The following is a 53,836-nucleotide window of genomic DNA, read 5'->3' as shown; positions in this document are numbered from 1 at the left end:
TAGACAAATGCCGAGGGATGGGAGGTACTAGGAAACTAGAGGAGAATATAGAAGAAAAACTGAGAAGTGGCTCTCTCTCTCTCTCTCTCTCTCTCTAAAGGATGGATTAAGTCCCTATAAAGCATGGGTATTATCAAAACAAAATAAGGCCTTATCTCATTTCTTCGGAAAGCACTTTTGACAAATCTCTATGATGGCTCTACAATCAATTTCTTATCATGAAATTAATTTGGAATTACAAAAATGTATATGCTTATTTTTAAGACAAAATGGACAGTCTTGATAATTTGTTATAGTATCCACTATTTTTAGAGATTGAAATCTTAATTTTTTTTCACAACCATAATGTTCAAGTTGAGATGATCCATGTAAAAGTCTTTTAATGCTTAAATAACAATTTTTTATGAGTTATGAGGTGGAGCTTTATTTATTTTGATAGAGTTGCAGTCTTATTAAACCATGTTCTATCTAAATGCCCCATGGATTAACTTGTTACTAGAAGAGCCTCTATACATAGCCACCAATTTAAATAAAAGAATGAAGGAAAAGAAAAATCATGCCTCAATTTAGCGATCAATTTAAAAAACAAAAAACAAAAAAAAAAGTTATACACATTCTATATGTGCTCTAAAAGGTTTAACATCCTAAGATTGGACAAGATCAATTCAACAAAATGAAAAGAAAAAAGAAAACTTATACACACTCTATATATGCTTGAAAAAAAATATAAGATCCTAAGATTGAACATGACCTTTCAATTTTTGGGCGATCGAATTTAAGCGTTTAAAGATTCAAAATCCAAATTAAAAATATTGAGAGTACAATATTGAGAAGGGTGTGGTTTGTATGAGGTTGTAACCTTAAACAATCAAATTAAGACACCTCCAAATCTTTTCATAAATACATGGTGTCAAAAATTCTTAGGACGGTCCGGATAATGTGTTACGAGTTAAATTATTTTTAAGACTCAATATTTTTTTCTTGTGTGACATTCATATATCTCGATGATCACTCATGATTTTCCAACATGAAAATAATCTTTTATAATGAATTTTTGTGGTGGACATTAGTTCTATATTTTAGGGATGCAACCTTATATAAACTTTTCCCCATTGAGAATACTGATGCAGTGAGTCTTGTACATTCAAAATTCAGATCTAAAAGATCCTACTTGCAGCTCTTTCACCGATGGAAAGCGTTTACTGTGCAAAGTCAAGAAAAAGTTTAATCTCAAAAAGGAAAAAAAATGTGGTGTTTCCATGAGGTGGACACTATACCAGCCCTTCAACAAGATGAACTATTGATGTGACATTGTGGTATGAACAATCATAGCTATCTTTTTCAGATCGAACGGCTATGTAGTGAGATCACATATAACTTATATGTTGATGGGGTCGCATAGAAAGTTCCCCATTAGAGTTTAGTTTATTGTTTAAGAAAGAAACTATGGAGACCTTCATGTCTTAATTAATAATAATGGGTACAAGCAAATTTTGACTGTTCGGTTTCATTTTTAAATCTTCAGCTGCCTTTCAATCTTTTCACTCCCTTGTGCATCAACAAACACCCTTTTATCTCTCAACTTCAACGATGGTTATTTAGGGACAAGAGAATTGGCTCTATTCATACTTTTCAAGTAGTTTCGGTGAGAGGGATGATAGAGAGATGGGTAATTGGCGCCCTTCCTATCTCCAATAATTTCAAATTTTAGAGAGAGAGAGGAACTGGAAATGATGCTTTAGAATTTTAGAGAGAGAGAGAGAGGAAATGGTGATTCATAGTCTTCTGTTACAGAATATGGCCAAGTTCAGTAGGAGCTGCTTGCAAACTGCTCTAAAAGTTTAAAAAAAAAAAAAAAACCCGAAAATTATGTAAACCCACTGTACCAAGCTTTAGGCCTCTTATACTTTTTTTTATTTACACCATAAACCTTGTTACTATTTTTCTCTTTGTATTGACTCTTTAGACGAGCAGTCAAACGAGAAGGGTTTCTGGTTCGATCGTTGAAGGGGCGAACCCGAGGCAATCTTAGATAAAATGCCCCTTAATCAAACAAAAAAGTTCATATTTTTAAGGCTGGTTCGACCTTTGGAGTGGTGAACCAACCTCTTCTCGTACCATTTTTCCCCGATAGTCCAACCGGAATTATACTGAAAAACTTTTTGTGTTTTATTGATGGGTATTTTCATCTATAATGACCTAGAACATTCATCAAAAGGTCAATATAAATAAAAACAGTAATAAGGTTTATAATGTGAATAAAAAGTAAATGGAAGGAAAATTTTCCCAAGGAAAAAGATTTTGTGGTCCATCGGAACCACTTCATTAAGTGGTAATAGATATTGGGGAATGTTTTCTGATATGGAAATCTTCCTCTCATTTCCATTCACCTCATGAATTACCCTGAAGAAAAGAAAAGAAAAAAAAAAAAAAAAATTGTTTTTGAGCTCTTAAGACCAATGGAGTCCCTCAAAAAAAGTAATTAGAGTCCAAGTCCCTGATAAGCATTTTCCGAGCTCTAATTTTTATTTGTCATAAAATTAATTTTTGGGGTTTCTACCTGAACTTGTTCGTATAAAGAAAAATTCCTTAAATATGTATTTGGGGGTCTGGACCATGTGATTTAGATGGTTTGGCGGACCAGAAAAGACGCACCTTTTCAAAAATATAAAAGCCCCAAAATTTGATTAAATTGACTGCGACCCAATCAACTCTCGGCCTTTCACCAGTGCTTTGATATGTAGTGTGTACAGTATTTTGTTGCTTGAGCCCATGCTTAGATATAGATTTTGGACTTAATATTTATATTTTAAAGGGCTTATATACTATGAGATCATTTATTTTTTATATAAAGAGGTCACGATATATTTTAGTCATTGGATGTGACATCTAATAAATAAAAATGTGTAACAAGAATTTGAATTTTTATTTTGGACATTGTGAACAAATAATGGCACATCCTTGACCACCTGATTTCAAATCTAACAGTTGCTGTGACTTCCCTATCATTATATATATTTCCTATTTTAAAAGTTATGAACTTGATCAATATGACTATGAATCTAACAATACCTATTTTTAGCCTTAAAAATAAACCATTTAAGCTTTTTAATTTAGATTGGTCATTTCAATTTTTTGCAACCATCATGTGTGCAATTTTTCAAATTACAAAATTATACACGCGAAAAAAAATGCACATAAAGTGACTTAGAAAAATGCATATAAAGTGACTTAGAATGTGTCTCAAGTCCTAAATCCATTTCTAAAATAAATTTTTGTAAAGAGACCGGATTTAAATAAGCCATCAATTTAACTTGGGAAAATATCTTCATACCCCTTATTTTTAAGTTTTATTTCATAATAGACCCAAGTTTTAAAAGATATCTTTGAGCATAAAACTTGTAGATTTTATTTCTTCTAACCCCGAGCTAATTTAAACCTATTTTCTTTTTAGGACAAACAAATCTAAAAAAACATATTTTTTAAAAAGACATCCTCCCAAACTTCTCGAGAGAGAAAGGCTTCAGGAAGATGAAAAGTTACCGGGAAGAGAGAGAGAGAGGTATTTGGAAAAACACGGGAGAAAAGAGAAAGTAAAAAGAGACTCGAAGAAAGAAAAGTTTGGACTATATAATACGGGAAGAGAAAGAAAAGATTAGGTTTAGAAATAACACGTCTTTTTTACATTTGCTTTGGTTAAAAAATAAGTTTAAAGTGGCCAGGGGTTAGAAGATATCTTTTGAAAATATATCTTTTGAAATATTGGGTTTATCAAGAATTAAAACCTAAAAATAAAAGATATGAAGATATTTTTCTTTTTAACTTCCCTTTATGTTTTGCTTACTCCGTGTGTATCTTTAGTAGTACTAGTTGAAATTTGCTTTTTAGGTTTATATACACATTTCTTGGATCAGGAATATTTGTATGCATAAGTATGCTTCCTACTCTAATGTTTGCTAACAGCCAAAGTGTTGTTGTCTTCAACATCGTTTCCTTTTCACATTTGAGGTGCATATCTCTCACTCTCATATTGTCCTCTATTTTATATTAAATTTAAGGAATGTCCATAAATGAATGGAACAAAATTTTGAATTTTACTCATTATTTATATTTAAATAAATAAATAAATAAATAAATAACACTTCGATCTCTTTTTAAAAGTTATTTTTTTTGGTTTTGATATTTGGATTTAGTTATGGAAAATTGTTTCATCCAGGCTGAACCACATCTCTGCATATGGAATCCAGAAAGTGTAAAGCATCTATCTTTAGTATGGATGCAAGTAGGTGTTCCATCAAAACTAATGGTTCAAATATTTTCTCATTAGAATTATTATTTTTAGTTTTTAAATTTTATTTATTTATTCATATTCATGATCTCCAAGTTAGAGATTACATGTCCTTAAAAATTAAGTCCCAAAATGCATCAAAAAAATAGATTTATTAAGAAGCCCTCATTTCTGCATATGTAGGCTTGGCCGCATAGAAACCGTCCCTAAGTTATTATTAAAAAAAAAAAAAAATCTAACTTCGATCTCTTCTCGAAAGCTTTCTTTCTTGGTTTTGATATTTGGAATTAGTTGTGATAGTTCACATTTATTACGTATAAGTGTTTTGCAACATTCAAATGTTTAATTCTGATAAAATAGTTGGAATAAGCCGATAACAATATTATGCATTAATTATAAATTTTAATTATGATAAAATAGTTGGAATAAACGAACAACAATATTATACATTAATTATAAATTATGGCCAGATGGAAACATCTATTATAATTATAATATATTCCTCCCCTGACACGTCTAAACCATACTCTTCATAAAACTAGAATCCGTTTGCCACTTGTATTTTAATAGTTATCTCAAACGATATTATTTTTCTAGGAAATTCTATCAAAATACCTATAACACAAATTTAACAATTTATTCTTATAAAACTATTCCAACTCAATACTATCTGTTTTTATAGGTTCTTTCAAATTAAATAAAAAAGGGCGTGGCTTGTATAAGGTTGAGGCCCTTAACAATCAAAGTAAGGCTCACCTTCAAATAATGTCGAAATATATTGTTTCAGTATAAAAAATAGTAATGATGGCCTAAAAATTTATTTTCAACTCTAATTATAAAATTTAAATATTCAAAAATAATATAGATCGAACATATCTATGAACACTAAATTAATGATTCAAAAAATACACTATAAAATACACTATTTCTAAGACTTGAAATTTATCTTGTCTCATGTCCATACATCAGAGGTCGAGATGATCGAATGGAGGGTTTTCCAGTACTGAAACAACCTCTTCTAGTGAATTTTTGAGGTGCGCCTCAATTTTTTTCAATTTGATTGTTTACAACCTCACCCTTATACAAACTTTCGGAAAAGTATGCAAAGAGACCATTTACTTTTCATACAAGGATGCCATAATTACTCTTGTCCATCAGATTTCAAATCGGATGGTTGTAAGAGTGTCATTAAATCGACTCAAAGTTCACAAAAAAAAAAAATTCGAATTTCATGAAACATCTTAAGCCATATATAAATTGACATCTAATGACTAGAAATAATTATAACCTCATTGTAACAAAGATAAATGTACACAATCCCTAAACTTCTTCTAATAAAAAAAATATTGTAATTTGATTAATTAATTCCCTTCTTTTTTTGTTAATGTTTGTTGCTAATTTCTCCTTAACCTCCCTCAGTACAATGTATTTGCGGGCACCACTTTTTATTCGGATCGGACTCATCTTCGCCATTCTCTTCAAAGCTGAGTCAGAGTTGGTACGCTTCTCAAATCTCAACTTTTTGCTAAAGGTTGTGTGTTTCTGCAGGAGCACATAGTCCATCATCATGAACTTACTAAAACTTTATCTATGACTATTTATAGGATCTCAAATTTTGGGATGTAATCTCTTCACCTAGTACTAACTTAAATAAATAAAGCAAAATAAAATACAGAAGGTAAAGTTTTATATTTTTGCTTGAAGAAAATAATTAGATCTCCAAATCATAATTTGTATTTTTGAAAATACTTATCTAGTGATTCTAAAGCAAATCCCAAAATTTGAGATTAAAAAATATCCCTCTAAATAGCTCTCTTACCCAAGAAACAATTAGATTTTGTTTCATGAAAATTCTCATATGGCGATTCTAAGGCAGGTCACAAAATTTGGGATAAAAAAGATCCTCCTAAATAGCTCTCTTACGTGAGGGAGTAAATGTACATCAAGTTACCTCAATGGCATTTGCAAGATCTTTAACATTTAAAGGGCATAAAAAATTACTTTTTAAGGTTCTATAAACCCCAAAAATTACGTTTTTTTAAGAGAAGTTTATGGTGTTTTATACTATCCATTTTAGTTATACAGTGAAGATTTGAAGGTTCTATAAACTCCAAAAGTTACCTTTTTTCATAAGAGTTTATAGTGTTTTATAGTATTCATTTTAGCTATACAGTGTAAATTTGACACGTCACTTCATAGTTCAAATTGAATGTGTCAAACCTACGCTAACTTAAATAGAGAATTTCGATTACTACAACCTCCCTTTTATGAGTAATACAAGAAGAATTATTCTGTAAGCAAGAAAAAATAAAGGTGCCCTTTCGAGTTTTCACATGATATTTTAGACTACAACGACCGATGTCGAAGAAAATTAACCGATTTTTTGGCGGTTTCATCTATTTATTTGTTGTTCCATTGGAGTAATGGTCTTATTCGCTCAGGTTGGTGGTTTCTTAGAATTATTAACTCGCATTTTCTTGTACCTTAGTTTTTTGTTGATCTCAGGCAAGGTTTGATTATTTGAAGTTGATTTTGCATGCTTATATATCAGGATTACTTCTCACAACCTCTTTTAAACCAAATTAGCTACCGAGTCAATTAGGACACCATCCGAACAGGCCCCACTAGTCAAACTAGTTAGACCACGTTTTAAAAAAATTAAAGAAAAATAGGATGAATAGTTCAAAATCCGAAATATAATATTTTTTTTAAAAAAAATGCTTAACTCTGTTTAGCCAATACAATGGATCAATCGACTCGTCTGATCCGCTAAAACCAATAAAATATTAATTTTAACCGATTTTTAACTAAATTCGATTTTTATTTTGAACTAAACTGACCGAAGCACTGATCAACTATCCGATCGATCTGAGGCCTTGATAACATTGATTTCTCCGACCTACTTGTAACTTCTTTGACAAAGCAAAAGACTCCTACTAATCCATAGTACCGTTTCTTCTTCCTGTGCACAGGCAATGGATGTTATGCTGGCCATTAAACTTTGGACTGTCGGTCAGCCAACGAATGCCCGATGGTTCTACGAGTTATGAGTACCAAAACCATGGGAGCCCAGCTCAACCAATCCTTTTTGGTTCACCCACATTCTCAGCCCTCTCTCTCTAGATTCTGGCCTACAGTGGCTACATATAACATGCAAAGAATTGTAGAAGAATCCGAGCATCGAATTCCATAGACTTCAAATTTATTGCTTTTGTACCACTATTGGCACAAGACACACACACACACACTCTCTCTCTCTCTCTCTCTCTCTCTCTCTCTCTATTACTATTGGCACAACACACTTGAATCTCTCTCTCTCTCAAAAATGCATGCATTAAGAAAAGAAATCTCTCTCGAAAAAAAAAAAAAATGCATGCATTAAGAAAAGAAATCTCTCTCTCTTAAATGCATGCATTAAGAAAAGAAATCTCTCTCTCTTAAATGCATGCATTAAGAAAAGAAATCTCTCTCTCTCTCTTAAATGCATGCATTAAGAAAATAAATCTCTCTCTGTTTGGACAATATTAAGAGTTTTTATTGAGCATTTGCTTAGAAAGCATCGGTTATATAGTTGGAATCAAAATATCAAAATTAGACAAAAAAGGCAAAGAAACTTCAAATTTTGCAAGGTGATCAGAATCATTGCTTCTCGGAAGATATGGGAGGAGGAGACTTGCAGTCTAATGAGGAGCAAATATCCATAATCTTCAGCCAACATAAAGAGTCCAAGGTATTATTTGATCCATCAAGCACCATTTGATTACCTTTAATTAAAATCTCTCTAAAAAATGCATACATCGGGAAAATAAAGTCTCTCTCTCTAGAAAATGCACGCATTAGAAAATATAGATGTATTTCGCTTTGATTTTAGCCAAGAGATCGAAATTGGGGGAGAAAATGTCATGGAGCTATTTTTTGCCTAGCCTAACCGATATGTATGATAGTATAATTTTCGGACTTTAATTTTGCGACATGAGTCCATGTAAAAATGAGTCACCTCTTAAAAACCTATTTTTAAGATTGGATATTTTTACTTAATTTTTAAGGACATATAATCTTATCATGAATATGAAAAAATAAATAAATTTTGAAAATTAAAAATAATAAATGTATTAAGAAAACATTTTGGCCCTTAGTTTCAATTGTTCTGTTTTTAAACAGACCACCTATTTGCATCCATCTTTAAGATGGATGCTCTATACCTTGGGGACCGCAAATGTAGAAATGCGGTCCCCGCATGAAACAATTTTCCTTAATTTTGATAGCATTTAGAAATTGTTGTCAACTTTATCATTTGGGAGTAGCGTGTACTCTTGTTGGAGCACACTATGCGTATGCTCCTAGATAGGAGCATGTTATGAGGATTTTTGCCTTCCGAAATTTGAAGATCCACCTTAGAATCACTTTACCAGTATCCCTTCAATAATAAATAAACAAATAAAATTTTCAGTTTGTAAATGAAATGCGATTACGATGGCTTTGAGATTTGAATTGTCAGCCAAAAGAATAGAGGCTGGAAAGTTAAAAAATACCAGTCATTATGATAGATTTCTAGTTTCTGATTTCATCTTTATGCTAGATTTCAAGTTTCTGATTTCATCTTTCTTCAGTTCTCTCTGAGAGTGCATGGTGAAGCACATCAATATCTTCCACCCATGTGCCCAACTGGCTTTTCTCATACTTGAGTCTACATATCAAGTTGATCTTGTTTTCTTTTGTTGTCTTATGTATTTTCAAAAGGAAAAATATACAAAAAGACCATTTACTTTCAATACAAAAAAGTTATAATTACTCTTGTTCGTCAGATTTTAAGTTGGGTAGTTGTGAATATGCCATTGACTAAACCTAAACTTTTAAAAAAAAATATCGAACTTTGTGACACACCCCACGCTATCCAATTTGACATCTAATAGCTAGTAGCAATTGCGACCTCCTTGTAACAAAGATAAATAGTCTCATTGTATACAATCCCTTGTCAAATATATAACTGAATATGAACTGTATTAGTTATAGTTGCTTAAATAGATCAGGTGTTCCAAAGTGGAAGTCATCTAAGGTCAGTTATCTATCAAGCAGCTGGTTAAACTAGAAGATTAAAAGGGTGTTATATTAGCTCTAATGAAGTGATTATGATCTAATGAAGTGATTATACACTCTAGTGGGAGCATGTTGTCCATTTGCTCCCTATTATTAAAACCCATCTAGAAGTATTCTTAGGATGCTCCCTAGTGTTAAAGCCCATCTAGAAGTATTCTTAGGACCCTAAGTCTTGAGGATATAACTACTTGAACCTAGTCACACCTTTAAAAAAAAAAAAAAATCATTTTGCACACTCCATGGCCTGATCAGCTTAATGTCCCAGAATTGAATAGGGATTACTCATTTTTTTGCAGGGCAAAATCCAAGTATTGAAGAACTCAAAATCCCTTTGTTGTTCTTTTTTAAAATAATCATCTAGTGATTTTTAGATGGATCCCAAAATTTCAGACAAAATAAATTACCTCAGGTAGCAATTTTGCCCAACGGAGTTAAATTTTGGGGGGACAGTATGCTCTTAGAGGAGCATGTTGTACACGCTATTAACCTATCTATCGCATGAGACCTTATATCCCATCTACTGTTGACAAGGCAATAGGAAACACAAATGTAAATTTCAACGTTATGGTAGGGAACATGGGTTTCAACTTAATTTATTTGAATCATTTCCATATGCTGAAAGTTCCAACAAGAGGCAGTGAGAAATTCTATACCTGTAAAAGAAACAGCTCCATTTTACACAGTTGTGTTTGTCCCAAAAGACTTAACAATGTCACGGACTCTCTCAGCAAAAAACACCGAGTTAATCTTCTTCCCAGTCACGTGAAACGGATTCGAAACCGCATCCACATATGCTGAGTGGAACCTCCGGAAAAACTGATCAGAAGCACAAAACAATCACAAAATAATTACTGGGAGTTCTAGCATAAAGTTTCCAATCACAAATCAAACTGAAGAAATGAAAAGTATTAAGTGCTCTAAGCTCCTTGTGACTATTTCCAAGTCCCTCAGCAGTTTTGATTTAGTGAAGCATTTTGAGGGCGTTCTCATCATGTGGTAGCTTTTTGACCAGTGGATAATACGTGATCAAGAAAACTAAGAAAACTCAGCAGTAGACTAACTGCACGGAGAAACATGAAAAATACGGAAAGAAAAAGACAGGAACTAGAAAGCCAAGTAATAGGTGATGGGGGAAGCACGGAGAAGATAAAGAGTCAAGGTAACAAGCATCTGCAATGATTATCAGCGTAGAACCACAACATGAACAAGGCAAAAGAAATGATGCAGTACAATAAGTTGGAAATGAAGTGAGAGAAATGAATCAACGAAGAAGAAAAACTTGATTGCAAAGAAGGGGAGATGACCAACTAAAAATGCACATCAAACCAATTGAAATGGAATATTCACCAAATAAAAAGCCCCCACAGCTACAATGAGGAGAGAAATGTGCTGTTCTGGTTATACAAAATTCTCAGTACGGTAACTTACCATCTAAACAGTGCATATCAAACCCATCAGAATGGAACTGGCAAATTTTCAAACAAAAACAAAACAATTGCCACAAACTTTTATACTTTCTATCTGAACTGCAGATTCCTTTGATCTAAAATGTAGGTCTATACCATGGTTTGGTATCTCTGATTTGGTGATCAGAGTTTACCAAACAGTAATAATACCCTTACTTTACAAGTGCCCTAGAGCAGACAGAGGCCCTGATTCTCGCACTTCATTGTTCTTGAGCCTACCTTGGACAAGTCTTCTATGATGCTCCTTCCACCCACCTCGAAACAAAGCAAATGTCCGATTTTCCACAAGCTATTCCCTCTAAGGAGAAATAGTTCACACGTTCAGCCTCCAACAAGGTGTGCTACAAAGACAGTAAAGTCCAAATGAGGTAGAAAAAGGCAAAAAGGAAAGCCCCAGTATCTTCTCAGAAAAGTGTGATGTGGAAAAAGGCATCCAAAAGGTGGGATATGGCATTCCAAACCACTATACTCCAAGAATCCCTAGAACCCACCCTTTGCATTGCATTGTAAACAGCTTGACCACGAAGAAACATGAGGTCTCAAAGTTCTCATGCCCATATATGACTTAAGAATAAAGACCTATGTCACATGAAACACATACAACTCATTTAACTTCCTCCACTCAAGGGGTTGCACATGAAGTGGAGACCTATATTCCCTCTAAAACACAAAACACATATTGCTCATTTAACTTCCTCCACTCGAGGGGTTGCACATGAAGTGAAGAACTATATTCCCTCTAAACTAAAAAAAACCAATGACATTAACAATGGTCATCACCCTTACTAAACGAAGGAACAAACCCTCATTAGACCTGACACACATGAGGTATCTTCTCATACTATGATTTACAGCAATCATCAAACATGAATAACTGGCCACTACTAATCCTCTCCTATAAGCCTAACAACCCCCACTGGACCTGCCCATACTTCTCATTTTCCAATAACCTACACTTGTTTTCACTATTTCTCAAATTTCCTTCTAGATCATCTTACTGACACTCTACTGTAAATGGCAAAGAAGAGTCCTATTCATCTCCTTGCGTGTACACAACATTTTTTTTTTATATGTTCCTTATGTGTGCACAACATTGCTCCTAAGATTTCACCTATCATCCCTTAACATACGAAATTTGTGGCTCTCATCGTTGCACCTCCCAAAGAAGCCCCACAAGGTCCTCTCTACCTTCTCGGAGCCATGAATTAAGTGATTTCGATGATGAACACAAATGAATCTTAACACCTCTGCTCCTAAAACATTGTCAATAATCAAGGACCCAACAAAAAACTTTGGACAAGCTTTAGGTTTTTGGAAATTTAGAAGTGATGATTGCAACTTAGGGACGGTAGCACCTTTTTTTAGCTCTCTACTTCATGAAATATTTCTAGTTGTGCACTATTTTACATCTGTATAGAAAAAATGAAGAATACCGAGGAAATGTAATGGAATAACCTGCTGCTTTCCTAACTGTACTAGCAATTATAGATGCCAAAGTACTAGCAATTATGGAGGTCCTCACGACCTAAAAGTTTCTAGTTCAGGCCGTTGCAATAGAAACCCCAGTGAAGGATGCCTTATGTTTTGAATGATATTCCAAACATACTTATAAATTTGTTCTTTGCTATTTACGGTCAATTTAATGGAATCCTTCACTCAGTCCTCAGTACCACATATATAATAGCCTAATGAATACATCTCTTCCTTAATGGAATCCTTCACTCAGTCACCATTTATTTTTGTAAACATTGACATTTAATTTAAACTGGTATGATCTGTCAAGAATTTTATTTATAAATCATTTTTACTACCTCCATCTTACTAGAAATACATAAGGTTGAATGCAATGGAAGCCAACAAGGTGATCAGGACAAATTACTATGCTTTTCCATCAATAGTTTCCGACTGTGGCATAGTTTGCGCTTTAAAGTACTATTCCCTTCCAACACATAAGACACCCCAAACTTCTGAACTGTTACATCCATGCTTGCTTCACAAAACTGGCTTATTATGTATTAGCAAACCCCATCCAATTCACTGCCATGTTTATTTCTGCACGTAGTCTTATTTCCCTGTACCTTATTCTGTATGGCCTCAGGTATCAAAGCAAGATATCTATGATCCATCCATTTGGATCCTTGTGTATGTGTGTGATGGACTTGTTCGAAGGGAAGTGTGCTCGAGGAAGCTTATACCCTCATACTTGAAGTGGCCACATTCTAATTATAAAAAGTTCATGTTAGAAGCGAGGACAACTGCCATGATCTCCAACCTTGGCAGTTTGCAACATGTACCGTCCCTCTTCTTCATAATTGTTACTGTTCTCATAAGCAAATATGATTAACACCTCCGTTGTAAAGAGTAATTCATTGAAATGTAAAGCAGCATTTTTGGTGGTGCAAAACACTCTCAAATAGAAGCTCCATCACCATAACCTTTCTTCCAGCCTTCAAATGCTTCAAAACAGTTCATTTTCCAACGGCATGCACAATCCACTTAATACATTACTAATAGAGTGACCTCAGCTGACAACCTTCCTATAGCTATTATATAGTCAAAACTATTCGTAAGGTGATGCAAAAATCACCTCCTAATGATTTATGGCATTCCCTCAATGACAAGGGTGCTTTTGGTCAAATGAAAGAATGCCTTCTATGAAGGCCTTATAACCTTTTTAGAGAGAAAAACGTGGGGTCCAAGTGAAAGAGATATTTGTGAAGAGGAAAAAGAAAAAGTGTAGACAAGTTTGGGGTTTTGTAGAGATTACCTCATACAATAGCAAGAAAAGTTCAAATAGAAATTTCTTACCACAATACCACTATCAATCGACTCCCCTCTTCGTCACCGTTGACCAAGTCTGTCGCCGCAAAGAAATACCAATGAAAAAAGGCCTATACGAGGCCACAATGGTGCTAGGGTTTGTTGCAAAACCCCCCAATTTCAAAGCCCCAAGCTTCTCTGCATTTTTCCTTTTTCCTCTTCACAAATACCTCGCTCCCTTGGCATTGAGGGACCAAAACTACCCTTGGCATTGAGGGAATGTCATAAGTCATTAGGAGGTGATTTTTGCACATCCGGTTATTCCTTTCTTGAAGAACCTAGAAAACTTAGCCAATGTCGTAAGCTCTCTAGCCCAATAACTGACATGAGCATGCCATGCTCATCTTCCTTTGTGTTCGCTTTTCTTATGCAAAATCCACCGTCTTCAACACTCTCATCCTTGAGGCCATTCTGCCTTCATACATGCTCTAGGTGAATAATTTTCTACACACCTACAAGCACAATTGGTGCTTGATCTGATATCACCGAGATCTCTTGCATAAAAATCAAGGAAACTTGATGCTATCCAATAAAGAGTCTTGCTCAAAGTGAGCCAAGACACAATTACAACTGTATGAATCAACTTCACAAGCTCTTCAAGACTTCGATAACCACTTAAAATAAACTCTATAACAGTCCCATTATGGGGTAAATTATATGCCAATTAAACTAGCTCAAATTGAAGGCAATTAATTACAAACTATGCACTTTTCTCTTCACATAAACAAAATACATAACACATCTGATCCTACTGAGATTATAGTCACTTTAAACAATAAGAACAGAGTTATTAGAGTGCCAAAAACTAATTAGGAAGCCAATGTGTCAAACCCATATGCTCGGGCCACGATCAGGCCTTTTAATGACTTAATTTTGTCCCTTAGATTAGTACAACAGTGGTTAATTGACTCAAGGGGATTTTATCTAAAAGGGAAGCTTACACACTTTAAAAAACACTTCATTAGGTCCTCATTCAACCACAAAATCAGTTCATAACCATTTGCAAAAAGGAACTATTGAGATTGGATCACTATTGAAGAAGATAAGGGCAAACTATGTAGTACAGTCCACCGGTCCACCAAAAAAACTTTTCATGCAAAAGTGATAACTTCTTATGGATAATCTCAGCTCTAAGGAGATTCAAATATCTCTGGAATTTGAAGAACAAAACTAATAGGTACTCTAGAAATTTCGAATTCAAGAAAGCATCACGAATTGCTTAAAATTCAATGCATGATCAACGTGCAAAGCCCATAATCAAAGGATGGAACAAGGCAATGTAAAAGACACTTGGAGATAGTAAAACTAATGATCAAAGAACTTTAAAACTTCTGTAAACATGCGATTACAGCAAACTTTCATAGATCAAAAGATGGAATTCTAAATAGATAAACAAATTAAATTGATACCTTGATAATGGCAAAGGATGGGCTAGATCTCATAAGGAAAGAACACCATCATCACATCATATGATCACCATAGGATTGAAAAGAACAAAGGCTGGTGTGTGGAGGCTAGGGTTTGATCTCTCTCTTAGATCTTAGCTCCTTGGAAAATTCGAACTTCTCACAAGTAACTAGGGTTGAGGCCTTGTGTTTGTATTTATAGTGAAAGTGTACGTAGATGTTGGATAATCACCCTTGATGTACTTAATGTAAGGCACATGAGAGGCCAATGTATCTAGCCACCCATCCCCATCCAGCCACTAAGATGAAGGGATGGGACTTAATTACCATTATCGCTCCATAAACCTAAATCAAGCCACATTCCCTTAGTCTTTTTAATCCTATGGTGATCATATGATGTGATGATGGTGTTCTTTCCTTATGAGATCTAGCTCATTCTTTGTCATCATCAAGGTATCAATTTAATTTGTTTATCTATTTAGAATTCCATCTTTTAATCCATCAAAGTTTGCTAGAATCGCACGTTTACAGAAGTTTTAAAGTTCTTTGATCATTACTTTTACGGATAGCATCAAGTTTCCTTGATTTTCGGCTTGTTTTTTAAGTTTCTAGACTTTGTACCACATCAATTAGTATCAGAGCTTCTCATCATCCAGTTCTCAATGGATTACAGGTGCACCCTTGTGGGACATGTTCTACTCAATTTGCAGGGCCTCTCAAAGCACATGTGCACTAGCGCTTCCAAAGTCGGATACATCATTTGGAAGAGTGGCTTCCCATGTAATTGTAAATGCACATGGCATGGAACAGTCTCATGTCAGGATATGGGCTCATGTCCCATGAGCCATGACCATTCCATACAAGGCAATACTCTTTTAAATACTCGTATTTTATTATACTCAATCGGATTCTTCAAGCCCTAGCTAATCATATCAACTATTAGGTATTCTAATCAATACAGTCCTGACTCGGAGGTGACCCTCACACCTCCCCGAGAGATCACTCTCTCAAAACGCATACTCTCAATGCCTCAAATACTCGGAGTATTAGAATCTAGGCTCCAGTTTGCAAAGCACCCAAACTCTCAATCACTCCTACTAAATGAGAGATCATTCGTATTCAGGCCTTGAAAGGGCATAATTCCAACAAAAACCATGGCAAGACTTGCCCATACTTCTTAAATTCCGAAGGATTCATTTCACTACATTCCAAAATTTTCTTCCTAAGCTAAACACAATCCAATCAAGAAAACTACAAACAAGTGAAATAACAAATCTTATACAAATCATGGCAATAATCAAAATCAATATTAGAGCAGCATGCAACATTTTAATCACATCGGCCCTTCCTTCACTAAATTTTGAACATTGGCCCAAAGGAAATTCATGTGGTATTTTCGGCTTCACATCCCCTTGTACAAATCCCATAACTTTGACTTCTCCAACTTGCCGAAAATCTTCATCAAGACCTTGCTTTGTGTCATTAAGATATTCTATTGCCAAACAATGTAACCTCCTTTTGAGCTTCATCTTTCTCTAGAACCAAATTTACCCTTTCACTTACAAATGTGCTCTTACTAATTTATACAAGTTTCTTTCCCAGACTCCTTTCATCATAACTAAAGCCCCCTTTGAAACTTTAGGCACTCCACCTTGCCCGGTAAATTTGTAGCCTTCCATATCTAGAGAAGAAAGTGAAATCAAGTTCTTCTTTAAATCCGACACATGTTTGACATTTTCAAGTATTCGAACCATCCCATCATATATCCTTATGCAAATCATGCCCATTCCAATCGTCTTACTCATTGAAATATTTCTCATTGATGCTAAACTGCCCTCACATGGCTCATATGCATCAAACCACGGTTTATGTGGGCACATATGATGTATGGCTCCACTATCAAGTATCCAACTTTGATAGTACATTGGATTACATCCCACCATCAATACTTCATCTTTAATATAATCGCATGTTGATTCTCCAATGTGGTGAGCCTCATTCTTGGCCTCACCATGCCCTTTCATTCCCAAACCGAAACACTTAAGAGGAATTTTGTCTTTTTTCTTGCCAACAATTTTCCTTTATAGAGCTAAGCTTGCCACTTTATGCATAAAACGCCAAAGGTTAGGACCGTCTACAGCTCACCCCTCCCGGGACACTGTGTAGGCGGGACCAGCATCGGGTTACAGCCGTTACGGCCAAGCTTGCCACAAACCAACAACCTTTGTCATAAGACCCCCTTGACTTTGATCGGCTAATTGAGGAATCTCTTGATGAACCAACCCGTTCATCCAACTGGCCTCTTACCATAAGGACATCGATACTCGAACACATTGAATCATCCATCGATGCCTTCTTTTGAAGTTCATTGGCAAAAAGTACGCTACAAACTAAGCAAAAATAAAGAGAATCTTCTTTACTACAACTCAATGTAGTAACAAGGTTATCATAGGATTCTGGCAATGTACAAAGTAAGTGGTCGCCTTATCTTCATCTTCCATTCTCACACCAATACTTTCAAGTTGACAAATAATATTATTAAATTCATTCAAGTGTTCCGACACCCTCTTTCATTCTCAAGGAATACAATTTTCTTTTTAAGAAAATTCAGTTTGTGAGAGATTTTGTTTGATACAAACTTTCCAATTTTTCCCACAAATCTTTTGTTGTCTTTTCCCCAATAATTTAAACAACACTTTATTCGTCAAACACAAGCGAATATTGGCCCGTGCCTTCATACCAAGTTCCTCCCAATCATCATCGATCATATTTATTGGTTTCTTATCTTTTCGAAGTAGTGCCTTGTGTTGCCCTTGATGTACTAGTATATCTTACATTTTTAATTTTCAAATTTCAAAATCATCTGTCCCATTAAACTTCTCCACCTCAAACTTGTGAGATGCCATTTTTTCAAAAATACTACACCGCTCCCTTTGAGCTCTGATAACACTTCTTAAAAAATCGATAAAACCTAAATTCCTACTTGATATGGTGAGCACCCCACAACAATAGTTCCAGCACTCAAAATGAAATACCCCAAGAACAATAATATGTGTGCAACATATTTGGAAAAATATGGAAACAAGAAAAACAATTAAACAAGTAATATGGGAAATCACTAAACCACAACACAAACAAAAGCAAAAAACACATACGAATTTATGTGGTTCACCCAAAATGGGAGACGTCCATGAGCAAAGGGCAAGGGGCAAGGATATTTCACTATCAATGGAAAAAATTTAAAAGTTTGGAGTTTTGTAGAGATTAAATCATATAATAGTAAAGAAAGCTCAAATAGAAATTTCCTACCACAATACCACTATCAATCGAGTACCCTCTTCATCACCATCAACCAAGTCCGTCACCAAGAAGAAATGCCAATGAAAAACGGTTCAATACGAGGCCCCAATGGTGTTAGGGTTTGTTGCAAAAACCCCCAATTTCAAAACCCCAAGCTTCTCTACACTTTTGTTTTTTTAACAAGCTTCACAAATACCTCCCTCACTTCAACCCCACGTTTCTCTCTCTAAAAGGGTTATAAGGCCTTCATAAAAGGCATTCTTTCATTTGGACCAAAAGTACCCGTTGTGTTGAGGGAATGCCATAAGTCATTAAAAGGTGATTTTTACATCACCTTCTCAACAATCTCCACCTTGATGCAAAATCACATATGTACCTTGCCAACCATATTCGGTTATTCTTTTCTTGATGAACCTAGAGCTCTCGAGGTTCTAAAATAAATGAATAACCGAATATGGTTGGCAAGGTACATATATGATTTTGCATCAAGGTGGAGATTGTTGGGAAGGTGATGTAAAAAATCACCTTTTAATGACTTATGGCATTCCCTCAATGCCAATGGTACTTTTGGTCCAAATAAAATAATGCCTTTTGTGGAGACCTTATAACCTTTTTAGAGAGAGAAGCGTAGGGTTGAAGTGAGGGAGGTATTTGTGAAGCTTGTCAAAAAAAGAAAAGTGTAGAGAAGCTTGGGGTTTTGAAATTAGGGGTTTTTGCAACAAACCCTAGGACCATTGTGGCCTTGTATTGAGCCATTTTTTATAGGCATTTCTTTACGGCATCAAACTTGGTCGATGGTGACGAAGAACGGAGTCGATTGATGGTGGTATTGTGGTAGAAAATTTCTATTGAGCATTTCTTGCTATTGTATGAAGTAATCTTGACAAAACCCCAAACTTGTAAATTTCTTTTATTGATAGTGAATGTGTCATTGCCCCTTGCCCGTGGTCGTAGCCCATTTTGGGTGAACCTCGTAATTTCGAATGTCTTCCATTTTTGCTTGTGTTGTGGTTTGGTGATTTCCCATATGACTTGATTTTTTTGTTTATTCCCATAATATATTGCACATATATTATTGTTCTTGAGTATTTCATTTTGGGCGTTGGAATTATTGTTGTGGGGTGCTCACCACATCAAGTAGGGATTTGGGTTATCCCGATTCGTCAACAAAAACAAGTCTCACGATTCACCCACCTTAGAGTTGTAGGCTCCTTCTTTTTATGGTCCCCCACCATCTCCCTTTGCATCCTAATTATACTTCATCCATGATCCAGGAAGTTAGTCCCCATCAAGCAAACGTCCAGATATTATGTTTATATATATGACAATCTCTATTTCTTTTTCACTTATGTACATGCCACCTTCATAAACTTAATGGCAGTTTATATCAACAGCCCTTCACCAAGTGCTGTAAGTTTCATGGTAAAATTAGTGAAAATGCCCCTGTGCATGTTTAAGGCTTAAATATACATATGATAATATTGATCCATACATGACATTCTCTTCTAGTACTCAAGGAGTCCTTGATGCATAACATCTACTAGTGTGTTTCCATTCATGAGGTTTCCAGGACTTGGCAGGTATTAATTTTTAGTAATCCAGTAACTGGAGAATAAACTGTGAGATCTTGCTCATCTCCTACTGTGCTCAATATAACTCTACATAATATAAATTAGAAAAAAGCATAGGTAATTCCGCAATAAACCTGCTTATTTTACAAAATAAAGGAAAAGCACGGCAAACAATTTCTTCAAGAAGGTTCTACTGTAATCATGTTAGGGCCCCCTAGGAAAACATGAGGATGCAAGACATCGACTTATATCAGCAAAAAAAAAAAGAGCAACGGTTCCAGATGTATGCATTTGATAATATTCTCAAAATTTCCCAAAAGATAAAAGAGAAGGAAAGCATTCAAATCATTCCAAGATGAAACTACCCATTCAAAGAAAAATAAAAAGTGAAAAATTACTTGACTGAAAAAATAAACTGTTTGCAAAAAATGAATAGGCATCCTTACACTTCTCACATCTGCATCTTTAACATCCAGATCAGTTGTTACTAAAACGAATTTCACTTTTGTATTGGTTATATATCCATACCTGCACAATTCAGAAGATGGCAAGAGAGAAAAAAAAAAGAGTTTACTAAACATAACACATTGAAAAGCATGTAATAATGACATGGGAACTGACAGCAATTTTGACTCTAAATGCATTACAATACCGGTGTGCAAGAAAACTGCAAACAGCACACAAATCTTACACTTTGTAATTCTCAGTTGGATATAGAAGACCCAAGAATGTCTCATTCATTGTCGAGCCAGTTTTCTTCGGATTATTCACTGCACATTTAGGAGTCCAATTAATAAGAAAAATTTATTTCAATTAAGCATTTAAAATTGTAGATTGTCAGGGGTAGAACTACAAACCAAAAGTAAATAATAAAACTATGAAAGTTGATACTATCAACAGCAGTACAGAAGAAGAAACAAGGCAACTTAAGATTAGCATATCCAGACAACTTTACAAATAAGTTTCAGGTTCGAAGGTAGAATGGCAAAAAAGTAAACTACGAGCATTTCTGGAAAGCATAAAAACATTCTTAGGTAAGAACATAAACCTTAATCCTAACACATACAAAAGCATAAAATTTAAATAAATAAATAAAATAAAATAAAAACATTTCCTTAGAGGCATGTATAAGTTCCACAGCTTTCAAGTGTTTGGCCAACAAGAAGGCTGAACAATACAGGCCGCCCTTCTCAAATAGACAAACATGCAGTATAATTTTGCCACCTAGTCAAAAGGTGACCCAATGCAAAGCTCACAATCCTTGTCCAAACTTGTCCAACATTGACAAAGGCTAAGCGTTTCTCTATTCCTCCCAACTTAAATTTGTCTGGAAAATATGGTATCATTAAAGGGTTTATATTAACATGGGCATACAGCTAATAATTAGAAGATGAACCATCACAGCCTTTAAAACTCATTTAATTTAATCCATTCCAGGCAGGGAGTACGTGCCACAGCTATGCCGAAGCAAATATAACATACCTCGGATCACCTTAACTTGAAAACTCCAGGTCAGTACCGGCCAAACTAAAAAGAACTTAAGTTTTCTCAATTGGAACAGACTACACAAACCATTTAATAAGAAACTGCTTATGTGGAGTGCCCTAACAGAATTTCAAATAACTTAAGGTTCTTGCATGGAGCACAACTAGTTTTCAACTGCAGTGGTCAGAGAAGATTTTTGCTTTTTCTTTCCCTTTTTTTTTTTTTCCATTTCTCTGTAGGGGGGAATGGATTATCACATGGGATATCTCCAAGAGCCATTTTTGTAAGATAAAAGAACATATAGCTTGGATATCGATCAGTCAAACTAAAAATCTTCTTTTCAAAGTTTACCAATTCCAAGTTTAGGTGATTCTTCTTGTTTTATTGATACACTTTCCAGCTTGTCTTATTATGATTTACCTAGTAGCCTATATTATGACTAGAATACCATAGTGTAAATTGTGGACTGATTCTAAAAGGTAGGGTGTTACAGCTTAAGAATCAATTTCCACAAACTCACTATGTTTTTTCCAAATAAACAAAAGGGCAATAAGGCCAAAATAGGGTGTAAAGTAATGCTAAAAAACAAAAGAGCGCATAAAGTAGTACTGAAAAACAAACAGTATTTCATGCTTAAAAACATAAAACATATAAATAACTAGCATAGGAAGGAATTGTAAAACTAGTTTTGCTTCCTACAAGAGCATGCATGCACAAGTGGGCCCTTATAGACATGCACAAGAATATGCCTCTGAACGAAAGCACTCTATTGGACAGATCAAAGCCACAGTGTGTCAAAGAACAGACAGTGCTAACAAGACAGGACCCTATCCTTCAATAAAAGATCTTGAAGTAGTTAACCATAACACCACTTCAAACGTTGTACGGTAAAGGAGCAAGAAAAATTGGTAGGCTAACACACAGGCAGATGGCTCTGTTACGAGGGAATATACTTTATAACAGCCAAATTCACTAATTTCCAGAAAATGGTTAAGGATATAGGCCTATTTGAGCTCAGATGAAGTCCCCAAATTTTCGTAAGCAATGGTTTGCAGAAGAAAGTACAATTTGTGGAATAATTTCCTAAATCATAAGGGTGGTAGGGCCCCAATACCAATTACTACGTGCTTAATGGCTGGACAACTGGGAAACGATTTATTGTCTATGGTGGAATTCAAAGATGGATCACCGTATCAATTCGATAACAAGAGTCATCAAAAGAAAAAAAATGGATGTTATACACAGATTTGTCAAATTTTTTGTAAGTGTCAGCGAGCCCAAGTCTTAACTAAGTGTTACTAAACTTGCCCCCATCTTTACCTGATATTTGAACAAAATGGATCTCAATAAAATGTTTGGTTTGCTCAATTGAGTAAGTCAAGTGACTGAGGGATGAGTCGATACATCTCAGAGCCATGCTCAGTCCGAGATTTTAGAAAGTGTTGCTTTGACTACTTTTCTTCATTTGCCCTCTGTGACTTGCCTATCCATTTCTAGAAGCATGTATCTTTAAACATGTTAAGTTTGCCTATCAAACTATAGGTTATAGTTAAACAACATGATGCCCATTGAGACAGGCATGCATATACATGTGTACAAATATGAAATAATGAATATATGAAGTGACTACTCGGAGCAATCAATTAATGGAAGGACAGGAAAGGGAAGTTAGATAATTGTGTACAAATGCACCATCAGAATTCAGAAGTAAGGAACTCAAAAATCATGCTTTCAACAGGATAAAAGTGTCCTAATTTTCATCAGATGAGTTTGAATGCGATCCAACAGTGAGATTGACCTACACAATAGCAATGTAAAAGACAAATTTAGCATGTAGCTAATACTTCATCTACTCCTGCACTCATATCTTGCAAACTTGGTCATTCAAATGTTCCAAAACCAATTTATTTATGCCCTTTCATGCCTACAATGTCACCTGGCCCGAGAGCCATGAAACCCTAACGCATAATAATTAGCATTGTCTGATGAACTACAGAAAAGTAAGCATTAACTATATGCATGAAGTAGGTACAAAATATCAGGTGGGAGGTACCTCTCTCATCAATGACATCTAACGAACAATGCACAATATAATGGAGCTTGAGGGCATCATCTGCCTCTGTGAAGCTTTGAAGGTACAAGGGATTATTCTGCATCCCGATTAATATAGTAAATAAATATGAATACATACATACATATATATATATATATATATAGATAATGAAAGAGAGAGAGCTAGAAGGCTAGTTACTTGGAGGCCAACAACTGCAACACAGACGATCATCTTCTCCTCCCTTCCAAAAAATCTAAGACAACACCATGTTTCATATCAATGTCTTTAATTTCATCAGTCGAATTAGATGAGATCAATCACATAACCACACTTTCTTCTGGTAATGAACTCTTTCATCAGTATATATAAGAAGAGATCAATAAAAGAACCATACTTTCTTCTGTTATATCACCAAATGCAGGAAGTAGTTTCCACAATAGGAAGTAAAGAAAGCAGCACCATTCAACACATTTACCTGCAAAGGAAGTAGAACTACTCAAGAGATTGACCAGAAAAGAGTGCTTCTAGTAATATAGGGGTGCTAAAGAATTAGACATTCATAAAGTTACAGACAATTATAAGAAAAATGGTCCAATCATCCCTTAATTAATCATCCCTTAATTAATCATCCCTTAATTAAGTAGAAAATGATCGAGCACAAAGAAATGAAAGTAAGCTTTTCAATTGAGAGATACCATGAAAGATGTCCCAATAATAGGTACATCAAATGGAATGAAGGTGATCTAGAACCCTAGGTTGGAAAGGAATGTGGATTTCAACGATCATTTGAAGGACCCTTACTACGTTTGTGTTTCTTCTTCCTTTATCTTTTTAATTGGGTTCTTCCCAAAGCTCAATAGACTTTAGTCGCCATTTCAAATTCATGCAGAGAGGTTCTCTTTAAACAGTAGTTAGGGTAACAATAGTGATGGCAAATGATGTCTAGGTGGCAATTTAAGTATTATTAAGATTAACAGAATGCATGGAGTGACAGCTGACAGCAATACCCAGTTAAACAACAGCAACAAATGGCAAAAGAATCAACAATGACAAAGGGGGGAAAAATCAACCCAAATCATTTGGAAAATAATCATTGTAAGTTCATCCTTCATAGTCGTCTCACATGTGGTGCTAACTAACTTTCTACTGAATTGCTGAATATAAGTTTTAGATCCATGTTATAACAGCTTCTAACCAGGAAATATATGCCATTACCATTCTTTGTGACCTAATCGTGAACAAATGCCACTTCGAAACAATGAAACTAAAATGAAGATCCCGACAAAACCCATAACTCAAAGCCCCAAAATGGAAATCTCATTACAGAGGCCATTATCAGCAGACAATCTGGCATTTTCAGAAAATTGTTGATAAAATAACCAAGATATAGAGCAACCACACATAAAGCACATAAATTCTGAAAAATAAGAACTCTTGGATTAACTAAGTAGCAAGTCCATGTAAAAATGACATGCATGTTGCGTTCATTTAGAGGAATTCAACACACCAACACACTAGACACTGTGTCAAACACACATATAGACATGGGAAAATAGGTTCATTTAGAGGAATTCAACACACTAGACACCGTATCAAGACACATATAGACATGGGAAAATAGGGTCTAACTAACTCATTCTTTAACTTCGAACTTGACTAACTCATTCTTTAACTTCGAACTTGACAGGCCAAAAGAAAAAACATTAAAGATTATGATATGGTTCACATGATAGATCATGCATCATGATCCACACATACTTTCACCATAATATTTCACAAGTGTGTACCTCGAGACACATGAGGTGGAGCATGGGGTGCTTCTTAGGCTTTGGAGTTCCAACCAAAGTCAACATCCAAAAGAGTACTCTGAACTCATCAATGTGACTGAGATTGCCCACAAAGACTTTGAAATTTTGGGAAGAAATCTATAATTTGGAAAAACTCGGTCACTGACACAAAATTACTTTCTCAAGTAATCTGATCACCAACGAAAGTTGCACGCTTCGTAGAACAAAATTCCATTCACCATAACCAGGGTTTCTCCTTTTTCTAATAGATTTCTTCCTTTTGGTTCTTAAACATGACTATGCACGAGAGACAGCCCCTTGAGAAAGAGTAACCCAAAGAATTATGGGAATCCTTCTAAAGAATAAAGTGGAGGGTCTTAATCCTCGACGACTTTCTCATAAAATACAAAATCATAAAACAAATCCATGATTGTTGAACAAGTGATTAGTTAAAAACGATAACTATTTATGGGACCCCTCTCTATTCAGACAACTTCTGTTTCATATATATATCTTGTGGGCACATGATAATAAAACAATGGTTGATGCGAACAACCAAAATTCTCTAGATGAGGTAAGCCTCGAGCATCAAGTGGAAGAAATGCATACTTTCCAACCATCATTCGTGGTTACTTTCAGAAACTACAAAAAATAATAAGCAATTTGTACTAGCCGTTATCTCGGGGCTCTCTACCGAGTAAATGAGATAAACAAACTATATCAAAATACCAATTCTCATAGCGTAAAAATCCCAAAATCATACCATACATTGCCCATTTCCCTTCAAAAGATGACCCTTCTCAATCAAACCCAATTATCCAAACATACAGCAAACAAGGAAAAAATGTCATTGTGATTAATCATTCAAAGCCCAACACTAACAACTCAAACTAAACCTAATATCGAGATTGACTGTTATCAAAATGGAGAAAATAACTTCCTGTTGTACAGTTTCTCTACACTGTGGATCTCAGAATCATGATCGAAACGATATTCTTCACCAAAAAATAAAAAATAAAAAATCAAACGAAGACTCATTTATTGCCACCAATCGTCATATTCATTCCATGAATTGACTTAAACGTTCAAAGGAAAAAAAAAAAGCAAAATCAAATATAGAGCTTGCAGCATAGTAATTCATCAGATTTAGCATAGAAAATGCATGATTTTCACAGGAAAGTGTAAAGGGAATTAAAGAAAATTCAATATTTGACAAAAAAAGAGAAGGAAAAATCTTACTTCTCCACACTTCTCTCTTGATTCCAATAGGGAAAAGCAGATGCGAAGAAAGTAAAGAATACTGCTACCGTAGAGAGATTTGCAAATAAGGGTTTCAGGGGAGAGATGTGAAAGAGAAGAGGTGAAAGGTTAGGGTTTCAGGTGAGAGATCAGGAGCATGTTTGAATATCGAAGGCTCGAAGCTGGAATTTCATTGGAGAGTTCTTGGTATAGAGGCTGGAATCTTTGGTTCAGAAAAGGATAAGGCCTGGGCTTTATGGAAAACAAAATAAACTTCACCTCAAATCCTCATTTTGAAGGCACCGTAAGCAACAAACTTGTCCATGATGGCTCTAAAAATTACTGTCGACAATAAAATTCAACACTCGAAAAATGAGATCTTGCGCATACTTTTAGGGCGCAATGGACTATCAAGATATGTTGATACAATATACATCATTTTTAGAATTTCATTTTTTTTTTTTTTTTTGTTGTTGTGCCGTGATTTCCAAGCCGAGATGATTCATATAAAGGTTTTTTAAATTTTGAATTGTAATTTTCAATAAGGTATGAGGTCAAGTGTTACTTGTTTTGATAGAGTTGTAGCCCTATCAAACCATTTTTCTTAATAAATTCATATTTGGCAATTTATGAAAAGGAACAAATTTATATGAGGTTGCAACTTTATACTATTGAACTAATCATGCACTACAAAAATTAGGAGAGAATTCTATGATGTTGGAGAACCCTCCAATTGATTATTTCGACCTCAACATATGTAAATACGAAAAAAACAAAAAAAACAAAATTTAACATATAAAAATAGTGTATCTTGTAATTGGGTGAGGTTTGTATATATGGTTACCTCCCTATACTGTAGAAGTAACGTGCACATATAAAATTTACTTAGAGATGCTGTTTTGGTGTTGAAAATCTTATGATGGCTTCAAAATCTTTTTTTATCTTCAATTATAAAATTTAAAATTTAAAAAATGGTACAGATCCAGTAGATCAATAATCACTTGAAATTTTTGAAAATATAAAGTGTAGATAACAGGTTGCAAGATCCACTATTTTTCTACTTGAAATTCTTTTTTTTTTTTATATCCATTAATCTTAAGATCGAGATGATTAGTTTGAGGGTTCTCCTACGCCTAAATACTCTCCGCTATAAAAAAATTTATGTGCACATTACTTCAACAGTATAAAGTTGCAACCTTATATAAACTTTGTCCTTTGTAATAAGTTATCTCCATCATATATTTTCAATATTTCTAAATATTTATAGATCTCCTCATTTTGTATCATTTAAAAAACAAATTGAATTCATTATTTCAAGTCATCATAAAGTTCTCCACATCAAAACTACATCTCCTATCAAAATTTAAAGGCGTGCTTTACTTTTATGATACAAGGAACCTCACTCAAACCTCATCGTTTATCAAAAGGAATTGTATACTGTGAGATCATTTTTTTTTGGTACGAGGAGATCTCAATCATTTTTAGCTATTAGATATAAAATCCAATAGATTAAAATTTGTCATAACATTCAATAAAATTTATTTTTTATTTTGTGCCTAATCACTAACACATCCTCAATCACCGGATTTCAAACCCAACATTCAATAACTTCTTTATATAAAAAATAAATGGTCTCTTGTATACATTTCCATTTCGAACTATATATTTAACATTGTGCTTTTTTATGCAAATGCATGCAAGATGTTGCATTCGTTGGATGTGGAATCAGGTAGTCTCGGATGTGTATTCATCATAATGTCCAAACTAAAATTTCGTGAATATTTTGTGTGGTTTTTTTTTTAATTGTTTATAGTGGAGTTGGAGCATTTCAAAAGTTAGAATCATGCCCAACTTAATATATGTTTGAGGATAACGAGGTTAGAGTCGTGGTGGTAGCACTACTCGTGCCCCAGCTAAGATCTAGGTTTCTATTATCACCTAACGCATTAAAAAACTACTAACGATTTAAATAATGGATAGGGATTGTCATCTTCCCTAAATTACCTAAAAAAAAAAAAAATGTCTTACCCTAACCCCTTCTAGTTCAACTCGAGTAAGTCTGACTAAGACTAAGTTATATTTAGCAAATAAATCAAACTGAAAAATTGGGAGACCAGGCTGTGCGATATTACTCGTGTTGTCAGTCATGCATGTAACACCATATCAAAGACATCATTTATGACCATGAAGTCTTTAGGGTATATACCCTCATGATCTTAGCCTACTACTCGTTTAGGTCAGCACGTGCACCAAATTTATTGAGAAAAACCAAAAGATATCATGCTCTTGAGGGATCATACTGTACATTTATTTATTCTAACACATCCTAATATAGAATTATTTTCAGGGCCTCAAATTTTAGGATATTAGCTCTTCAACGCATAAATGTTTTTTCCACACTGCATAATCCCTGGCATGAAAAAATAATAACCCAAGATTGAATAGATCAATTTTTTGAAAAGTGAGATCTAAGTGTCTAGAACTCAAAATTTAAAATATTTTATTTTGAATATAATCACCTAATGATGTTTAGGTGGTTCCTAAATTTTGGATTAAAAAATCCTCCCAATTTAGTCTTTTGCTGAAGGAGAAACTGTACAGTGTGCTCCCGTGAGAGATTGTAGTGGTGGTTTTAACGATCTAGAAGCATCTAGAAGAAGGCCAGGCTAATCTTGGCACAACCACCAAGGTTGAGAGTTGCTTTCTCCCAAACGAGGAGAGAGAAAGAGACAGGAGAGAGAAATTGAAGCCTCCTAGAGAGAGAGTGAGATATCCTGCTAGCTAGATTATGGAGAACCATGTTTTGCTAAAAAGATCGGCTAGAGAAGTTAAGCTGTAAAATCGGAACGGTTAATTAGACATGCCTAAGAAGTGGTTTAACGGATTTAATCGGTAAATCGACCAAATCAACCGTTTTAATCGGATAAGTCCCGAACGGTCAAAAAATTATTAAAAAAATGAAATGATGCACAAAATAAACTACTAAAATATGAAAAACTTTTAAATAATAACTAAAATAAAATGCATTCAAATGAAGTTTAAAAGTAATAAAAAATATGGATTTTAAAAATGAGTATTAATGATAAAATTAAATTTTAATATTTATTATAATGTACAACATATTCAAAAATATATTATAAATCAAATTTCTTATTTTTAAGATTTTATATATATTTTTTTGATTTTTTTTTTTTTAAATACCGGCCGATCACCAAAATTGAAACTGACAAGATATCGGTTCCAATCTAACCAGGCCCCATTTCTATAACAATGCTCTAGAATCCGTATTCTAAAGAGAGATGGGAGATATATAGGATACGTATAGTGGATTATAGAGAGAGAGGAAAGAGAAATTAGGTCTCCTGGAGAGAGACCATGCTGACTAAAGATGAATATCTATGTTTTTGGTGGAGATCAAGATAACTAAAAAATAAAATTGCTGACAAGGTATCCATTCATACATACATACACATAATTTTAGACAGAGAATCTCACTCTCTTACAATAGGGTGTCGATCTTATATGGACCCGGATTCTATGTGGCCAAGCTTTCATACGTAGAAATGCGGGTATCTAAATAAATATATTTTTGAAATGGATTTTAAGATTTTTTTTTTAAAAACATGTAATATCTAACATGGAGATCATGAATATAAAATAAACAAATAAAGTTTAAAAAGTAAAAATAATAAATTTAATAAGGAAACATTTGGATCATTAATTTTGATTGTTTTTAGATGGAATACCTATTTGCATCTTTTTTTAAGATGGATGTTTTACACCTTCTAGATTGCATATGTAAAAGTGCGGTCCAGGCCACATGAAACAATTTTCTATTTTATATTGTAAACGTTAGTTGCGCCTCAAAAAACAAGTTAGAATAGGTTGTTTAAATTATGGAAATCCTCCATTCAAGTCTCGACCGCATGTATACAAATAGGAAAGAAAAAATAGATTTCAAAGTCTTAAACACAGTTTATCTTCTAACACATTATCTAGACAATATATTTTTAAGTACTTATGGATGTGCTTGATCTGCATCAATTTCGGAGCTTGATATTTTATAATTAAGGGTGGCAATAGATTTTTAGGTTAGTGAAAAGTTTTTGCCACCAGAACTATATATTTCAGCACTAGAACTATATATGTTAGCAAAATGCACTAAGGTTTAAAAAAACGAATTGGTGATCCAGATAGGCCACCTAAAAAACTATGTCCAAATAGTATTTGGGTCCAAATTTTATACCCCTAGCCACATCCAGATCATGTACGAACAGGTATCAGGTGGGATCCTGATTCATTGCCACCCCTTTTAAGAGAGAAAAAGTTTATATATGGATGCAACCTTATAATGTAGAGTTACGGATGCACTTCAAAACTCCATCGAAAAAGGTAGTTTTAATATTGAAAAACCTTTGATGTATGACCATGAAAAATAAAAAGATTTTAAGTTTAAAAAATAGTACATTTTACAACATATTATCTATACCGTCTATTTTTAAAAATTTTATATATTTATAGATCTATTTGATTTTAACTATTTTTAAATTTTAAAAATTTATAATTAAATATAAAAATAAAATTTGAGACGATGTTAAGAACATTTTACATAAAGCACCTCACCTTTAAAGCTATACTACCTGGACCCTTTTAAGAGACGACCCTTTTAACGTGCCACGTGTACTTTAAACCGCCAGAGGTTCACTTCCCACTGCATTGGGACCCACCACGTCTCAGATTAGTAAATCCGTCCCAGCAGCCACGTCATCAACACCATTATAAAATGTGACGCCCTCTATAACGTTGGCTTTAAAATTCTAGAGAGAAAAAGCACGCGCCCTCTTTTTTCTCTCACTAAGTTTCTTTAGAGAGAGAGAGCGTTCCCTCCCTTTCAGAGAGCGTTATTTTAAGCCGTGGGATTCCATCCTAAGAGTGTGAGATCTTGATTTCTAGAGAGAGAAAGAACATTGCATCCGTAGATAGCTCTAGTTTTTAGAGAGAGAGAGAGGGGTGCTCTTCTTTTTCACGTATTTAGAGAGAGAAAGCCCTGTTTTTAAGCCGTGGTTTGACGATGACCGGGACTTCGCCCGCGGTTTCACCATTGGACTCAGTGGCGTTTCGCAGAATAAGTGCGGTTTCGAGGCATTTAGGGCATCGTTCTGAGATGGACTCACAAGACCAGTCACTTTCTCTCTCTAAAACCGCAGGCCATGGCTTCTCTGTGTTCGAGAGCATTAACCAGGCTCCTGAGGATCCGATTTTGGGGGTATCTATCATTTCTCTCTCTAGAATTCTCATTCTGTATAATGTTTTTGGACTTTCTTTGGTATCTATCACTTCTCTCTCTAGAAATCCCATTCTGTATCATTTTTTTTTTGGACTTTCTTTGGTTGAGTATGGCGCAAGTTGGGGGTTTGGACTTGGCGCTCTTTCTCTCTCTTGGATTTCGTTTCGTGTATGCATTTTTTCATATTTCCATGCGTTTTTTCATTTGTGTTTTATCATATTTATATGCAATGTTTTCATTTGCGTGCTCTCTCTCTCTCTCTCTATGATTTGTTATACTTTTTCATTTTTTCAACCTTCTATACATTTTCATTATTTTCTCTCTCTAGATTCCTCTTTTAGGCATTTGTTTAGCTGTCACTTCCTCTGCATCTCTTTTCCATTGCCATCTGATAGGGTAAGTTGGAAGTCTGTTATCTCTTTCTTCTCTTCTCTCTCCTATTCTCTCTCCTCTCTCTCTCTCGCTTCTCTCTTCTATTCCGTCCCTGTTTTCAACGCGTGCTGACAAATCAAGCTGGGAATTTATATGCAATGATATGTATATTTTCTTTCTCTAAAGTTCACGACTCTATAACTTCATATCCTTCATTTACTTTTTCAACTAGTTCCGGTAAAGAAACCTTCAAACTCCGGGGCATTAAGTCTCTCTCAAATAACTTTTCTGTTTTTGTTTTCAACTGTTTATATCTTGCACCAGTTCAACTGTTTCTAAAAATGTAATCTGGTCGATTTAGATGAATTTTGCTTGATTTATTCCCTGCAACTAAAATCAATGATAAGTTGCTAAAATGAATAAAGAGCGTTTAGGGCCGAGTCTTGAAATTCACAGCAGTTGATAACCCATAAATGTGAGATTGGGATATGGGTCTTTTACTATCAGTAGACATGAATGAAACCAGGAGATTGACATGAAAAAATATGAACTCTGGTTCTCAACTCCACAAAAAAAAAAAGAAAAAGAAGTAAAAAATAAGAAATCTAATACTGTCTAATAGTATCGATAGAATAAGATCAATTGATTTCGGTGTCCAAATATATGGCTGTATGTATTAACTATAGAAAGCATGTGAGCTTTCAATGGAATAAGTGTTCACTTGGAGAATCAGGAAATGTACACCAAGTTTTGACATTTTAAGGTCAAACAGGAACTGTTTCTTAACCGTAAGAAAAACAAGAACTATTTATTACATGCTGTTACTCAAATAATGGTGCACAAAGAACTCTAAGATAATTTTGGAACAGTTTATTTATGAAAAAGAGAAAAAGGTCCATAGAAGACTGGTTTCATTTTTGGCCAAAAGACCCAGTTCAATACAAAAATTGCTGTCTTGATTTCCTTTGCTATGTATTCAATGACACAGGGCTGAATATATGGATGAGGGATTCTAAATTGAATGGTTTTGAGGATATCGATATTGCTTCATTTCCATTCCTCAAACCATGTTTTCTGAACCAACAATCTTTTATAGTCATGATTAAATGATTGGTATCTCGAACAAACACGATTGTCATTTCTGTGCAGGTAACAGTTGCATATAACAAGGATCCAAGCCCAGTGAAGTTGAATTTGGGTGTCGGTGCATACAGAACTGAGGTCTGGTTTCTAAGATCTTGTGTTGGTGAACAGTATTTATAATGAAAATCCACTGCCATTATTTTCCATTTTTCCTTTATTTTGCTTGTTCTTCTAATTCTCAAACCCTTCTCTTTCTACGTGGATATTTAATTTATTTCTAATCAATGTTTTTTTTTTTTTTTTTCGAGTCTCTAACCTCTCAGTCATGTACCAGGAAGGAAAACCTCTTGTTTTGAATGTAGTGAAACAAGCAGAACAGCTTTTAATCAATGATGGGTAAGCAATGGAGTTAATTACTATTTAGATTTGGATGGTATGCTTAGTTTGGTATGAGGAGCAAGAGAGCTCAAATGTCTGGCCTTGCATTTATAGGTCTCGTGTCAAGGAGTATCTGCCTATAACTGGACTGGCAGATTTCAACAAGTTGAGTGCCACGCTCATTTTAGGTGCTGACAGGTATATATCATTCTTTTACTTCTGAATTTTGAACAGATTTGCATGCTTATTTTATGTACAATGGATATTTTGGCATTACATTTCAGTTGATGACACCTGACTGGACAGTTTAGGTATTTTTAATACCCTATAGAGAATTATTTTATTTTTCTTTGATCTTTCTCTTTAATTTAGTGAAGAATGTTTTTTCTTTTCCCAACCAAAACAAACTGGATCATTTGGTGTTAAAATATTGGACAGTTTTTCATTTTATTATTGCATGAAATTGGAAGAATTGATAATGCTTTTTTTTTTTTTTGTTCTTATTTTAACCTTTTTTATTTGATTACTATTTTGGTAACTGTTCAGCTATTTCCGAGAAAAGAGTGGCTACTATATAGTGCCAGAGCACGCCCGATAATTTGGTGCTAAAATATTGGATTGAGTTCTTCATTTTATCATTTTATGAAATTGGAATAACTGTATCGACAAAGATTGGTGTGCTTACTGTTTTGCTTATTGTTTTAACTTTTTTGATTTGGTTATTTTGGATACAGCCCCGCTATTCTTGAGAAAAGAGTGGCTACGGTACAGGGCTTGTCTGGTACAGGATCATTAAGGGTTGGAGCTGAGTTTCTAACACGACACTACTACAACGTAATAAATTGTTTTCCCATCTAATATCCTATGGTACTTAAGGAAGTAATTTTTTTTTTTTAAATTTTCTTACACAAGCGAGTGTGATTCTCAATTTCTTTCTTTCTGTTTTTTCCAGCGTACAATTTACATTCCACTGCCAACATGGGGAAACCATCCCAAAGTCTTCACTATAGCTGGGCTCTCTGTGAAGACTTATCGCTATTACGATCCAGCCACTCGTGGACTAGACTTCCAAGGTTGAGTGCCCTCTTCTATGCTTGGCTTGCTAGTTTGTATTTAAATAGTTAGTGTGACAATAATTTTGAGAAATTTTGCCTTTTGCATGCTAGGTTGATGGCTTAGCTTTTGTTAAAATAACCAACAGTCGATGGCTTAGCTTTTGTTCAAGTAACCAATATCTTGCCAATAAGATGGCTGTTAACTTTTTCACATGGTTTTAAGAAGAAATTATAAAGGTTAGTGTTATTGATGAGATTATTTCGAAGATCAATTAAGAAATATATGGGCTGACAACGCCATATCTCTCCGGCATGTGTGGAGAAATTCAAATGAGCTAGCTGACTAGTTGGCTTGAGAAGGGTAAACAAAACCCCTGTTTTATAATCGCAAGGAATGCCATTTTACTCACCCCATGCGATTATGTCAGCAATTTTATCATTACCTCAAGTGTACTTTTTTTGATATCTCAAGTTCTGTAACTGTGCATCTTCTTTTCTGTTAATGAAATACATAAACAGTTAATATTCTTAAAGAAAGAAAAAAGATATTGAGCAGAAGAATCTCTGGTTTTGAAAAAATTGGTACTCAGTGAGAATTGTGTTTTTTTTTTTTCCCTCCTTGTTTTCTTATTTAGTGTTTTCATTAACCATAAAGGATCAGTTGCCAATTTCAAATAGAATTTCCGACATATAGCATAAACACAGCTTCATGCATGTGTTTGTACACACACATACATAACTTGCATCCTATTTCTTGTATTTCATTATCATTACTGATCCGATCTTTACATGTATAGGCTTGTTAGAAGACCTTGGTTTGGCTCCATCTGGAGCTGTGGTGCTTCTCCATGCATGTGCGCATAATCCAACTGGTGTTGATCCGACTCCTGAGCAATGGGAGCAAATTAGACAGTTGATTAGATCAAAGGGATTCCTACCCTTCTTTGACAGTGCTTATCAGGTATACGCTGATGCTCCAATTATTTTGCAGTCCTAATTTTAATGTTAGTTTAATAATCAAGTGGATAATGGATGAGTTAGATATCCCTTTTTGGCAAACACAATTTATTGGAAATAGTTACCATGAAGAACTTGAAGGGTTTTCTGCCTTTGTTAATGTGATATAGGTTTTTTTATCTCGTCTACTGGTGATTTGTTTTTCACATTTAATTTATGATTTAATTCTTGCTGAAACTTTGCTGCTTCTAATAATTTTCACATTGTTTCAGGGATTTGCAAGTGGTAGCCTTGACACCGATGCACAATCTGTTCGCATGTTTGTTGCAGATGGTGGTGAATTGTTTGCTGCTCAAAGTTATGCAAAGAACATGGGACTTTATGGAGAACGAGTTGGAGCTCTTAGCGTAGTAAGTATCCTTTCCTGAGAAACATGTTCCTCAGAAACGTGTCTACTATGTACTTACCCCAAAAAAAACATGTCTACTATGTGCAAGTAGAGGCTTTCATTTGCTTCATTTCTGATGATGTAAATTTCTATTCTCAATTCATAATTTTCTTGTATTTTCTGTAGCTAATCATCTTTCCCTTCTTGAAAAGCCTTGAGCATGCGGACCGTCTAATGAAAATAATGAAATTATCAAACAAAAAGGACCACCCTATTTATGTTAGTCTGATCATTTGGAATAAGTTGACTTCCATTTCTCTGTGATATCTAGAATTCAAAAACTCTCATGGTTCACACTGAAGATTTTATCATGCATTTCTCATAGTTTGTTATTTTGTTCTTAAAGTTAACTTTACTCAAAAAAAAAATCTGCCAATCTTACTTTATGACTAAAATCTTTGTTGCAGGTCTGCAAGTCAGCTGCTGTGGCTGGTAGGGTTGAGAGTCAGCTGAAGCTTGTGATCAGGCCCATGTATTCGAACCCACCTCTTCATGGAGCTTCCATTGTGGCTAAAATTCTCGGAGACAGGTATGATCGTTATCTCATACCCTTCTGATTGCACTCAAGAAACTAATGTTCAATTTAAACTAATGTTCAATCTGCAGGAACTTGTTTAATGAGTGGACTGTCGAATTGAAGGCCATGGCTGACCGGATCATAAGCATGCGCAAGCAGCTTTATGATGCTTTATGCTCTAGAGGTACTACTCCACAACACAGGTTGTTTCAGGACACTCTTGATGCGCTTATCTCTCTCTCCCCCTCAGATATCTTTTCCCTTTTTATTCTCTTCTGTTGAATAAATGTGGAAGCAAACCTGATACCTAGTGGGCTTAACTTGTCTTATAATTGAAAAGCACTTCTTAACAGTTGTCTACCACTTGAATCCCAATGCTTATCTTGTTAATTTGTTACACAACAAGAACAGATATCCTACCCAATTGCCGAAGCTGTATACAAGCACACAGCTGGACTTGATGTCATGTCGATACTCGCAAAAACATCTAGGATGAAGATTTGAAATTTGAGGTTTATATAGATTAAATGGCACTCATTTCGAGGATATGGGTGCTGACCATGGACTAAAATGGCAATAATTTGAATTGACAGGTACACCGGGTGACTGGAGTCACATTATCAAGCAGATTGGAATGTTCACATTCACCGGGTTAAATACAGAGCAGGTGGCTTTCATGACCAAAGAGTACCACATCTACATGACATCCGATGGGTAAGGAGCCCCAACTTAAGACCTTACATGTGTTTTTTCTGGGTTCTAAATTCAGAATAAGAGACTTCAATGGAGAAAACATGTTCTAGGTTTAAAACTAGATCAAGCAAGGGCATTTATGTCTTTTGGTTTGGGCCTTTAAGGTAATTCCAAATTACCAAAATAACCCTGTTAGCAGGATTTCTATTGCAGAATGGGGGCTTTGTCTAATGAAGTAGCTGAGGAGGTACCTGATTGAAATGACATTTCGATAGCAGTTTTAAAAACCTGACTTAGCCAAGGGACACGCCCAAGTACTACACAATGTCAAAAAAAAGGGCGGCGAAAAAAAAAGGGGAAAGTTGACAAAAAAAAAGCATAGAAGAGGCTGTAGAAATCAGTAGAGGTTTAAAACCATGAAAAAAAACTCTATAAAAGATGTATTATTGAAAAAAATGATTTGGATGGTTTCAATTAAGAAACAATCAACTTCCAATCACCTTGAGAACTATTAAAATTATCATTAAAAACTAATCGCAAGTAATATGGTGGTGGCTTCCATATTTTTTACATTTTTGTATTTTCTTCCTTAACAAGGGTTGGGTTTCTGTGGAACTTGCCCTACTCGGCCTTACCCATAGGGTGAGTATGAGTAACTCGCCCGAGTCTGAGTCAACTCGGGTAAGTCATAGAACGCTGTTTAATAGTAACCACTTTGTTGACAAATTGGTTGATTTGACAACATGAGTGATCTTTTTGAACTAATTTGATCATCATATGGATCTCTGATCTTGTAAACAATCCTGCTGAAAAAGCCGATTATGACTGTCTTGGCTTTTATTGTCGCTTTTTCTTTTTTGTCACTCGTGACGCATATCCTTTTTGTCCCTCTAATTCTTTTGTAGGAGGATTAGCATGGCTGGTTTGAGCTCTCGAACAGTTCCCCATCTTGCCGACGCGATTCACGCTGCTGTAACACGTTTTGCTTGAATCAATTCTCTCTGGTTTGAACCATTTAAGTTTTTAATAACTAACTTCTGAGTACATGAAGTTATGAGAGCGCATTTATCTTATTCTCTGTGGCTTCATATAATATGCATTCCATGCTTGAGTGCTTTCAATTGTAATAAATAAGTGACCCACATATTGAAGAATTTGAATGCATAAAGGGTGAAATGGATAACATTTGTTTGTTGCTTAAAGAAAGAAAATAATAAAACAATCATTGTACCCACTTCTAATGAATTGTTATCATTGTATTTATTGGGTGAGCATGGTTTTTATTTTGAGGGCTAATTTTACCAATTACACTATAAGGATTTTAGGGTTTTAGACTCGAGCCTCTTGAAAAAGATGGATACATTCTATGTTTTTGCTGGAGAAAATAAGATCATAGAGAACATCAAATTTTGATATTTAAATCTGTCTTTAGAAACTCAAAAAATCGCATTTGAAAGCCAAAAAATATTATACTCCTTGATTATATTGTACATTTACTCCCTCGGTAAAACCTTACCTAGATTAGTTTTAAGACTCCAAATTTTTGAGTTGTAACCTTTTGACACTGATATTAACCTCAATAAAAAAAATGTCCGAATTGCATCCTTTGAGCACTAGAAATTTTTAAATTGGTGAGATCTTAGGACGTTTGGTAAGTGAAAAAACAAGAGGGAATGATCTGTTTTCTCGAGTACCACATTTTTTGTCTATTTGAGAATGAGGAAATGCATCAAAATGCAGAACCCCGCATTTCTAAGGTTTTCTGCATGTGGGAAAACTGCATCGTACCCTGATACCGATTTCCCAAGAAAAGGGGAAATGCATGACCTCCTTCATCCTTTTTTTTTTTAAATCTATCTAACCTCACGATCTTTCTCCCCTCTCGATCTCTCTTTGCCTAACCTCCATCCCCAGTTTTCTCCGGTTTTCACAGGTAGATTGTTACCAAACGATCTTTTTAAGCTTGAGGCCAGAGTTTTCTACTTCTGACTTTTTCTCATGCTTCCAACTTCTCATAGATTCTCTAGGAAACAACTTTTTCAATTGCCAACCATACTCTAAATCAAAATTATCCATAAAAGATAAGCCAATTCTCCACATACAAAGAATTTGACAATAGTTATAGTCCATGGCTCCGTTGTGGTCATCGAAAGTATTGCTTTCATTTTTTTCTCCCATTTCAAAAAACCAGAGCTGAAACTTTTGCCAAACAAACGCACTAAAATAAGAAGGGTGCAATTGGTATAAGATGTCAACCTTCTATTGTAGAAATAAGGTGCACCTAAAAAATATACCTTTAAAGATTATAATGGTGCCGAAAACCTTTATGATGGGAAAAAATTTTATTTTTACCCTTTAATTATGGGATTTAGAATTCCAAAAATGCTGTAGAGCATGTAGATCTTGCAAGCACTTGAAAATCTTGAAAATGTGATGTGTTGTCTAGATAATGTGCTACAAGTGCTCTATTTTTAGGACATGAAATTTATTTTTTCTTTGATATCCGTATATATTGAGGTTAAGGTGATCAATTATAGGGTTTTCAAACAACATAACAAAGTTTTCAAGTGGATATTTAACGTGCCCATTACTTATACAACATAAGGTTGACACCTTAAATAAACTCTTTTCAAATAAGAGAGACCACAAATTCATTTAGGGTGCAGTTTCTATAATGCTAAGGCCCTTACCATTCAAATGTAAGGCGCACCTTCAAATAGTATAGAAACATGTTGTTTTAGCATAAAAAATCTCTATGATGGCCTGAAAATTTGTTTTCATTAAAGATTAAAAAATATTGTCGATCGAGCATATCTACAAACATTTTGAAAAATCTTGAAAATTAACGGTCTAGATAATATATTTCAAAATGCATTATTTTGAAAACTTGAAATCTATTTTTTCTTCATGTTCATATATCTTGAAGTCAGGATAGGGGTGGCAATGGACCCGACCAGACCTGCGACTTGATCGGCGACTTTGGGTCCGGATATAGGTCCAATTTTTGGACTTTACGGTTCAGGCTCAGGTCCAGTCGGACTCGATCTGTACCCATAAACAGTTGGAGATAAAATATCTTAATTTAAATATTATTCGTTTGGGTGTATTAAGGATCATATACAATAAGAACTTGTAGTCATCTTTAGTTATGAAATAACAAATCAAACGGCTTGAAATCTAACGGCAGGAGATTGAGACCTTGTTGCAAATGATATAGACATGTGATGGTAAAAAGTTGCCAATGATATGGATATGTGACGGTAAAAAAAAACAAAAAAAACCTCTTAATTATAGGGTGGCAATGGACCCAACCAGACCCGAGCCTGTTAGGGTAAACTCGAGACCCAATGGGTAAAGGTATGGGTCCAATTTTTGGACAGGTGGAGTCCGGGTCCAAAACCTGGACTTGAATGCTATTTGGTTCCAGGTCGACCTAACCGGTTGCCGGTTTTTTTAGCATCGAAACAAGGGTGAATTTTTCGGGTCCACCATAATTTGATTGTTAAGGCCTCACGCTTTTTCTATACATAAAAATCATCCTCCCATATAGCATGTGCCACGTGGTAATCTGATTTCCTTAGATATAAAAACTTCATGGAGATCTTTCAGGTCTAGAGAGACCTAGCTTGGGCACCCACATGTTAGTAAACCAGCAAGCGTTTCTCAGTCTCAAAAGATGTGTGGGCTTACCAGAAACTTAGGTGCCCCAATTAGATCTTTTGACATAAACGCAGGACACAGATGACAGGAGGAGGAGAGGATAATGGTATCTCAGAAAGCCACGTGGAATCAATCGATTGGTTATTTGGTACATTATCTGCCACGTGGATAACTTTGGATCGTACAATCAGCTCAGGACTAAACTGTGGAGAAAATCGAAAGGGAAGAAAGAATAAAGAAAGGTGAGCAGAGAGAAAGAAAGCATATTATTTTTTGTGACGATGGCTTCTCTATCTACAGTCGCCGGAAAACCGGCCGGAGTTCAGGGACTCGCCGGAAGTTCAATTCACGGCACCAAACTTGCCGTCAAGCCGGCCCGCGTTAGCCTGCCGGTCTCCGGTCGAAGGTCTATCTCTCTCTTTATGGGCCAAAAAAAATTGGTTTTCAATTACTTCTCATTTCTATATCTGAAAATAGCTAAGTGCCTTAGGTCAATTGGCTTCTCTCTTTAATGAGCTCTCTCTCTCTCTAGACTAGAGATACCCAATTGAGGAATTATAATACTTTTCATTCATGTGACCTTTAACTTTCCATTATTGTGATCTTTTTGCCATGCTTTAAACGATTTTCTCACATAAGTTTTGGTTTCTTCCATGTCATTTTTGGTTTTCAAGTGGAAGGACATGATTTTATGATTGGGTGCGGTTTGTATAGAGCCTCTAAACAATCAAATTAGAGCCTACCTTCACATACTATCGACGATTGTGGTTTCAATACTAAAAATCTTTGTGATAGTGTAATAATATTTTTTTATTTTTATTTATAAACTTTAAAGCTTAAAAAATAGTGTACGTCGACAGATCTATGAAAACTTGAAAAATCTTGAAAATTGACGGTCCAAAAATGCATTACAAAATACACTATTTTCTAAACTTGAATTCCATTTTTTTTCTCATATCCATGCATCTTGATGTCGAAATGCTCAATTTGAGGTTATTTGGACATTAAAACAGCCTCTTCTAGTGAAATTTTTGAAGTAGGCTCTAATTTGATTGTTTAGAGCCTCGACTCTATATAACCTTCTCCCTTTATGATTTTATCTCTAAAAATCATAAAGAAAATCATTTGATTTTGTTATATTTTTTTTTCCTCTATAATTTTTGCTGGGTTTTGATTGTTCTGTCACAAAGTTGCTAAATTTTGAAATTACCCATATTATTTTTAGTTTTTAATTGGAAGCATCATTTACTTAAATTTTTGGTTTTTATTTGGAAGTGGCATTTAATGAAGAAAAATTACTATCTAATTCAATAGCCTTATATTGTGTCAAAAGGGCATCTCTGAGTATCCAAATGGGCCCTAAGCCACTCCAAAAAGTTAAATCTAAAAGAAAAGAAAAAAGAATATAATAAAAAGAGATCGTATATAATGACACAATAGACCTTTGATACAAAGAAGTCACAATTACTTATACCCATCTTACATGAAGTCTCGTATATAATGACACAATATACCTTTGATACAAAGAAGTCACAATTACTTATACCCATCTTACATGAAGTCTCGTAGCTTGAGTGCGACACAAATTTCAAAAAAAGTTTTTTTGAAGTTTGAGCTTGGCTAATAGAATAAATCATGCATCTCATGTCACATCTCATGGTGAAGATTAAATGTAACCTTGTATCAAAGATAAATATTCTCGTTTATATTGTTTTTAATAAAAAATAGATTTTACATAAAAAAAAAAAGGAAAAAATAAGTCGGTTGTTTTCAAAGAATACCATTCATTTAATGGATAGTGGATGTAAGCCTTCAACAACTCAAAATCAATTGCTTTAAAAATGAGATTATATGAGATTATTTATTTTTTCTATAAGAAGTTCACAGTCACTTTTGTCTATTGGATGTGCAATTCTAATTGATGAAGGAGTGTAAACCCATGTTATGCAAATAGATGACCCAAACGAGGGATTTGCATAACCTGGGTATTTTCTAGAAGCTATCCAAACAAATCATGTCTAAATACTCGTGTTTTGGCATAATCAGAGCTTGCATAATCATGTTATGATCTAAAACATGGTTTTATTTACCCTAAGATCCAAACGAGGCCTAAGATCTCTCTCAACTCTAAAGATCGCTATGGGAAAGGTTTCTGTACTTCCTCTATTGCATAGAAGATCTATGCTTCTCCTACCATCTAGCCGTCCAATTTTGATCAAGAGAGCCACTCACTGTTTGATCTTAGATCCGACGTCTCAAAGTATTTTATTTTTAGTTTTTTTTTATATAAATTGTATGAATATGAAATTTGGTACGTGCCATCTTCTTATTAGGGCAAACCTATAAAAAATATTAAAAATAAATTTTCGATAAAATATAATGATCAAAATACCCTTTGAAACTTTCAGGGATATTTTGGTCATTTTATTTTATTGAATTTTTTTTTTTTTTTTTGCTAGTAAGAGTTTAATAGAGGATTGGATGTCCAAAATTTGGTGTCAAAATAATTTATGGAAAAAAATTAAAAATAAAATAATGTAGAGACGTGACATTGTGATTGATGCAATCTTAACCCTCCAGTCAAAATGGAGGGTTGGATAAGGGAAAGTATATAAGTTTTATGCTGTAGAGGAAATATAGAAAGCTTGCCCATTAGCTGCTCTCTCTCAAGTGTAGAGATACCCAATTGAAGAATGATAATATTTTTCATTCTTGTGATCTTTTTGCAATGTCTTAAACAATTTTCTCATATAAGTTAGCAGAAGTTTGATTTCTTCCATATCATTTTTGGTTTTCAAGAGGAAGGCCATGATTTTATCTCTAACCTACTAACATTCACCAAAAAAAAAGAAACAATCATGTGATTTTTTTTTTTTTGCTTGATAATTTTTGCTGGGTTTTATTTCTTGTCACAAAGTTCCTAAATTATGAAATTATCCATATTATTTTTGGCTTTTAATTGGAAGTATCATTTACTTAAATTTTTTTTTTATGTGGAAGTGGCATGTATTAAAAGAAAATTATTATCTAAGTCAATAGCCTTATATTGTGTGGCAAGAATGCATATCTGTGCATCCAAATGTGCCCTAAGCCACTTCGAAAAGTCAAGGCTGATTTGACCCTAGATTCTATAGACGTAGATATTAAGCAATCAAAAATTATATAAGGTTCCAAACTTATAATGTAGAGCTACAGATGCACCTCAAAAATCCTCAAAAAAAGATAGTTTTAATGTTGAAAAACCTTTTTTTTTATTGATCATCTCAAGATATATGACCATGAAAAATAAAAAGATTTTAAGTCTCAGAAATAGTGCATTTTACAATATATTATCTACACTGTCCATTTTCAAGATTTTTATGTATTTATAGATCTACTTGATTTTAACTATTTTTGAAATTTAAAATTTTATAATTAGATATAAAAATAGATTTTGAGATAATCCTAAGAACATTTTATATCAAAATTGTATACCATGATAAAATTTGAAGGTGCACCTTACCTCTACAGCTACGGATGCATCAGTATGCCAACTGCACCTTTAAAAAAAAAACCCATACCTAGTTACCACATTGTGGTTCTCAATCCTGCTGCCACTATCCAATGACACCTTAAAAAAAACGCTAACTCCCTTATCTATCTGGAAAAATGGGTAGGGCCTTGTCTTTCCCATTGAATTACCCAAAAAGAAAAAAGAAAAAAAAAGGAAGAATCTAATAAAAAATGGATTTCACATAAAAAGAAGGGGAAAAATATATATGCATTTTCAACTAATGCCATCCGTTTGATGGGTGGTGGATATAAGCCTTTAACAACTCAAAATCAATTGTTTTAAATATAATTTTTTGAATCAAAGGTGCAAAATTTCAGCCCAAAAAAATCATCCTCCTTATGCATTTCGAATCAAAAAATATGTTCTCTGATTATATGTTTTGGAGTCCAGTTTGATTAATAAGTTTCTAATGTTGTTATAAGCCTATTGGCACATACAAGTTATTCCCTTCACAAAAACATCTTCCCCTTCTCTATGATTACAGGTCTTGCATAACAGTGGCCAAATATGGTGAAAAGAGTGTCTACTTTGACCTAGAGGACCTTGGAAACACCACTGGAGCTTGGGATCTGTATGGATCTGATGCCCCTTCCCCATATAACTCCTTACAGGCATGTATATTTGAATAAGTCATTTATGATTTTTAGTATTTTCTTTCTCCATGGATGTATTATTTATTTTTTACATATCCTTGATTTATTCGATATGGTTGACCGTATATTTTTCTTGGACAGTGTAGATTTGATATATCTTTTAAGATCGTGTCAAATTTACACCGTCTAAATAAAATAAATTTGTGGATTATTGTAACCTACTTCTACAAGTTTGCATCTTTATATTAACTTTTTCCTTGTTCATTTGGTTAATTAATTTGTTTTCTTGCTATGATATAATATGAAGAAAATAATTGGATGTCCATACAACATGTTATGGTCGTCTCGAATGATCATGAAAATACTTTATTTCATTTGAGTATGTTAAATAAATTTATTAGAATGCAATAAGACCATTTATTTTTTATTTAAAAAGATCACAATCACCTCAAGCCGTGAGAATTGAAATTGGGTTTTTCCACATACTTTGCCTATAGATATGATATGCTCCTTGATTTCACTTCTGAGACTTTTATGCACAAAAGGTACACATCTGAGTGTGTAAAATCCCAATTCTTCATTAACTATATGTACCCTCTCAATGTGTCATAAATCCTTTTTTGGTTTTTACAAACCATGATCAGAGTTTTGTCACTGCTTCCTCCACCATTTTAGTTATCAGGACTTCCTGCCACTTCACCATTGCTCTCTCTCTCTCTCTCTCTTTCTCTAATGTCACAGTGAGGATAGTGTTGCATTTACTCTCTCTCTCTCTCACACTGTTCCATGTCACATGAGGATAGAGTATTGCATTTGCTGCTCTCCTGATTTGTTCTCCTTCATTTTATTCTCAATTCCTCATATTCCCTTCATCATACCAAACCATCCCCCTCTCTTTTTTTGTGTGTATGTGTGTGCGCGTGCGACACAAGGCTTTATATCATATGAAGATAATTCAAGGGGACAATCTTGATTATATATGCATAAATTATCGATACGTTATAATTAATTTAATAAATTTATCTATTTCTACAATCTCTCTCTCCATTAAGCTAATACTTTGAATCTTGACAGAGCAAGTTCTTTGAGATCTTTGCAGCCCCATTTACAAAAAGAGGGTTACTTTTGAAATTTTTGATATTGGGAGGGGGGTCCGCATTGGCTTACCTCAGTGCCACTGCATCAGGGGATATCCTACCCATCAAGAAGGGCCCACAATTGCCGCCTCAGCGTGGACCACGTGGCAAGATATGATTGGACAACTGCTTGTATCATCAAAAGTTTATTATTAAGACCTTGTAAAGCCTCTGGATACTATGTATTTCATATTCTCTCTCTCTATACTATTCATTTGCATTATCTCTATTTCTTTCTAAGCTATTTATTAATCTTCTCTATATTGAACTAATGGTTTCCTACTTTGATAGCCTTAGAATTCCTGAATTCTTCATTGCCGCATATTCTTTGTTGGATTCTCTCTCTCTCTCTCATTATTCTTTTAGATTGCTTATTTCTGTGAGAAATTTTCGGTCCCCATTCATTCCCTCACTCTTTATTTTTGGGAAGTATTTTGTTGAGCCTTGGGTTCATAAAAAATATATCTAGTACTACAGAAATTGCAGTTCAAAGTATCGAAAATTTTGTAAAATAATTATCATGATCTCAATTTTCATGGTTGGTTGTGAAAAGAAAATTGGATTTCAATGTCCAAAATTGGTATATCATATAACATGTTTTGAGCCCTAAAATTAGATTTCAATCGTAGATTGCCCATTTGTTAATTGATTTGTGAGATCTGCACCACTTTTGAAGCTTCAAATTCTATAATCATAAGAGTCACAGGGTTTGTGGTGTTGAAACTTGCATTTTTTTGGTGGATTTTTGAGGTGTAATGTTACCAAATATCATAAAGTTGCAGCCCGACGAAAGCTCTACCTTTTTGTTTTATCTTTCTCAGTTTTTTTCTATATATATAAATTTGATAAACAAGAGATTTGGTAAAATTAATAAATAGCTAAGCAGAAGCAAGAAAGAAAGGCAATCATGCTCTATTGCGAATTTCTCCCTTTGAGCATGATACAAAATATTGTAATAGCTTCAGATACAAATAACACAAGTGCCCAAGTACAGAAATTTTAAAACAATAGAATGAAGGGAATAGTATCAGAAGGGCAGTCATCTTCAAATTAGTAAAAAAAAAAAAAAAAAATTGTAGGGATATAGATCATGCATTAAGAGTGGAGATGTCAACAAAAAGTTGAGAGTTTACTTTAAAAATTTATTATATAATAAATAAAATAGGAATACAACGGTAAGGAACTCGTAGGTAAATGAGGGCGGAAGTCTTAGATACATTCATAGGATTAAGATATCGGAAGTGAAAGACGTTTTGAAGATGATGAAGATAAGAAAGGTTTTAGGGTCCTGATAGAGGTTTGAAAGTGTATGGGGGAGATCGACATTGACTGGTTGGCCGAATTATTCAACAAGGTATTGAGAAGAAAGACAATGTCAGACAAGTAGATGAAAATATTGTGGTACCTATTTACAAGAACAAATGAGACATACAGAATGTGCGAGCTACTGAGGGATCAAATATATGAATTATACTAAGAAGTTGTGGGAGTGATTAAGCAACAACTAAGGTATAAAATAAATATATCATAAAACCAATTCAGTTTATATTAGGAATGTCAATAATTGAGGTCATTTTTCTACTTAGACAACGGATTAAATAGTTTAGGACAACAGGAGAAGACCTCCACATGGTATTTTTTTATCTAGAGAAAGCTTATGATGTACTCCGAGATTTAATTTGGTAGGTATTGGAAAAGAAATGAGTATCTAAATACTATATCAATTTAATAAGAGTTATGTACAAGATAGCGCTAAATAATGTGCAGACAACTAGTGGAGAGACGAGTTAGTTTTTATTGACAGTAGGTTTACATCAGGGGTCAACGTTGAGTCTATAATTGTTTGTTTTTATTATGGATGACTTAACTCGTTACTTCCTACTATAATGTATGTTGTATGTTGATGACATAATTCTAATTTATGAGACCCAAAGCAGTGTTAACACAAAGCTAGAGCTTTTGAGGGATGCTCGATAATCTAAAGGTTTTAGAAGTAGGTAGACTAAAATATAGTATATGGAATGTTAGTTTAGTAATAATAGGAGTAGAGGCGAGGAAATAATTAAGATTTATGGCCAATAAACACAAAAAAAAATCGTATTTTAGATATCTTAGTTCGATAATCCAAAAAAATTGAAAAAAATATCACACAGAAAAATATCGAAGTGGAGATGTACAACTAGAGTTTTTTGTGATCGTTGCATACCAATAAAGTTGAAAGGGAAGTCCTATAGCACCGATGTGAGACTGGTTTTGCTTTGTAGGATGGAATACTGGGCGGTCAATAAACAACATATCTATAGGATGAATGTAGCTAAGATGGGGATGTTTAGATGAGTGAGTGGTAAAATAATGAGGGATAGAATTCAAAATGGACATATTTGAGAGAATCTAAGTGTGACTTCAATAAACGATAAGATGAAAAAAAATAGACTTAGGTGGGCTAGCCATGTACAGTGCAGATCCAGTATAATATATGTTAGGAGATGCAAGTTAGTTCAAGTAGAAGGTTCAAAAAAGGTAAAGATATGCCCAAAATGACATGGTTGGAAGTAGAGATAAAAGATTGAGGGACTTAAGGCTTTGCTAATGGTACGACTCTTGATAGAGCATAATGGCGGATCAGGATTCGTGTAGCGATCTCAAATAGTTGAGAAAAAACTCTGATGATGATCATATCAAAAGGCGGTCGAGAGATGAACTATCTAACATCTTACCATTAGATTATCCTTTGTATTTTACTTGATCTTTTACTTTTTTATTTCTATTTTTTTCTAAATTTCTAATATATTTTTCTACTCTTTTTTAGATTTCTATAAAACCATTCTATCATTTTATATTTATAGTTTTATATTCTAATTCTAATTTTTTTTTAAAATAATAATGAAATAGAATAGAATATCTAATCAAAATTCAACTTAAATATCTAAAATACTGGACTAGAAAATATTATTCTTATATTAGAAGAAATATTCTAATAATTAAATACTTTTATCTATTAAATAATTGAACAGTCTGACTCTAACACTAGAAATATAAAACAATAGGACTGTTCGATGTACCTAATACAAGACAGATGAGTAAGAGAAAAATAAAAATTTATGCATTTTCTCCTACACGGGGTTGAAAACATTGGAATGGTGGGGAATTTAAAAAAAATAAAAAAGGCCCCGGGTCGGGTGGTAATTTTTTTTAAAAAAATTCCCTATCAATAATAAAAGGGTTGAAAATATCATCTATCTATTTTCACAAAACATGCAATTTGAAAATTTTCATTTTTTGAGGTCGATCGCTATATTGAAGAAATCAAATGTGCAAAATTTGGGCGTAAAATGTATTCACATCTATCATCGAACTTATCGTTATTTCTCTCTCTAAAATTGTGGACTCACTTTCTCTCTCTAACGTGTATAGGGAACAAATAGATTAGTGCTCCCATAGGGTAATTAATTAGGTAATGTAGTTTTGTTACTTTTACAATTTTATTATAGGTTTATTAATTTTTTTTAAAAAAAATTTATAAGAGATATTATTAATTTCCTAAAATTAAATATTATAAGAGATAAAATCAAGTAATGCATCATTGTTACTATTTTTCAATAATGAAGTTTTATGAAGAAATATTTAATTTTATACTTTAAAAGTTCTTAAAAAGTATTAAAAATTGAATATGAAAAACTATAAAAGGTATTAAAAATAAAAATTACTCCTAAATGTGTGTATATATATCATATGAACCTCATAGAAGAAAATTGAATATAAAAAAAAAAGCAACGATGCCAAGCATAAATTTAGATTAATAAAAAAAATAAAAATATTAATAAATGGAAATCAAAATAAATAAGAATATCCAACAAAAAATATCATTATATATATATATATATATATATATATATATATATATATATATATATATATATATATATATATATAATGTCATTACAGAGTAAAAAATAAAAATTGAAAGAGGCGAAAGGAAATTTTACGGATGATCAAACAAATTGTCAATAATCTATGTCTCCAAGTGTAAAATTTAGTTGAAGAGAGAGATCCTATAATTTAGAAAGATGCTATGTAAGAGAGATCTTATATGGTTAGAGAGAGAGAAAATCTTGTGGATTATAAAGGGAGTTTATTTTCTTAGAAACTCGTAAAATCTTGAGAGATAATATTAAGGAGATATCCACACTAAAAAAGAAATATTGAAGATAGATCCTAAAATTTAAAAAGATGTTATTGAGGAGAGGTCCTAAAATTTAGAAAGATGTTATATAAGAGAGATCTTATATGGCTAGAGAGAGAGTTATGTGGATAAACGATAAGAAAGATAAAATTAAAATACATACCTTTATTATTGAGAGATAGAAAAAAAGCATTAACATTCCATCTCAAGGGAGATAGGGAGGAGAAAGTTTTTTTGGATATAGAGAGAGAATCTCTAACCTTGAAGAGAGAGAGGGAGAGAGGGTTAGGTGGGGAGGGAGGGTGTTTCTCTTTTAATAAGTTTCTTATGAAAATTATATGAGGGTTACAATATTTTAACTATGGTTTTAAATATTTATTAAAAAATGTTATGATTTATTTTAAGTAAAAAAAAGAATTGTGTACCTATCCTAAAACATACGCCAAATCTATATCCAAAAAAAGAAAAACATGATCTTTAGGGGAAAAGAGAGAAATAGATTGAACGTACCCAGCGTTTTAAAAAACGCCGAGTCGAACGGACTCGCCCGGTTCGACTCGAAAATCGTGAAAGGGGACCGGATATCCTAAAAAATCGGAAATCGTCCGGCTCTAGAGAGAACCGGACGATTCTGTACAGTGAATCGCCGATTCACTGTACGGAATCGGCGAGTCCGAACAGTGAATCGGCAAGTCCGTACAGATTTTTTTTTTTTTTTTTGTTTGTTTGTAATCCATGATAGATTTTTTTTGTAATACTTGATCGATTTTTTTGTAATCCATAATCGAATTGTTTTTGTTTTTTTGTAATCCATGATCGAATTTTTTGGTTTTTTGTAACCCATAATAGAATTTTTTGTAATCCATGATCGAAATGTTTGTTTTCTTTTCTTGTAATCCATGATCGATTTTTTTGTTTTTTTTTGTTTTTTTTTGTAACCCATGATAGTATTTTTGTAATCCATGATCGAATGTTTTGTAATACATGATCGAAATGTTTGTTTTTTTTTTCTAATCCATGATCGAAATGTTTGTGTTTTTTTTTTGTAATCCATGATTGAATTTTTTGTTTTTTGCTTTTTTTGTAACCCATGATAGAGTTTTTTGTAATCCATGATTGAATTTTTTGTAATCCATGATCGAACTGTTTTTTTCTTTTTTTGTAATCCACAATTGAATTTTTTGTTTTTTTTTGTTTGTTTTTTTTTGTAATCTATGATCGAATTTTATGTAATCCATGATCGAATTTTATGTAATCCATGATCGAATTTTATGTAATCCATGATTGAATTTTTTGAAAATTTGTGATTTTTTTTTTTTAATCCATGATCGAATTTTTTTTTGTAATCCATGATAGAATTTTTTGAAAATTTGTGATTTTTTTTTTTATCCATGATCGATTTTTTTGAAAATTTGTTTTTTTTTTTTTTTAATCCATATTATTCAAAGAGAAAATGAGAGAGATGATGATTCTGAGGCCACCCTATCCCAGCCATATTATTCACATATCGAGTCCCAACAGCAACAGTGTAGGGATGAGCACCAAATACTGTAAATTAAATGCTGAATGGCGGTTCATGCAGGGAAAAAACATATCAATATTCGCATATTCATTCAAAAACATGAAAATTCTTAATGGAGTACCCTTATTTTTTATTGAATTCCTAAAAAAAATTATTTATAATGAATATTAATAATTTTTTCGAATTTTTTTTAAGCTTTATTCTGACCGATTCATCCGATTCCCGATCCGGATCGGTTTTTGGAAGCCCGATCCGGATCACCGATCCGTTTTTTAAACCATTGAACGTACCTAACATAGTTAAAGAGAGAGAGAGCAAAAAGACACACCTAACCAAATTCAGAGTTTTTTTAATTGACCAAGATTTTAATAGGATTTATTTTATTGAATGTTAAAATCAAATATTCCTTATGTTTAGGGGAAGAGAGAGATAGTTGCATACATATCCTAAAAAACCATCTCCATAAAAAGAAGATTTTATGATCTTTTGAGGGAGAGAGAGAAAGAGAATACACTTAAAAGAGAGAGCATATGCATAGAGAGATAAAGATAGAAAATAACACCTATTTTAGTAGGAGAATAAATTCTAATAGAGAGATAGAGAGAGTAGTTTAGCTATCCTAAAACATATACCTTAAATTCATCTTCAAAAAAAGAGGAACACTTGATCTTTAGGGGAAGAGAGAGAGAGAGAGAGTACGCACCTAAAACAAAGTTTAAGAGAGATAGATGAGAGAAAGACACACCTAGCAAAAGTGAGAGATATTCTTAGGAGACCAAGATTTTAGTAGAATTTATTTTGTAGAGTGATAAAAAGAAAGTAGATGATATAATTATCCTTTCAAACAATGTTATCATATTCGCTTCGTTTTGATCTAAAAAATAAAGCAATTTGTTACTTTGGTTAATTCGGGAGAAGACTTTAGTTCTTATTCATTTTATAATAACTAGAAATCTATTTTTTAATTTTATAAATAATAAAAATTTAAAAATAACAATATATACATTTATTACTACCCTTAATAATAAATAAAAATATTGAAATATTATTTTAATAGTACTAATTTTAAAGTTACTTTTTTAATGCCCTTAGAATTAGGGGCATAAAATTACTTGAATAATTTTTTAAAATTTCCAAAATATCAATACTATTGACTTTTATTTTGAGCTTGGTCAAAGTCTGTAAGGTGATATTGCCTTTTTTACATCTTTATATGTGTCAAATATTCATATGTAATCATTTATCTCATTCCTACGTGCAACATGTAAATCTATCGCTGGTTACTGCTCCCTAATTTTCGTTAGGGCATTGGATTGATTTAATAGTTTATTTTCTAATTCATCACACATCAGTAGCTCATCCAATTATTGTATTGTCTTTATATATAAAGGGCATTTTTCATATACACTGTTGTTAGTTATTGTTTATTTGAATTTTTTGACATCCACTACTGGTAATGGTTATTTGTACCGTTAATGGTTGTACTTTTAATGGTTTTGTGTGTTATTGAGGGAGATTTTTTGTATGTTAATAAGTAGTATAGAGGGAGATAGTTACAAAGTAAACAACTAATGACCAAGGGCTATACAAATTATAGTTTCTAGAGAGACAAAAAAATGATCTGCACAACTTTTTCAAGTATTATTTCCAATTGAGTTCCAATTAAGTAGTAAAGCCACGTTAAAGGTCACTCGTAGTAATCATTTTGTTTATAGGTATTCTTCCCATTTTGTGAAGATCGACAGACACATTCTATCTTTAAAGATAAATTGTATTTTTCCATTATTTATTTTTAAAAGTTAAGTTGTATTTTTTTATTGTTTATTTTTAAATTTTATTACTTCATGAATACTGTAGAACGAGGTTAAAACAAGGATTAGAGTAGTA

General features: G+C 33.7%; 3 protein-coding genes across 7 annotated transcripts; 2 read left to right on the top strand and 1 right to left on the bottom strand.

Moving 5' to 3' along the window:
* Window positions 1-5,389: 5,389 nt before the first annotated feature.
* Window positions 5,390-26,777, bottom strand: LOC18426622 (SNARE-like superfamily protein). 4 transcript variants are annotated; one of them, XM_011622249.3, is made up of 8 exons: window positions 26,513-26,777; window positions 23,881-23,961; window positions 23,685-23,739; window positions 23,487-23,583; window positions 20,640-20,718; window positions 20,395-20,476; window positions 10,039-10,201; window positions 5,390-5,830 (listed from the first exon to the last, which is right to left on the bottom strand). In XM_011622249.3, the coding sequence occupies exons 3-7, from the start codon at window positions 23,715-23,717 to the stop codon at window positions 10,061-10,063; spliced, it is 432 nt and encodes a 143-aa protein (XP_011620551.1). In that variant the 5' UTR covers window positions 23,718-23,739; window positions 23,881-23,961; window positions 26,513-26,777; the 3' UTR covers window positions 5,390-5,830; window positions 10,039-10,060. The 4 variants fall into 4 exon arrangements, with proteins under 4 accessions (XP_011620551.1, XP_088722741.1, XP_011620550.1 ...); XM_088866615.1 differs by lacking the exon at window positions 5,390-5,830 and adding an exon at window positions 11,071-11,192 and having other exon boundaries at window positions 9,951-10,201; XM_011622248.3 differs by lacking the exon at window positions 5,390-5,830 and having other exon boundaries at window positions 9,951-10,201.
* A 4,664-nt stretch (window positions 26,778-31,441) lies between these two features.
* Window positions 31,442-38,547, top strand: LOC18426621 (aspartate aminotransferase, cytoplasmic). Of its 2 annotated transcripts, XR_016055514.1 has the most exons (13): window positions 31,442-31,778; window positions 33,321-33,392; window positions 33,589-33,650; window positions 33,747-33,830; window positions 34,367-34,466; window positions 34,585-34,705; window positions 35,485-35,648; window positions 35,917-36,054; window positions 36,500-36,621; window positions 36,699-36,793; window positions 37,021-37,121; window positions 37,203-37,323; window positions 38,208-38,547. XR_016055514.1 is itself a non-coding variant. In XM_006833263.4 (12 exons), the coding sequence occupies exons 1-12, from the start codon at window positions 31,584-31,586 to the stop codon at window positions 38,290-38,292; spliced, it is 1,359 nt and encodes a 452-aa protein (XP_006833326.1). In that variant the 5' UTR covers window positions 31,573-31,583; the 3' UTR covers window positions 38,293-38,547. The 2 variants fall into 2 exon arrangements, 1 of the variants encoding a protein (XP_006833326.1); XM_006833263.4 differs by lacking the exon at window positions 37,021-37,121 and having other exon boundaries at window positions 31,573-31,778.
* A 2,641-nt stretch (window positions 38,548-41,188) lies between these two features.
* On the top strand, window positions 41,189-46,473 carry LOC18426620 (photosystem I reaction center subunit VI, chloroplastic). Its single transcript, XM_006833262.4, has 3 exons — window positions 41,189-41,368; window positions 45,000-45,126; window positions 46,183-46,473. Exons 1-3 carry the CDS (start codon window positions 41,244-41,246, stop codon window positions 46,360-46,362), a joined length of 432 nt encoding a protein of 143 aa, XP_006833325.1. The 5' UTR covers window positions 41,189-41,243; the 3' UTR covers window positions 46,363-46,473.
* Window positions 46,474-53,836: the final 7,363 nt, after the last annotated feature.

Source organism: Amborella trichopoda, chromosome 5, assembly GCF_054954075.1.
Source record: "Amborella trichopoda isolate Santa Cruz 75 chromosome 5, AtrichopodaSantaCruz75HAP2 v2.0, whole genome shotgun sequence".
NCBI classification, from domain to species: Eukaryota; Viridiplantae; Streptophyta; class Magnoliopsida; order Amborellales; family Amborellaceae; genus Amborella; species Amborella trichopoda.
This window is presented reverse-complemented; position numbering and strand designations above follow the sequence as displayed.

Coding starts and splice junctions, on each gene's coding strand:
- LOC18426621 (XM_006833263.4), top strand. CDS start 31,584: ATGACCGGGACTTCGCCCGCGGTTTCACCATTGGACTCAGTGGCGTTT. Junction 34,467..34,584: donor TAACACGACACTACTACAAC/GTAATAAATTGT, acceptor TGTTTTTTCCAG/CGTACAATTTACATTCCACT. Junction 34,706..35,484: donor TCGTGGACTAGACTTCCAAG/GTTGAGTGCCCT, acceptor TTACATGTATAG/GCTTGTTAGAAGACCTTGGT.
- LOC18426622 (XM_011622249.3), bottom strand. CDS start 23,717: ATGATCGTCTGTGTTGCAGTTGTTGGCCTCCAA. Junction 20,719..23,486: donor AGATGTCATTGATGAGAGAG/GTACCTCCCACC, acceptor CTAAATGTGCAG/TGAATAATCCGAAGAAAACT. Junction 10,202..20,394: donor AAGATGCAGATGTGAGAAGT/GTAAGGATGCCT, acceptor GCTTCTGATCAG/TTTTTCCGGAGGTTCCACTC.
- LOC18426620 (XM_006833262.4), top strand. CDS start 41,244: ATGGCTTCTCTATCTACAGTCGCCGGAAAACCGGCCGGAGTTCAGGGA. Junction 41,369..44,999: donor CTGCCGGTCTCCGGTCGAAG/GTCTATCTCTCT, acceptor CTATGATTACAG/GTCTTGCATAACAGTGGCCA. Junction 45,127..46,182: donor CCCCATATAACTCCTTACAG/GCATGTATATTT, acceptor GAATCTTGACAG/AGCAAGTTCTTTGAGATCTT.